Source organism: Salvelinus fontinalis, chromosome 8, assembly GCF_029448725.1.
Source record: "Salvelinus fontinalis isolate EN_2023a chromosome 8, ASM2944872v1, whole genome shotgun sequence".
NCBI classification, from domain to species: Eukaryota; Metazoa; Chordata; class Actinopteri; order Salmoniformes; family Salmonidae; genus Salvelinus; species Salvelinus fontinalis.
In genome coordinates, this window is record NC_074672.1 from 40,999,120 (window position 1) to 41,071,208 (window position 72,089).

A 72,089-nucleotide genomic window follows, 5' to 3' on the forward strand; every position below is an offset into this window, starting at 1 on the left:
TAGCATGTTGCTGTTCATGGTTCACTATGTTCAGGTGTACTGGTGTTCCCAGATTAAAGCACCAGGTCACACAGATAAATATTTAGGAGAATATGCAGCCAAAATAGTCACATTTTAGACCAAAGTGTATGGATTATCCTCAGTCAGGCTACAATCCCTTATGGCCGTCGATGAGGTATGAGTTCTGTAACAATTTATTAACACTTAGGTCCAACCTTTACAAAAGTTTAAATGGGGTTCTAAAATGTGTGTAACCACCAGATAAATACAATATATACGTTTTATGATATATGATCGGCAAAGTGCTGCATTACAAATCTGCTTTGTTGCATGTACTTAAAGTAGCTTCATCAAGTCCAAGTCGATCAGTGATCAATAACCACACTGTTTATTCCTTGTGAAGCTAAACTGCAAGTGCAATGACTGTACACTATTCCACTGAAATCACATGTATTCATAGTCCTCATGTAGGCCTAGAAAAGAAATGTGAAAACTGTTACGTTCCCCAGTTTCTGTGTTCTGTTTTGTATTTTAGTGTGTGTGTTTCAGGAGATGGCTTCCTGAAGTACTCCCCAACCAGCTGATTGGTCAACCCCAGGCTAATTGGTGATTGGAGCTGACCCCGCCCCCTCGTCAAGAAGCAGCTGACACTAATCACCATTGCCACCTGAAGATAAAAGCCAGTGTTCTGCCCAAGAGAGAGAGAGGAGAGAGGAGAAGAGATGAGATTTGGAGTAGAGATTTGGAGTAGAGATTTGGAGATTGAGAGAGAAAAATTAGATTGTGATATACTGTGGGTTGTGTATCAGAAAGTGTGGTATGTACTGTTGTTGTTGGTAGCAGTTTTTCTATGTCCTGTGTTTGTGAAATCGTTAATAATTACTCTGTTTCATTTGTTCCCAGGGGGGAAGGAGAAGGCACTTTGGGAGTGCTTAGGCAAGAGGCCCGAGGGCATACATATACCCGTAGTATATTTACTGTCTAGGCACACTAGGTAAGACCTGGGCGGACCATCCCCTGTATTTTGGTTAGGGCACCAGGCGGTGTTAAGTTAGGTAAGTTAAGTGGGTAGGCAGGTTAGATAGGAGAGGGGGAACTTTGATATTTACTTTCTTTGCTTTGGTTCCGTCCAGCCCCTTTTCCCCATATTACCGTGTAAGAAAATAAATCCTAGTAAACGGTAAATTCTGCTTTTGTGTCATCCTTACTCGCACCTACAGTCCATACCTCTTGCACTTCAGAGAGTTGAGTTGTAGCAGGGAGTTGCGTTCCCTCTTCTCAGAGGCGTGCGTAACAAAAACACACTAAACTGATTTAGTATTGGATTGATTAAGGTTGTAAACTGTGCCCAGAAATACAAATATTACATTACCAATGAGGTCATCGGGTCTGTTAGAGGGGTTTGTACAATATCTCATTCAATGGTGTGTCAAGACATATACTGAGTATACAAAACATTAAGGACACCTGCTCTTTCCATGACAGACTGGCCAAGTGAATCCAGGTGAAAGCTATGATCCCTTATGGATGTCACCTGTTAAATCCACTTCAATCAGTGTAGATGAAGGGGCGGAGACAAGTAAAAAATATATATATTTTTAAGCCTTGAGACATGGATTGTGTATGTGTGCTATTCAGAGGGTGAATGGGCAAGACAAAAGATTGAAGTGCCTTTGAATCCAGAATGAACGGGGAACGCTTCTGGGTTTTTCAACTTTCCTGTGTGTATCAAGAATGGTCCACCACTCAAAGAAGAATATTAGGAATGTGTTCCTAAGGTTTGGTATATCAGTGTATGTTTCACAAGTAAATCAACAACAAATGTCACTTAATAGACAAATGAAGAACATCACTTGGCTCTGCCATCAAGTACAACATGTGAAACATAATGGTGGCGATACCTTGGTGAGGCCTGCTCTCTACTGGTCACGCTAACACACTGCACTACTCTGACTGACACCGTCAACATACAGAAAATAGAATAGGCATATCGCCTTTTTCCCACCGAACTGTTTGTACGGCTAAGAGTCCCGTCTCATGTTTAAGACCTGTAGAGCCCATGTCTGCTCGTTATTTATCTGGAACAACACTGGAAAAAGAAGCATGGGGATTAATCCAACTTTATGGTGCCTAATACGGTCATTGATTGGTTGGCTACAGTTCAGTTGACCTTATAGACGTTGACACACTTTCCCCAAGGACTCCCACTGACAACGGCTGACAGATCGTGTCTAACTACTTTGTTTGTGGTAAAAAGCATGAGCTGACACACACCACAAACATTTAGTGGAGGTGCTGACTAACGGAGAGTAAACTGTAGAAAAAGAAAGTCACACACTATACATGCTCCCGTCCCAACTATTTAATGGGTAAACCTAACCAACGTTATTTAATGGGTAAACCTAACCAACGTTATTTAATGGGTAAACCTAACCAACGTTATTTAATGGGTAAACCTAACCAACGTTATTTAATGGGTAAACCTAACCAACGTTATTTAATGGGTAAACCCAACCAACGTTATTTAATGGGTGAACCTAACCAACGTTATTTAATGGGTAAACTTAACCAACGTTATTTAATGGGTAAACCTAACCAATGTTATTTAATTGGTAAACCTAACCACCGTTATTTAATGGGTAAACCTAACCAATGTTATTCAATGGGTAAACCTAACCAATGTTATTTAATGGGTAAACCTACCCAATGTTATTTAATGGGTAAACCTAACCAACGTTATTTAATGGGTAAACCTAACCAATGTTATTTAATGGGTGAACCTAACCAACGTTATTTAATGGGTAAACCTAACCAATGTTATTTAATGGGTAAACCTAACCAATGTTATTTAATGGGTGAACCTAACCAACGTTATTTAATGGGTAAACCTAACCAACGTTATTTAATGGGTAAACCTAACCAACGTTATTTAATGGGTAAACCTAACCAATGTTATTTAATGGGTGAACCTAACCAACGTTATTTAATGGGTAAACCTAACCAATGTTATTTAATGGGTAAACCTAACCAATGTTATTTAATGGGTAAACCTAACCAACGTTATTTAATGGGTAAACCTAACCAACGTTATTTAATGGGTAAACCTAACCAACGTTATTTAATGGGGAAACCTAATAATCATGGCCAGAGGATAGGTGATGATGACGCTTCCGTTTTGTCTGTATTGTGGAAAAGCAGGTCAGAGTGGAGATTGAGATACCAGTCACCGGGAAGTTCCACAGCTTGGTTAAATATCAGGGCCAGAGAAATCAACAAAGCCTCTCCCTGCTCCCGTGTGGCTCAGTTGGTAGAGCATGGTGCTTGCAACGCCAGGGTTGTGGGTTCAATTCCCACGGGGGTCCAGGGTTCAATTCCCATGGGGGGACCAGGATGAATATGTATGAACTTTCCAATTTGTAAGTCGCTCTGGATAAGAGCGTCTGCTAAATGACGTAAATTAAATTAAATTAAATTAAATTTGATCATCTGAGTTATCTGGGCTGACTTGAGGGCACACCACATTGAAGTTTACATTTAAAAGGGTTAGGGTTAGGTAAGGGTTATGAGCGGTCTGGGCTGACTTGGTGACCTTCTGGGCTGACTTGGTGATCTTGCCAGTAGGTCTGTGCTATCCAGAATCCTTGGGACGTCGCTACCCCCCTCTCCTGAGGGGGATAGGCTTTGTCGTGCCCTCTTCACGACTGTCTTAGTGTGATAGAACCATGTTACTTTGTTGGTGATGTGGACACCAAGGAACATGAAGCTCTCAACCTGTTCCACTACAGCCCCGTCGATGAGAATGGGGGCGTGCTCTGTCCTCATTTTCCTGTTGTCCACAATCATCTCCTTTGTCTTTTTCACGTTAAGGAAGAGGTTGTTGTCCTGGCACCACACGACCAGGTCTCTGACCTCCTCCCTATAGGCTGTCTCATCTTTGTCGATGATCAGGCCTACCACTGTTGTGTCATCGGCAAACTTGATGATGGTGTTTGAGTCGTGCCTGGCCATGCAGTCATGAGTGAACAGGGAGTACAGGAGGGGACTGAGCACGCACCCGTGAGGGGTCCCAGTGTTGAGGATCAGTGTTGCGGATGTGTTGTTACCTACCCTCACCACCTGGGGGCGTCCCGTCAGGAAGTCCAGGATCCAGTTGCAGATGGAGGTGTTCAGTCCCAGGGTCCTGAGCTTAGTGATGAGCTTGGAAGGCACTATGGTGTTGAACGCTGAGCTGTAGTCAATGAATAGCATTCTCACATAGGTGTTCATTTTGTCCAGGTGGGAAAGGGCAGTGTGGAGTGCAATAGAGATTGCATCATCTGTGGATCTGTTGAGGCGGTATGCAAATTGGAGTGGGTCTAGGTTTTCTGGGATAATGGTGTTGATGTGAGCCATGAACAGCCTTTCAAAGCACTTCATGGCTACAGACGCGAGTGCTACGGGTCGGTAGTCATTTAGGCAGGTTACATTAGTGTTCTTGGGAAAATCCAATCAAAGTTGATTTGTCACTTCACTTAAATACAACAGGTGTAGACCTTACAGTGAAATGCTTACTTACAGGCCCTAACCAACGATGCAATTTAAGTAAAAAATAGGTATTAGGTGAACAATAGATAAGTAAATAAATTAAAACAACAGTAAAAAGACAGTGAAAAATATGTCAGTGAATACACTTGCCAGTTGGTCAGCGCATGCTCGGAGTACACGTCCTGGTAATCCGTCTGGCCCTGCAGCCTTGTGAATGTTGACCTGTTTAAAGGTCTTACTCACATCGGCTACGGAGAGCGCGATCACACAGTCTTCCGGAACAGCTGGTGTTTTCATGCAGGCACACACAGTGAAACAGTGTTTCATAATGTTGTTTAACATCTCACAAGGATTCTATTGGCTCCTCATTCTTAGTATTTGATGTTGTTTCAGTATTCTGCTCATCTTGCATGAGTTCTCTGATACTAAGCAGGCCTGTTGAAACGTAACCATGGAAAAGGAGGCCTGTACCTGTGTAGCACTCACAAACAATACTCCCTCACTCTGCCATTCTGGGCCCAGCACACATGGGAGGCCAGGGCCTAGTGGTGTCACAGAGGATTTCACGCTTCAAAAACACATGCAATTATTTCCTCCATTGATTGCACACAGAACCTCTAACAAATATTCTCAATCAAAATCAGGGCCAGAGAAATCAACAAAGCCTCTCCCTGGACTGTGTAATGGGTAAAGAGTGCATCTATGTTACAAACATTCATCAGAGAGAGAGAGAGTTTCAGAAGAACCAGATGTCTGTCCAAGGGGGGGCTTTAGCTCAGTGACTTGTCTGTTTGTGTGTAACCAAAACAGCCACCCTTATGGAACTAGAGCAAGATGTGGAAGACGGCATGCCAGCTTCACACACAAAAGGGTGATTCTTATAAGTACGTCAGTCCCTGAGATTTGATTATAGCCAATGAATTGACCACACATGGGCCGCAGATGGACGTGAAGGAATCAGAAGGCAGCTAGCCAGGCAAGTCTTGAAGAGTGAGGTAAATATGATAACTATATCATAATAAATCCCATTTAGCAGACGCTTTTATCCAAACGCGACTTACAGTCATCCGTGCACCTATTTTATATACGAGTGGTCCCACTATCCTGGTGTTTTAAACGCCATGCTCAACCAACTGAGCTACAGGGGACCACTAGATGTCTGAGGACAGTGGATGTTAGTTAGGGTTACAAGGTGTAAATACTCTCCCAGTGGAGGGTATTTGGAGAAGCTCTCCACCCACGTGGGCTTCCCAGGAACCATCTCTACAATGGCAGCGTCCCCAGACTTCATGGAATTGGGGTTGACTTCCAGCTTCTTCCCCGTGCGGGGGTCTATCTTCACTTTGAGCTTAGTAAACCTACAGGCGATGTGGGAGTCAGTGGCCGAGGAGTAGACTGCACTGATATTACCAGGGTGGTTCAGGATAATCACTTGACACACACACACACACACACACACACACACACACACACACACACAGAGAGAGAGAGAGACAGAAAAGAGAGAGAAAATGAATATGTAAATGAAGAACCTCTACCAGGCTTTAGTACAGTATCTGTCTGAGATGTCCAGAGGGATGAGCTTTGACCCTGACCTGAGCTGTGAACCCAGCAGCCTCTTGGGTCCTGAGGACACCACTCTCCACTTGACCCCACTGGTGGCATTCCAATTCCTGTGAAACAAAAGAGAGACTTCTAGTCATCACTCTTCTGAAGTAATAAGGCAATATGTTACATCACGTATTAGTTCTCTGTGCTGTTGATGTTGTTTGTGAGAATATTACTCTTGTTTAGTGTTAGAGTAGTAACCCTACCTCATATCTTGTAGACGTCCTGCGTGGGCAAGTGAGGGGATTGTCTGTAGGCCGTCGGTATCCAGAGCCTCTAGCAGACTCACCCCGTTGACATGGTGCTCCCGTCTGTCCAGCTTCCAGCCTTTGAACCAAGTGCATCTGGACAGAGTAACAACATGGACATCTGGGTGCTGAATTTGTGCATCAGTTGATTGAGCAACAGGTAAATGCCTTTTATATGGACATGAGGACCTCTGGTGGAGAGTTGAGGAACTACACAGTGTCCAGGGGCATCGTGGCACTAAAGCTTTGAGAAAGAACACATCTATTTTGAATGCTAAACAATGTGATGATATTCAGGCCAAAAGAAGATACTCACGTTGGGGGAGGGCTCCAGCATGTTGTCCCCATGCCAACAGGAGATTGAAGGGCACAGCGTTGGGGTTGTAACTGATCTTCACGATGTAGGCTCTGACCACCATCACATCATAACTCTTCTCACTGTAGGCCATCTTGTTGACCCCTACAATTAGTTACTGGACCCCCAGGGTGTAGGCCATCTTGTTGACCCCTACAATGAGTTACTGGACCCCCAGGGTGTAGGCCATCTTGTTGACCCCTACAATGAGTTACTGGACCCCCAGGGTGTAGGCCATCTTGTTGACCCCTACAATGAGTTACTGGACCCCCAGTGTGTAGGCCATCTTATTGACCCCTACAATGAGTTACTGGACCCCCAGGGCTTAGGCCATCTTGTTGACCCCTACAATGAGGTACTGGACCCCCAGGGTGTAGGCCATCTTGTTGACCCCTACAATGAGTTACTGGATCCCCAGGGTGTAGGCCGTCTTGTTGACCCCTACAATGAGTTACTGGACCCCAGGGTGTAGGCCATCTTGTTGACCCCTACAATGAGTTACTGGACCCCCAGGGTATAGGCCATCTTGTTTACCCCTACAATGAGTTACTGGACCCCCAGGGCTTAGGCCATCTTGTTGACCCCTACAATTAGTTACTGGACCCCCAGGGTGTAGGCCATCTTGTTGACCCCTACAATGAGTTACTGGACCCCCAGGGTGTAGGCCATCTTGTTGACCCCTACAATGAGTTACTGGACCCCCAGGGTGTAGGCCATCTTGTTGACCCCTACAATGAGTTACTGGACCCCCAGTGTGTAGGCCATCTTATTGACCCCTACAATGAGTTACTGGACCCCCAGGGCTTAGGCCATCTTGTTGACCCCTACAATGAGGTACTGGACCCCCAGGGTGTAGGCCATCTTGTTGACCCCTACAATGAGTTACTGGACCCCCAGGGTGTAGGCCGTCTTGTTGACCCCTACAATGAGTTACTGGACCCCAGGGTGTAGGCCATCTTGTTGACCCCTACAATGAGTTACTGGACCCCCAGGGTGTAGGCCATCTTGTTTACCCCTACAATGAGTTACTGGACCCCCAGGGCTTAGGCCATCTTGTTGACCCCTACAATGAGATACTGGACCCCCAGGGTGTAGGCCATCTTGTTGACCCCTACTATGAGTTACTGGACCCCCAGGGTATAGGCCATCTTGTTGACCCCTACAATGAGTTACTGGACCCCCAGGGTGTAGGCCATCTTGTTGACCACTACAATGAGGTACTGGACCCCCAGGGTGTAGGCCATCTTGTTGACCCCTACAATGAGTTACTGGACCCCCAGGGTGTAGGCCATCTTGTTGACCCCTACAATGAGTTACTGGACCCCCAGGGTGTAGGCCATCTTATTGACCCCTACAATGAGTTACTGGACCCCCAGGGTGTAGGCCATCTTGTTGACCCCTACTATGAGATACTGGACCCCCAGGGTGTAGGCCATCTTGTTGACCCCTACAATGAGTTACTGGACCCCCAGGGTGTAGGCCATCTTGTTGACCCCTACAATGAGTTACTGGACCCCAGGGTGTAGGCCATCTTGTTGACCCCTACAATGAGTTACTGGACCCCAGGGTGTAGGCCATCTTGTTGACCCCTACAATGAGTTACTGGACCCGAGGGTGTAGACCAGGAGGGCATGCTCCCTCGTCTGACCGTTCTTGGAGATGCCTGCCTCAAACTCTCTCACTCCAGCTGCCACGATCTACGTGGCACCGTCCGCCTGCACAACACAACACAGCAGGAATGGGAACATTTTTGGACCGTTCATCAGTGGGAATACTGTGTTGGTTTGCGTTGCTTGTTGTAATGGTTAACAATTAAGGAATCGATGACGGGTTACGTTGAGGAATGGTAACATTTAGATTAGAAGGTTTCATCCTCCTTACCTGAGATGTCCCTACTTACCTGAGATGTCCCTCCTTACCTGAGATGTCCCTCCTTACCTGAGATGTCCCTCCTTACCTGAGATGTCCCTCCTTACCTGAGATGTCCCTCCTTACCTGAGATGTCCCTCCTTACCTGAGATGTCCCTCCTTACCTGAGATGTCCCTCCTTACCTGAGATGTCCCTCCTTACCTGAGAAGTCCCTACTTACCTGAGATGTCCCTACTTACCTGAGATGTCCCTACTTACCTGAGATGTCCCTACTTACCTGAGATGTCCCTACTTACCTGAGATGTCCCTCCTTACCTGAGATGTCCCTCCTTACCTGAGATGTCCCTCCTTACCTGAGATGTCCCTACTTACCTGAGATGTCCCTCCTTACCTGAGATGTCCCTCCTTACCTGAGATGTCCCTCCTTACCTGAGATGTCCCTCCTTACCTGAGATGTCCCTCCTTACCTGAGATGTCCCTACTTACCTGAGATGTCCCTACTTACCTGAGATGTCCCTCCTTACCTGAGATGTCCTTACTTACCTGAGATGTCCCTACTTACCTGAGATGTCCCTACTTACCTGAGATGTCCCTACTTACCTGAGATGTCCCTACTTACCTGAGATGTCCCTACTTACCTGAGATGTCCCTACTTACCTGAGATGTCCCTACTTACCTGAGATGTCCCTACTTACCTGGGAGGTCCCCGTGATCATGTTGTTGATGAAGTTTCTGTGCCCTGGGGCATCCACAGGGATATATGTCTCTATGGTGATGCCCCGCTCACACTCTGTCTTCAGCTTGTCCAGCACCCATGCATACTTGAAGGAGCCTCTTCCCATCTAGTGCAGAGAGATAAGGTAAATATACTGTATATTAACAGTTAGAATGAGAAACACCTCAGTTATAATAGAGAAATTATTTATTACAGTCTATATCCTGGCTACCGTTTATTCCCTGACTACAGTCTATCCACTGGCTACAGTCTATCCCCTGACTACAGTCTATCCCCTGACTACAGTCTATCCCCTGACTACAGTCTATCCCCTGACTACAGTCTATCCCCTGACTACAGTCTATCCCCTGGCTACAGTCTATCCCCTGACTACAGTCTATCCCCTGACTACAGTCTATCCCCTGACTACAGTCTATCCCCTGACTACAGTCTATCCCCTGACTACAGTCTATCCCCTGACTACAGTTTATCCCCTGACTACAGTCTATCCCCTGACTACAGTCTATCCCCTGACTACAGTCTATTCCCTGACTACAGTCTATCCCCTGACTACAGTCTATCCTGACTACAGTCTATCCCCTGACTACAGTCTATTCCCTGACTACAGTCTATCCCCTGACTACAGTCTATTCCCTGACTACAGTCTATCCCCTGACTACAGTCTATCCCCTGACTACAGTCTATCCCCTGACTACAGTCTATTCCCTGACTACAGTCTATCCACTGACTACAGTCTATCCCCTGGCTACAGTCTATCCCCTGACTACAGTCTATCCCCTGACTACAGTCTATCCCCTGACTACAGTCTATTCCCTGACTACAGTCTATCCACTGACTACAGTCTATCCCCTGACTACAGTCTATCCCCTGACTACAGTCTATCCCCTGACTACAGTCTATCCACTGACTACAGTCTATCCCCTGACTACAGTCTATCCCCTGACTACAGTCTATCCCCTGACTACAGTCTATTCCCTGGCTACAGTTTATTCCCTGGCTACAGTCTATCCCCTGACTACAGTCTATCCCCTGACTACAGTCTATCCCCTGACTACAGTCTATCCCCTGGCTACAGTTTATCCCCTGACTACAGTTTATCCCCTGACTACAGTCTATCCCCTGACTACAGTTTATCCCCTGACTACAGTCTATCCACTGACTACAGTCTATCCCCTGACTACAGTCTATCCCCTGACTACAGTCTATCCCCTGACTACAGTTTATCCCCTGACTACAGTCTATCCCCTGACTACAGTCTATTCCCTGGCTACAGTCTATCCCCTGACTACAGTCTATCCCCTGACTACAGTCTATCCCCTGACTACAGTCTATCCACTGACTACAGTCTATTACCTGACTACAGTCTATCCCCTGACTACAGTCTATCCACTGACTACAGTCTATTACCTGACTACAGTCTATCCCCTGACTACAGTCTATCCCCTGACTACAGTCTATCTCCTGACTACAGTCTATCCCCTGACTACAGTCTATCCCGACTACAGTCTATCCCCTGACTACAGTCTATCCCGACTACGCTCTTTTCCCTGACTACAGTCTATCCCCTGACTACAGTTTATTCCCTGACTACAGTTTATCCCCTGACTACAGTCTATCCCCTGGCTACAGTTTATTCCCTGACTACAGTCTATCCCCTGACTACAGTTTATCCCCTGACTACAGTCTATCCCCTGACTACAGTCTATCCCCTGACTACAGTCTATCCCCTGGCTACAGTCTATCCCCTGACTACAGTCTATCCCCTGACTACAGTTTATCCCCTGACTACAGTCTATCCCCTGGATACAGTCTATTCCCTGACTACAGTCTATTCCCTGGCTACAGTCTATCCCCTGACTACAGTCTATCCCCTGGCTACAGTTTATTCCCTGACTACAGTCTATCCCCTGACTAGTCTATCCCCTGACTACAGTTTATCCCCTGACTACAGTCTATCCCCTGGCTACAGTCTATCCCCTGACTACAGTCTATCCCCTGACTACAGTCTATCCACTGACTACAGTCTATCCTGACTACAGTCTATCCCCTGACTACAGTCTATCCCCTGACTACAGTCTATCCCCTGACTAGTCTATCCCCTGACTACAGTCTATCCCCTGACTACAGTCTATCCCCTGACTACAGTCTATCCCCTGACTACAGTCTATCCCCTGACTACAGTCTATCCCCTGACTAGTCTATCCCCTGGCTACAGTCTATCCCCTGACTACAGTCTATCCCCTGACTACAGTTTATCCCCTGACTACAGTTTATCCCCTGACTACAGTCTATCCCCTGACTACAGTCTATCCACTGACTACAGTCTATCCCCTGGCTACAGTCTATCCCCTGACTACAGTCTATCCACTGATTACAGTCTATCCTGACTACAGTCTATCCTGACTACAGTCTATCCCCTGACTACAGTCTATCCCGACTACAGTCTATTCCCTGACTACAGTCTATCCCCTGACTACAGTCTATTCCCTGACTACAGTCTATCCCCTGACTACAGTCTATCCCCTGGCTACAGTCTATCCCCTGACTACAGTCTATCACCTGACTACAGTCTATCCCCTGGATACAGTCTATCCCCTGACTACAGTCTATCCCCTGACTACAGTCTATCCCCTGACTACAGTCTATCCCCTGACTACAGTCTATCCCGACTACAGTCTATTCCCTGACTACAGTCTATCCCCTGACTACAGTCTATCCCCTGGCTACAGTTTATCCCCTGACTACAGTTTATCCCCTGACTACAGTCTATCCCCTGACTACAGTTTATCCCCTGACTACAGTCTATCCCCTGACTACAGTCTATCCCCTGACTACAGTCTATCCACTGGCTACAGTCTATCCCCTGACTACAGTCTATCCCGACTACGCTCTTTTCCCTGACTACAGTCTATCCCCTGACTAGTCCACTGGCTACAGTTTATTGCTACATTGAGCATATAAAATGTTACAAAATGTTTAATCAAGGTATAGATTTATTCACTGAGATCTCACAAACTACTAGTAAAACAGCTTGTGTTTTTCAATACCGAAGTTACCACGTATCAAACAGGCTCGGAGATATTTTACGTAGCATTAAAACTGATGTTGGTGATAATGTCTTTCATATTCCATGGATAGCGCAGTGCTCCTAAACCTCATTTGGCTGTGCAGTAGGTCATATCAGGACGTTTTGAGGTTAAGAAATCATGCAAGATGGTAAACAGGCTCATGTGTCAGTGGCCTCAGATGATCTTAAGGCTGGAACTGTCATCAAAAGCAATTATGTATTTATTTTTTAAAACATCATTGCACAATAACAGACATCAGAATTTGCATGTTCTAGTCTTATTGGACGAAGATATTTGAGCATTTCAACTAGGCATTCCAAATGTTATACTCATCTTTAAAAAAATTAAAACACAAGAGAAGACATGGCAGCTCTCAATACACCCCTGAACAGCGAGCCCTGAAAGGCAGGTATACCCATATTGTACGGCATCTTACCTGTAGCAGAATCGGGCAACGCTGCCCACTCGGTGTCGGTACCCCCTCCTCCTCCTTTGGGTGCAGTAGGATGGAGGGAAAGGCACAGCCTGCAGTGAGGCACTTGTCGGCAGCAGCTCAGTGTGTGGTGTGTGTGCGTGAAGCAACTAGACGGGGAACCGGACAGCAAGAATGGAAAGAGGTGGGCTGATCCCAGATATCATACTGGGAAGTAACTCAAAAACAGTGTTAGTAAAGTAATCCTTATCAGCCATAAGAGTTGAATTAGTATCGACTAATTACACTGGTATGGAGCGCTGCAGTTAGAGCGTCATCAACTAGACTGACAAAGCTACTTAGAAGTTCTGCTGCAAGGTGATTGGGTATCAAAGATACATGTGTCGCCAGAGAGTACATAGTCACTGACATATCACTGAGAGATACTGGCTTAACACAAACACAGACATGTTGCTTAGTAATTGTCTCCCGAGTAGGCACCGGGAAGTTCAGCCCAACGGGATTTTAATGAACAAATGCTGCAAATCATCACACTCCATTAGAATACACGGTTTGTTGAATTAATGAACCAGTCACAAACTTCGTCGAAACTAATTTAATGGGACATAGGCCTTAAAAATGTTACATGTCCAATAAATAGACATTAAAAAAATAATCTCAAATGGATGGAGACTATAGCTACACATGTTTATTATATTCGGAAAAGTCTGTCCTTGACACGGACCAAAAAATATTTTTAGCAATTACCAAAACATGCACATTCAATAATCCCCAAGGACAAAATACATAAGACTATGACTGTAGAAAAAAGGGGACAATGACCGACATCTTGCACAAATGGCAACTACATTTCATACAGATGAGGTACAATAACAATCTGGTTGGCAGTTACTGGAAGAGCTGGACGAGGTACGCTACGCTCTATGCATGTGTTTACAACCACTTGTAACAAATCAGAACACACAACAACAAAAAAGACAATTAGCGCAAGCATCCAGCCGGTAACAGTGTATTGCTGTGATTTAGTAGTCCTGCGTTTCTCAAAGCCAAACAGGATAACTTCACAATAACACAAGCACTAGAACCATTACACTTATTCTGATGTCAGAGCCGATTCATTGATACGTGTCTGATTGAATCGTGTCAATATTACTAAAGATGGCTGCTGGCCTCTCATCCAGAGCTGAGGACTGGAGGGAGGGGACTGTTCAAAAACCTCCGCTGCTGTGACAGTATATTGATAATCATGACCAATACGATTCAGTTTTGTCATCACATTGCTATTGCGGTGTTGTTTTCAGAGATTGTGTGCTACATCTTTCTAGACGTTCTGAGAACATAACATAAGTCTAAAATTGCAGCTTCTGTGGGGCTGAAAGTTCTTCATTTCGTCTCCTGGATACCTGTGCACAAATTCTGCATTGTCCAAATAGCTTCTCTATTGTCTGACTCAAACGCCACTCTCTCCCCCTCCCTCCCGTTTCCCTCCAGGCTTCACAGATGAGTCTCTCCAGTCCCAGGTCTCTCCCCCTTCCAGGCTTCACAGATGAGTCTCTCCAGTCCCAGGTCTCTCCTCCTCCCCCTGGGCTCTCCTGCTCTCTGCAGTGGCTGATATCTTGAGGGTGCCTACTGGTGGCTTGGCCTACGTCCTTCTCCGCTTGGCTCCACCGGGGCTGGAGGGGTTGCTGCTGGAGTTGAGCACCTTCTCAGTGGCACGATTCCTCTTCCTCTTGTCTGCTGCCTCCTTCCCCGGGCCGCCCTCAGTGGAACCCTTCTCTCTGTCTCTCTCTCTCTCCTTGTCTTTGCTGATGACCCTCTCTGTCATCTTCACCGAGGAGTTGCTGCCTGAGAGAGAGGAGGAGAGAAATAAAAGATTGAGTTGTCAGGTAAAGGGAGAGGGGTTTTGGAAATGATTGAAGGTTCAAAAGATTCTGCATCACTCAGTCCAAGTTCTGAAAGTTGACCCGTGAAACCAAATGCTTTAGATCCTCTCTCAGAACAGTGAAGGAGGCAGTGACTGTTCTCTCAGATCAGTGAAGGAGGCAGTGACTGTTCTCTCAGAACAGTGAAGGAGGCAGTGACTGTTCTCTCAGATCAGTGGAGGCGGCAGTGACTGCTCTCTCAGATCAGTGAAGGAGGCGGCAGTGACTGCTCTCTCAGATCAGTGAAGGAGGCGGCAGTGACTGCTCTCTCAGATCAGTGAAGGAGGAGGCAGTGACTGCTCTCTCAGATCAGTGAAGGAGGAGGCAGTGACTGCTCTCTCAGATCAGTGAAGGAGGAGGCAGTGACTGTTCTCTCAGATCAGTGAAGGAGGAGGCAGTGACTGTTCTCTCAGATCAGTGAAGGAGGCGGCAGTGACTGCTCTCTCATATCAGTGGAGGAGGAGGCAGTGACTGCTCTCTCAGATCAGTGGAGGCAGTGACTGTTCTCTCAGATCAGTGAAGGACGAGGCAGTGACTGTTCTCTCAGATCAGTGGAGGCAGTGACTGTTCTCTCAGATCAGTGAAGAAAACAGTAAGTGACTGCTGCTACAGTGACTGTGACTTTGTAGGGTATGATAGAGTCAAATTAAACCAGTTGTTATTCTAGTGTCCGGCGATAGGCTAGTGTTTGCTGTGTACATCCAATGGGAATATCATGAACCTTAGAGCAGAGTCACAGTGGAGGATACAGAGGACCAGAGCTGAGTTCAACAGACAAATGACATTCAAATAGTATAAAGAAAGGAATGGCAGAAGAGCGAAAAAGCCGGTTGAAGATCACAGCCCATTTGAAGCTTGCCATTCTATCTTCTTTATATCTTTTAAGTCATAAAACTCCATCAAAACAATATAGAATTATACATTTTAAAAAATGGACATGCCATTCTTGAAAATGTTCTCAAACCTAAGTTAACAAGGAGAGAAAGAGAGAAACTGAAATAAAGACAGACGCACATTTTCTGTGCACTAGGCGGGCGGTCACTCTAAAGAACCTCTGGTTCTGATCTGTTCTATACCGAGGTCAAGCTGGAGTTTTGGAACAGAGCAAACGAGTTCTTCTGTCCATACCTCTCAAAATCCTGGCCAGCAGCCATACAGGGACTCAGACCTTTAAAACCAGCCAAGTGACCAGAGTTAGGGATTCCGCTTTGTGTGCCACAGAGGAGAAGATATGTACGGACGTAGTCCAAATAAGGCTCACATCAGATAGAAAGAGGAGGAGCACACGAGGTGATGTAATTGAATGAGAGAGAGAACCTTCTTCATGTGTGGCTGGGGAGTCTCGTTCTTCTTTCAACTCGTCTTTCATGTCGTCCTCAGACACCAGTTTACCTGTTCAGGGCAGGAATAATATAATAATATGTAATTTAGCAGTCTAACAGCGTCTTATAGTCATGTGTGCATACATTTTATGTACAGTCAGATGGAAGAGAGATGTATACATTTGTATTTATTACGTTTCTTTGAACAGGGACAATGTACAAAAAAAACGAATGTCTCAGTAAACTTGAGAAAAGATGCGTTGTAACAAATTTAGCATAGCAGCTAATTTCTGTCCTCAAGCTAAATATGGACTTTCTAGTAGCTCAGCATTTTTGTAAGTATGGTGGATTCTGAAGAGAGAGGGTTTACCTTCTTTTACTTCTTGAATCATCTCCTCTGGAAGATTGAAGCTCTTCTCTGAGTTGGGAAATGGCAATATTTCTGACTCATGCTGCAGTGGACAGAATGTGTGACAGTATTCAGTGTTAAATTAGAGAGGAAAGATAGCGGCTGACTGAATCTATAACATTCTATTTCAAACGGCCAGAGAAAGATTAAGATGCTCTACTCACCAAGGCTAACATGTCATACATAGTTCCCAGGTGGTCCCAGATCACCTTTGATGACACTTGCCTCCCAATATTCTGACTGAATTTATCCCGGATGCAGATCATGTGAAAGTGGCGATTTACCCCTGCAGAGAAAATAAGTATGTAAAGCTACGTCTTCAAAAAGTTTGAGGAACAAAAAGTAAATACAAATAACATTTGTCAAAGACTCCAGTCACCCTGTTCTCTCTGCTACAGCACAGCAAGCAGTACCAGAGCGCCAAGTCTAGGACCAAAAAGCTCCTTAACAGCTTCTACCCCCTAGCCATAACACTGCTGAACAATTAATCAAATGGCCACCTGGACTATTTACATTGACACCCCCGAAACCCCTCCATTTATTTTTACACTGCTGCTACTCGCTGTTTATTATCTATGCATAGTCACTTCACCCCTACCTACATGTACAATTACCTCAACTAGCCTGTACCCCAGCACACTGACTCTGTACAGGTACCCCTGTATATAGTCTCCACACTGACTGAGTACCGGTACCCCCTGTATATAGTCTCCACACTGACTCTATACAGGTACCCACTGTATATAGTCTCCACACTGACTCTATACAGGTACCCACTGTATATAGTCTCCACACTGACTCTGTACCAGTACCCCCTGTATATAGTCTCCACACTGACTCTGTACCAGTACTCCCTTTATATAGTCTCCACACTGACTCTGTACCAGTACTCCCTTTATATAGTCTCCACACCGACTCTGTACAGGTACCCCCTGTATATAGTCTCCACACCGACTCTGTACAGGTACCCCCTGTATATAGTCTCCACACTGACTCAGTACAGGTACCACCTGTATATAGTCTCCACACTGACTCAGTACAGGTACCACCTGTATATAGTCTCCACACTGACTCAGTACAGGTACCACCTGTATATAGTCTCCACACCGACTCAGTACAGGTACCACCTGTATATAGTCTCCACACTGACTCAGTACCGGTACCACCTGTATATAACCTCGTTATGTTATTGTGTTACTTTTTTTCTACTTTAGTTTATATGGTAAATATTTTCTTAACTCTACTGAACTGCACTGTTGGTTAAGGGCTTGTAGCTAAGCATTTCACGCTATTCGGCGCAAGTGATAAAAACATTTTGATTTTGATTTGATTTAGGATGACAATCCGACAACGGATAATGATGCTGCATTATTAGCGAACGTTATGTGCAATTCACAAAAGTATATTTACAAAAGTAAATATAGGGTAGCAAGCTAGCTAGCTGGTTTATTTATTATAATAATACACATCACGCTATTACCATGGATACTACTTCTATTAATGGTTATTTTTTTATTTGACTATTATTGATTATTCTACCGCAATGTTGATGGAGTTAGCAAAGATTTTACTGCACCTTTTAAACCTGCAGTAAACTGTGTACGTGACTAATACAATTTGATACTACAGTAGTTAACAGCATGCAAAAAAAAAAAAAAAAAAAGACAACGTTACACTTGAATTTGTCACAAGAAGCTGCTTGTGTTAGGATTTCCAGATTTATGTCAGCTCAGTAACAAGTTAGCTAGCCACCTCCTTGAATAAATTTGGCCAACACTTTAAGACAAAAACATGCAACGTTTGACAACAAGCTAAAATGGGGGTGGGTATAATTTGTGTAACGTTCCAACAAAGTAGCATGATTGATTCACCTAGCTAACTATCTGCCGAATAGGCATCAACTCACCACGTAGTTTATTCTTAATGTTTGTCCATAGGCTACCAGAGTGGGGACAGACATTTTTCGGAATAAACATGGTGAGGGAAAAACTTAATGAAATAGCCCATCCCCTACCCGGTGTCTTGTTTTGCCGCTATACAACTTTGTATGCATTGTTTGTTGGCAACCTTGTTGTTTACGAAGTTTTTGGAACAAATTCCTGTTGGAACGTTCCACAAATTATACCCACCCCTAAAATGGTCAAGAACTGTGGGAGTTCATTGATATGTGTAATTGTCTGACTATATATGAATAGCTGGCTAGCTAACTTGTTATGGGTGGCTGGCTTTCGTCCTCCGCGTCGGGTCTCCACTACAGCCCGGGGATTTTCAGGCCTACACGATTAACACACTAGCTCGTTAGCTAGCTAGCCAACGTTATATTCTTACCTACGGGTTTGTGACCTAGCATTGCATGGAACAGGCACACCTCGACTTCTTGACTCCATACGACCGAGTCTTCGATGGTACTGATGCCCGACTCTGCTTGTTTACCGTCAGCTGGAACAAGCTCGGCTTCCCCCATGCTGTTGTCCTTCTCCAATAACAAAACACTGCAATCAAAGATTTTAACAACTGACCCAAATGAACACAAGAAACACCACAGCAGCCTGTCTTCTTCTTCGATTACGTTAATGGCGGTGGGAATTCAATATGTTGCATTACCGCCCCCTACTGAATTATAGTATAGCTCCATTACACTTTGTGATACAGAAATTGGAAACGGGAAACGGGAAAAATAAAAATGAATAAAATATATGTATATATTGCCCTACCATCTAACCCTACACACATTAAAACCCACCACCTTATTCCACTACTTTAACCCTATCTGACCCTACCGCAGACCAACGGCCTGAGAGGATGGAACATGACCACTCAACACACCCTGCAACTCTTCTGAAGTAAAATATCGTACCCCCAAGTACTTCTCTGCAGCTGCCAACACAACATCTATTTTGTGTGAGGGCTACCTGCTCCACTGTCTCTGTTTCCTGGCAATAATCATACTTTCCTGTTGGATGCTTTCCTATCACATTTAAACTCTTATTCAACTAGCTAGTGTCCCACCTTCAATCTTGTAAAAATAGACTCCTCACTTTTGTCTCTTCCTGCCGTCCTCCCCGACTTTCCTCTGTACTTTAAATAAATGCCTGCCATTAGTATCTCTATTCCACTGCTCCTGCCGCTTCTGAACCATCACTGTCCATTTCAAGCTTTTTGCCTCTGCCTTGCTCATTGAAACTACATCAACATCCCCACTACTAAGTGCTTGTTTAGCTAGTACATCAACTGCCTCATTCCCCTCCAACCTAACATGGGCTGGGACCCAAGTAAGTGTTTTCTGGACACCCATCTGTCTAATCCTGCCATGGGTTTGTAGCACCTCATAAATCAAGTCTTGTCTGCTACGTGAGCTAAAGGACTGGAGACTCATCAACACTGCACATGAATCAGAGCAAATAACTGCTCTGTCAGGCTTGACTTCCTCCGCCCACTGCAAGGCCAACAGTATGGTCATCAGCTCCGCTGTATATACAGCCAGATGATCTGTAATACATTTCCTGACTGCCACATCACATTCCTGCACTACAAATGCTGACCCAGTACATCCTGTCCTTGGATCTTTGGAACCATCTGTGTAAATGGCCACAAAATCCTGATACACAGAATCCAGACGTCTCTTAAACCAATCAGATGGATCAACACCCTCCCTTTCTTTCAAGGTCTCTCCAACACTTTGAAGTTAACTACTGGAGGCGAGAGTAACCACGATGGGTTCACAGGGATATCTACCGTTGGACTAAACTCCCTTCCATACAGTCCCGTCTCCTTTGCCTGGGTATTACCCACCCACCCAAAGCTCGAGTGCTGTCCTCGCTCATGTTCCCAGCATGCCTGTAAAATCTATTTCGCAGGATGAGACACCTCATGTCCCTGTAGGTTGACCCATTAATGAATTGCCATCTGCTATCTCCTAATATGCAATGACATATCCCCCATCTCTACCTGTAGTGCCGACACTGGGGAGGTCCAAAACACCCCCCTACATATTCTGAATCCTTGCTCCTGTATGACATGTAGCCTTTCCAATGAGGTCCGGGCTGCCAAACCATATTCTATACTGCCATAGTCTATTACAGATCGGATCAATACAACATACATTGTCCTCAATGAGGAACGCCCAGCCCCCCACTCCTTCCCTGTCAGACAGCGCATCACATTTAGCACCTTCTTACACTTTACCAACACTCTCTCAATGTGTTCTGTCCAGGTCAGTCTAGTGTCAAACTACACCCCAAGGAACCTGAAGGCCCCCACCCTCGCCAAGTGTATTACCCATATTACCTCAAGCATACCTCATCTCCCACCTTCCTCCTGGTAAAGAACACAGTCTGAGTTTTCTCTATAGAGAACCTGAATCCTCACATTAATGCCCACGCTCTACCTCATCAATTGCTTCCTGTACCTTCCTGACTTTGTATGGCACATTTCTTCCCCTCTTTCATAAGGCCCCATCATCTGCAAATAACGACCTCCCAATATCTGGCCGTACCTGAGAGTAAACATCGTGGATCATGATTGAGAACAACAGAGGACTAATCACTCTCCCCTGTGGTGTACCATTATCCACCAGGTAAGCTGCCTGATAGAGACTGCCCCACCCTCACCTGGATAGACCTTCCAAACAGGAAATACTTTTTCAAATGTACGTTTTTCCTCCTATCCCCATAATATCAAGCTTGATTAACAACCCCTCCTTCCACATCATATCATGCTCCTTCTCCACATCAAAAAAAAACAGCTACAACAGTCTCCTTGTTCACCTGAGCCTTCCTGACCTCTGCTTCTAAGCAGAGTACTGGGTCCATAGTTCCACTCCCCTTCCTGAACCCACTCGTATGTGGCGATACTAGCCCCCTGCTCTCCAGGAAGTAAGTTAGCATCTCCGTAATCATACGTTCCATAATCTTACATACATGTTATGTTAAAGCTATTGGCCGATAGTTAGTTGGCCTCGTTGGGTCCTTCCCTGGCTTCTGGATTGGTGACACTACTGCCTCCTTCCAGCTGCCTGGTAGTTTCCCCTCCTCCTAAACTCTGTTGTACAACACCAATAACCCAGCCTTACCTATTGTCCATTTCATCTCTGCCATGGTAAATTGTGCATTCAACGAATCATTTACATCCTCCCGCCTACGTCTCTCATTCTCTCTCTCCCGCTCTGCCCGTCCTCTGACAAATTTACAGAGCTGTGCACTTGGACAAACGCTTTGGCCATCATCTCTGCCTTCTCCTCATTTGTTACTGCCAAATCCTCCCCACTCATCAACACTGGATGATCCCACTCTCTTCTGATCATCCCCCACTTTTCTCCAACAGGTGTCGTCCAATGGTGTCACAGAACCGACGCCAACACAACCTCTTTGCCTGACGGATAGGTCTCCTCACCAGGGCCCGGGCCTGTTTATACTGAATCAGACTGACGAATAGTTCTCCTCGCCAGAGCCTGGGCCTGCTTATACTGAATCAGACTGACAGATAGTTCTCCACACCGGGGCCTGGGCCTGTTTATACTGAATCAGACTGACGGATAGTTCTCCTCACCAGGGCCCAGGCATGCTTATACTGAATCAGATGTTGGAAGTTATGTGTCCTTTTCAGTACTCTAAATGCCCTGTTCCTACTCCTCCCCGCTGCCCCACACTCCTCCGTCCACCATGGGACTGGTTTCCTCCTCCTCCCTGAACTCTTAGGTATAGCCTCAGCAGCTGCCCCCACTAAAGCTGTTTAGAGTGGAAATTCTGTATGCTTCAGATTAATGCATCAGGTGAAACATCTGGCACCTTGTTCTATCTGTACTTCAAACAGCACAGCAAACAGAGAACAGCACCCCTATCACTCTGGTCAAATTGTTAGCCAACTGGGATGCTCTTTCATCCAGAAAGGTTTGATAGCCATCCTACTTTGATAGGCTAGAATAAAATAGTTGTTTTTTCATTCCATCTATTGTAGGCACACAAACTAAAGTACTGTATATCTGTGACATGGATACACAAGGATACATTTAAGCAGGGCATTCCATTGTGGTGGCCATCATGCATAAACGGTGGACAGAGGGCGTGTCTAGGTGTCTAGCCCCATGCCACTGCTTAGGGTTACATTGTTGCACTGTGTCCGGTCTAGGGTCTACAATCATGATAAACGTTCTATCACTTCATCGCCAAATGATTGGCTATGAAAATAATGTAAAGGGCTGTCTGTACTATTCGTGTACCACCACAAGAGGGCGCTATACGACCCTGTGTCTGCTTGCTTCAGCAGGCCTATGTTTAGTGCAGTAGAATGAAACACAATGGAACTGACACTACTAGTCATGATAAAGTAGGCTATGAGAAAAAAATTATTGAACAGAAGATTTGCATGGATTCTTTTTTTACCATCTTCGTTGCCTCTTTCAGATGCATTGAATAGTATATAGTCATATATAACGTTTTAATGGCACATTGCTTTTTATATTATTTTGATAAGTGGCTACATTTCTTAATGATGTTCTTATCCAACAGAGTAATAATATTATAGTCTACAAAGAGTAAAGAGTTATGCCAACTATAAAATTAACATTAATTTCCACATTTGAAAGGAATGACCTATCTTGATTAGACAAGTTTATGAGCAAAGTGAACTCGTGTAATAGTGTGTCGCTCACCTGACCATTATACATATGATACAAGATGTGACAAGTGCAGCTACGGTTTCTTTTTCACAGTTTTACATGACCTCAGCGCGTTATAACCCGTTAGTTTAATGTTCATGGCTCAACAATGGAATTCTAACAAAAGTCAACATAAGTCGGGAGAGTGCAGGACAAAAGCTATGATAGATAGTAGCCCTCTATTCAACAGTTGTATTTATTTCCATTCCCAGATGTAAAGCGGCTCTAAATCCCCTGCAGTGCAGTACGCACAGCTGCGGCGCTAATGTTTTAAAGCCGAGTCAGTGTGGGATTGTGTTTGTGTGATAGCATCGTGCCAAGGGCAGGCGGGCCCAGACTGAGCGGCGCCGCCGCACACCTGGCGAAGTTCAGGTTAAGTAGCCTCACATTCCTCAACGCACAGCTGATTGGAACATTAACAAACAGAAATCCGTGAGCCAGGCTGCAGATGGACCGGAATCGTAGCCAAGAAAATTGACTCGCTGTGTGTGTGTGAGTCTGTGCGTGTGTGAGTCTGTGTGTGTGACAGAGAGAGAGAGAGAGAATAGTAGGAAAAGTTATAACAACTTTGAAACTGTGAATATGAGAAAATAAATCCTAAATCAATCATTCTCATATATTCTATAAACCAAAATCATTTCGTATATCATGAATATTCATGAACCTCTTTTAGGGCTGTGCTGAATGTCTTGGTACTCTTAAAAAAAGGTTATTCTGCTCCATGTAGAACCCCTTAGGATTCCTTGTAGAACCCTCTGTGGAAAGGGTTCTACATGGAACCTAAAGGGGTTCTACATGGAACCTAAAGGGGTTCTACCTGGAACCAAAAATGGTTATTCAAAGGCTTATCCTATGGGGATAAATAACCCTTGTTGGTTCTAGATAGCAACTTTTTTCCAAGAGTATAGGTTATTTCAATTAGAAGCGGTTTTATATTTAAATTATATTTAAATTAGTAGGCCTATGGTGGTACACAATGGTAAATGTCTATTATAAAAACATCACTAGATTAGCCTATGTTGAATGCACTCTTATTAATTGGATAATAGTTAAGATAACATTCTAGTGTAACTATTAACCTCATGAACGTTTTCATGCTCTGTGAATGAGTGGAAGTAAACATCCATCTATTCAATATGGCAGTGAATTGTCACTTGTCATAGAATATAGTATTGTGATCACAAGTATTGTGATCACCTTATTATAGTGATTGTTCAACAAAATACTATAGTTGTCATGGTTTGGTTACTTAGTAGATCCAGACATACTTCTGTACATTGAGTGAACTAATTGTACTTTTCCATGCCTGCCAAAACGATGTTCTGTCTGGAACTCTAACCTTTACAAGGGAATGTCTGACCCTCAGTTCAAACCAAGGTAGGTCTACAGCGAACACGTGTTGTGAATAAACAAACTAGATTCAAAGAATGAAGAAAAGTGAAAGCATTATTCTCACCTAACATATATTGTTTTAATAAAAACACCAGAAGTACATTGTTATAAAAACAATATTGGGGATCACATCTGAATCATTGTAATATACAATACACATATAGCTCAGCAATCTGAGAAATTGACATTTTAAAATATAAATCTTTTCTACATATATATTGCTCAAAATACAGAAAAGATAATAAGGAATGAAAGATTATTTCACATAAAGTCCAACATGTATCAACATCTAAGAGAGCTTGTTGGGTTAGGATGCTATGTTGTTGATGACCATCCCGTCTCAACTCGACCAGCACACGTGTCTTCACCGAGCGCGCCGCTCTTCTTGGTGACAGCAGGACACCTGTTGCTGCGTGGGGACAACTCCCCTGACCTGACACTTCGTAGTTTCAACTCAGAATGTTTATCTACGCATATCATGGATTTTCACGTCGCTTCACTGCTTGATGCAAGACATAAGATGCGACGAAATGTCATCCATGGCTGGCCAACATCGTTCTTCATGTTGCTTCGGTTAATGGTTGTATATGTTGCTTGATCAGCGGCAGAGAATTCTGTCATCGGAGCATCCGTTCTGTGAAAAGGAAGAGGGGTAATGGTACATTTTAACACACAGATAACAACTTGGTTTTAGCACAGGATTATGCAGTGGTGTCCTTTTTACAATTGAATATGTAATGCATGGCAATATTATATTTTCCTGAAATTGCGTTGATGGAATTGTTCTGTACACATACCTCCACAGAGATGCTGGCGATTTCTGCATTGAGGGTTGTCAGAGGGGTCCGGGGTGCATCTGCAGCCTGCTGTTTGCCGGGTGCGTCCAGCTCGACCTGTAGGTCCCAAATATAGTCGATGACATGCTGCAGAATCTCCATCTTACTGGCTTTCTTGTTGGCTGGCAGAGTGGGCACCAGCTCCTTCAGCTTGCTGTAGCAACTGTTCATGTCCTGCAGAAATACACTCATCTGCTCGTCCAGCAGTGGGATCTTGCACTTGGAGATGGCCATACTCTGTTCAGAGATACACCGGACCATGTCCTCGGTGTTCTTGAGGGTGCAGGTAGATCCGACAACTTTCATTTTCTCTTGTTCTGACGTCTTGAAGAGTGAAGAGCAATATACGAAAACGAGGTGAAGTAGATGTGAGTTCTGGTATCCTGGTGAGAATTCTCAGACTGTTAGTGTCAAGTGAATTTTGACAGTTTGTGGCTCTGAAGGGAACTCACACCGTATTTATCTCTCCAGGAGGATTCGGGGAGTGACTAAAGCGGGTACATTTTGAAGCGTTGGACCAATGAGAAACTCCCGCCTGCAAAGGAGGGGCGGGCTTCCAATCCTCGCACTAGCATTAGAGACAGGGTGTTTACCAATCTTTACAATCTGATAAATGATGGTGTTACAAATGGAAACAAATTTCCCAGCTGTCCTTTGACCGTGGACTCTGCAGGTGTAGAGACCGCCCGGAGACGTGGGTGTGGAGCTTAGTCATGAAGAATGCTGCAATAACTAGGTTAATAGGCTTTTAATTGTATACTGAATGGAACTCAATCTTACGGTAAATAACCGGACCTGTCACATCAATATTGGGGATGTCTATAGCCTACTGAAAAAATGCCAGTCCATCTATAATCTCGATAATATAGAGTAGCCGAACTAAGCATTTTGCACATCCCAGCTCTGCAGAATCCTACCCTCGAATACATGTTTTGATTTGTTTATAAGTATTATGTTTTAATCAACTGAAAAGTGCATATCACATTTTATTATAAACTAAATACATCATTCTGCATTTGACCAATCAACAAATCCTATCCAAATTAATGTTTTAATAGCATCAATTAATTTGGCAGTTATTTAGCAGCTATAGATTTTGCATTATGGTATGCAAATTGTGATTAAAAATATAAGATAAAAACATTAAATGTATTTAAAATTGCATTTCATTAGTAGACGAATCTCATGGATTCACATATCCTATGCAATACATTTATTTCAATGTACAAATCTCATAGTTTACACACATTAAGCCTTAAATCTTCCAATGAATAGTTTCACAGATTCGTTCACATGTTCCCACTGTGCGCCCGGCGGTATGTGAATTGCTCTGTTTTGAATCTTTCCTCAGATAGTCCAAACAAGCTGACGCAGACTGCCAGGCGCCAGTTCCGTGACGTCGCCCATTCATGTAGTCCCTGACGGCTGTCAGCCTGGCGCCGCGCGGGCGGTGTCCATGGAGACCTCAAACAAGGGGGCTCACAATCCCCCCATTCACCTGCACAGCACAAACCCTGAGAATAAACTGTCTGCCCAAAATTGTTATTCATTTATCACGTTAAACCACTCAGTGAAGAGATTACTGCCCCACACACCTGCAAACTGCCATTGTCTCTAGCTTGCTCACTCAAGCTCCAAAGGCTTGTAAAAGAAAAAAAAGACAGAGGGTTTTGAATGTAAAATGACAGTTCCTGAATTCCTTCAGTTAGGTACTCCCCTTCTTTTTTCATAAGGAATTTCCTCAAGTAAAACATTGTATATTTTACACTGATATAAAATAACTTACAATGTTGCAGTTTTAATCCCTGTCTGACTGTAGTCCCCCAGAATTAGATTTGTATTCGTTTTTCTTTTTACTTAGTAAATAGATTCAAATAAATGTTACAACTTGTATAATTGTGCTGAGTTTTCCACAAACATGCAATTCATTTGGAAACAGAGAACCAAACGAGAGAAGGCATGAAAACACAAAGTGAAAACAGAGAAGAATGTAATTATTAGCATCTGGTATCCCCCCCCCCCCCCCCCCCCAAAAAAAAAAAAACATATATGTGGTTTGAATGAGTAATTCAGTTGGCCTATGTGAAATGCTCAAATAATGCACTGGAAATACAGCATGTGGACCTTTCATTTTTGATCAAAGCATGTATCCTACTCAAGTGCATGGAATTGATTATGCAAATGTGATTAAATCAGCATTTCTTAACTGGACAATTAACCCTCTTTAAAAAAAAATCCCTGCATTTTACTTATTCTCGCTAAGCAAAACTCATCTTCTTCTCCAGCATCTAGAGAGAGTTGTTTCTGTGTGAGGAGAGTGACATCCTCTTTCACAGGTCATGTTGGGGATGGGGAGAGCCAGTGGACTGAAACAATGGGAGTGCAGAGCAAGTATTGTGGGAGAAAACCTTGTCTGGAGCCAGTGAGTCTGGAGCGCCCCTCTGCTCTCTCATCCAGCTTTTGTTCAGTTGCAGAAGCTATCAGCACTTCCTACTGACACCAACAATAACCCCACACAGCTGGGCCCTTCTAATCCTGTTTACTGCAACATCAAGGAGAGGGGAGGGGCAGGGGAGGGGGACGGAGGAAAGTGAAACACATTAGCTCTTGATTTTAAGACAGAGAGGTTCTTTCTGTTGTGGTTTGTTACAACTAGCTACTAACTGAGGAGTAAAACTGTTTTCTGACTCTGTCCCCCTCCCTTGTTGTTAGATCCTCCCTGAGTTGTGACAGTGACACCACACACACTGGGTTCGAAGGCAGTTGGTTGTTGGTTGAATGACATGAAGTGGTATAGAATGTGGGGCATTTTGTTCACTCAACCTCTGCAACTCATGTTTTCTTTTTCAAGAAATGAATTTGGTTTAAACATTTTTCTATTGTAATCTTATCCCGGCACTGCTGCAGACTGTGGACAGGAAACAGAGAGGGAGACGCTGGACGACGGGTTGATGATAAGGAGGAAGGAAGAACATTCCAGGAATGTTTTTCCTGTTGCCACCTTCTCCCACCACAGCTCTTTTTGTTGGCCCCCATCTCTACATTGCATTGAATTACTTTTCACTGGAATTAAAGCTTTTTCCACAGAATGCTGAAATTATAATTATTTTCTGCTGTAGTCTACTGTAGACTAGTGATGCTTTGCTGGTGGACAGAATCTAAGAAGAGGTCTATGCTGTTACATAGACTAATCCTGCTCCTTATGAGTGGCACGTAATGAGTATTGTGCTGGTGGCCCAGGCATGGTCCAGGCATGGATGTCCCCTGTCACTGTGCATCTGGGGATGAGAGGGTGCTTGAGGTCATACAATAAATAAAAAATAGAATGAAATACAATTGTATTTGTCACATGCACCGAATACAACAGGTGTAGACTTTAGCATGAAATACTTACTTACAAGCCCTTAAATAACAAGACTATATACAAGGAGTACCGGTACCGAGTCAATGTGCAGGGGTACGAGGTAGTTGAGGTAATTGAGGTAATATGTACATGTAGGTAGGGATAAAAGTGACCATGCAATCAGGATAGATCATATACAGAGTAGCAGCAGCATCTGTGAAGAGTGTGAAAGTGTGTGTGGCGCCAAATATGCATGTGTGTGTGTGTATATATGTGAGTGTTGAATTGTCAGTGTAGTATGTGTGAGTGTCTGGGTAGAGTCCAGTGAGTGTCTGGGTAGAGTCCAGTGAGTGTCTGGGTAGAGTCCAGTGAGTGTCTGGGTAGAGTCCAGTGAGTGTCTGGGTAGAGTCCAGTGAGTGTGTGTATCTGCATATCATTTTTTGTGGACTGCTGTCTCTCTTGCCATCCATAATGTTTGTTGGTCAAAGTTCAACACAAGCTGAGACATTACCACAGTTGAACTTCTCTGTATACAGTATGTAACATTTCAGTCGACTCAACAGCCAGTGACAGAGCTGTAGGCTTGAAGATGTGTTTTCTTTAGGCCTGTCCCATTTAGCTGAAGGACGCATTGTGTTTTCCATTTTCTCACCATTCCTGTTTGACTGATAACATCACCATTCCTGCTTGACTGATAACATCACCATTCCTGTTTGACTGATAACATCACCATTCCTGTTTGACTGATAACATCACCATTCCTGCTTGACTGATAACATCACCATTCCTACTTGACTGATAACATCACCATTCCTACTTGACTGATGACATCACCATTACTACTTGACTGATAACATCACCATTCCTGATAACATCTGATAACATCTGATAACACTGATAACATCACCATTCCTGCTTGACTGATAACATCACCATTCCTGTTTGGCTGATAACATCACCATTCCTACTTCACTGATAACATCACCATTCCTGTTTGACTGATAATATCACCATTCCTGTTTGACTGATAACATCACCATTCCTACTTGACTGATAACATCACCATTCCTGCTTGACTGATAACATCACCATTCCTGCTTGACTGATAACATCACCATTCCTACTTGACTGATGACATCACCATTCCTGTTTGACTGATAACATCACCATTCCTGTTTGACTGATAACATCACCATTCCTGTTTGACTGATAACATCACCATTCCTGCTTGACTGATAACATCACCATTCCTGCTTGACTGATAACATCACCATTCCTGCTTGACTGATAACATCACCATTCCTGCTTGACTGATAACATCACCATTCCTGTTTGACTGATAACATCACCATTCCTGCTTGACTGATAACATCACCATTACCGGTTTGACTGATAACATCACCACTTCTGCTTGACTGATAACATCACCATTCCTGTTTGACTGATAATATCACCATTACCGGTTTGACTGATAACATCACCACTTCTGCTTGACTGATAACATCACCATTCCTGTTTGACTGATAATATCACCATTCCTACTTGACTGATAACATCGCCATTCCTGTTTGACTGATATCACCATTCCTACTTGACTGATAACATCACCATTCCTGTTTGACTGATAATATCACCATTCCTACTTGACTGATAACATCACCATTCCTACTTGACTGATAAAATCACCATTCCTACTTGACTGATAACATCACCATTCCTACTTGACTGATAACATCACCATTCCTGTTTGACTGATAATATCACCAATCCTACTTGACTGATAATATCACCATTCCTACTTGACTGATAAAATCACCATTCCTACTTGACTGATAACATCACCATTCCTACTTGACTGATAACATCACCATTCCTACTTGACTGATAACATCACCATTCCTGGTTGACTGATAATATCACCATTCCTACTTGACTGATAACATCACCATTCCTACTTGACTGATAAAATCACCATTCCTGCTTGACTGATAACATCCCCCTTCCTGTTTGACTGATAACACCACCATTCCTACTTGACTGATAACACCACCATTCCTACTTGACTGATAACATGACCATTCCTACTTGACTGATAACATCACCATTCATACTTGACTGATAACATCACCATTCCTGCTTGACTGATAACATCACCATTCCTGCTTGACTGATAACATCACCATTCCCGCTTGACTGATAACATCACCATTCCTATTTGACTGATAACATCACCCTTCCTACTTGACTGATAATATCACCATTCCTACTTGACTGATAACATCACCATTCCTACTTGACTGATAAAATCACCATTCCTGCTTGACTGATAACATCCCCCTTCCTGTTTGACTGATAACACCACCATTCCTACTTGACTGATAACACCACCATTCCCACTTGACTGATAACATCACCATTCCTACTTGACTGATAACATCACCATTCATACTTGACTGATAACATCACCATTCATACTTGACTGATAACATCACCATTCATACTTGACTGATAACATCACCATTCCTGCTTGACTGATAACATCACCATTCCTGTTTGACTGATAACATCACCATTCCTACTTGACTGATAATATCACCATTCCTACTTGACTGATAACATCACCACACCACCGTAGGCCCTGTGAAAATGACCTTGGTATTATGCTCTTCACTTTTATCATAGTACTCTGACATTTGGCCCATATGGCTAAACATTGTTCATGTAGCCCGTGTGATGAAATAAAATCATACTTTTTTAAATTCCACATATGTTTTGATTTCAGATGTCTCATTTTGGATGGGGTGTGTCACTGGAGCTCAAGGGACGGGAATGGAAGGGAAAAGAGAGCGGAGCTGTGTCATCCCGGGGGGTCTATGTTCTACAGGACAAGCTAAGATGGTCACCAATCATTGACCTCTGGTGTCAGAAACACATTGTGATGGTAATTTAGGTCAGAGTCAGCAGATTATAAGGCCTTTAAAGATCTCAAATAGGCTGAATGTAGTGAGGGGCTCTCTTTTCTTTTTAATAGAGAAAGATAACAGTTAAACCATGCAAGTATAGGACAGGATATGAACCTACAGATGTAGGATCTTAATTTTGATCACCCTGTTGCAGGAGAACTTTCCTTAAAACGTGTAGTATATTTGAGGTTTTAAAAGGCTTCTGAAGTGTCACGCCCTGGCCTTAGTATTCTTTGTTTTCTTTATTATTTTAGTTAGGTCAGGGTGTGACATGGGGAATGTTTGTGTTTTGTTGGTTTTGGGTGATTCTATGGTAAAGGGGTTGTTGGGTGTAGTATATGGATTTGTGTTGAGTACATGTGTCTAGCGTTGTCTATGTATGTTTAGTTGTCTAGGAGAGTCTATGGTTACCTGAATGAGTTCCCAATTAGAGACAGCTGATTTCGGTTGTCTCTGATTGGGAGCCTTATTTAGGGTAGCCATAGGCTTTCATTTGTTGTGAGTAGTTGTCTATGTGATACGTTTGTAGCCTGTGTGTGCACATCGTTGTTTAGCTTCACGATCGTTTTCTTGTTTTGTTTAGTTCGTAAGTGTGTTTGTTTCGTTTGCCTTCTTCGTCAAATAAAAAGGAGATGGCTTATTTTCCTAAAGCTGCGTTTTGGTCCGTCAATCCTCCACACGATCGTGACATGAAGATTGCAATTTAAAATTTGATGTTTCAAACTTGATTTTCCCTTACAAAAAAAGGATGAACCACTAAAAAATGTCCATTAATTAGAATCCACATAATAATTAACATTTCTTTTTGCTGCTAGATTGTTTTCCTGCTGTATCAAATTAAGATCCTACATCTGTAATACAGAGTGGAATGTTATCAAAACAAGTTCTGGATTCCAGGCTAATGCCATTGCCAGCTGATAGCTGATAGATTTCCACTGAGCCCTGAGGATCACCATGCAGGCAGACTGCAGCCCTCTGACAGGCAGCTAATGAGCATCCTCCTTTGGCTGTGCTCTGACCTTTGATCCCTGCCACCAATCTCACTGACGCTGTGTTAGCGGGTCAAGCCCAGTTTAGACCCACACAGCGCCTCGCCCCCACCCCCCGAGAGCTGCATGTTGGAGGGTGTATTATGCTTAGGTATGTGAAAGTATGCAGGCCCAACTTTAACCCCCACCCTACCCTACTGTTGCTTGCATTTGAATGAGTGTGCCCCTCCCTGGCTTTCCTGCCAACACTATGGCACTCACTCAATCATACATTGTCCTTTAACAGTGTCCCCTGGTCTTCCCAGGGCGTTCTCTCTCTCCCCATGATGCCTGATTCCACAGGGCTGCCCCTCTCTCCCACACCCAGCAGGGCGAGACTTTGGTTGAGGCAGAGGCAACAGCTTGTCTGGCAATTGAGGGCCCTGAGCACCGGGCTCCTGCAACCAGCCTGGTTCTCACACATAATATCTTCTAATTAGCTCGTCATCTGCTAGTGCCAGTGCACCAATGGCACGGAAAGATCTATTGAGAGCGTAGACATTGTGCGGTGGGATCCTTTCCACTTCAATGGTGAATGCTTGGAGAAGCCTAGGACCTGTGGCCCATTCATGGCCTTTTCTAAGGGGGAGGTCCACACAATAGGAGACACTGTTATAGCCTGGAGCCTTTACAGTGTTCAGGACAACCCTGCCCAAGCCAACCCCCTGCTACTCCTCTCTGACCCCCTCCTCCATCACCCCAGCATTAGCTAAAGCACTGACTCTTCCTTCAGTCAGTGTATACGACATTATATGCAGTGGAATGTGTCAGACAGACCTGCCCTTTGACCCCATCTGCATGTTGATAAGTTGTAACCAGTTCCTCCACTGCAGCGAATGGATCAGATAGCACTTCAAATCCATTGGTGATATTGTGCTTTTACAATTTTAAAATTGAACCTTAATTTAACGAGGCAAGTCAGTTAAGAACACATTCTTATTTACAATGACGGCCTACCAAAAGGCAAAAGGCCTCCTGCGGGGATGGGGGCTGGGATTCAAAATATATATTTTTATAAAAATATAGGACAAAACACACATCACGACTAGAGAGACACCGCAACACTACATAAAGAGAGACAATAACATAGCATGGCAGCAACACATGACAACACAGCATGGTAGCAACACAACATGACAACACAGCATGGTAGCAACACAAAATGACAACACAGCATGGTAGCAACACAAAATGACAACACCGCATGGTAGCAACACAACATGACAACACAGCATGGTAGCAACACAACATGACAACACAGCATTGTAGCAACACATGACAACACAGCATGGCAGCAACACAACATGACAACACAGCATGGTAGCAACACATGACAACACAGCATGGTAGCAACACAACATGACAACACAGCATGGCAGCAACACATGACAACACAGCATGGCAGCAACACAACAACACAGCATGGTAGCAACACATGACAACACAGCATGGTAGCAACACAACATGACAACACAGCATGGCAGCAACAGATGACAACACAGCATGGTAGCAACACAACATGACAACATAGAATGGCAGCAACACATGACAACACAGCATGGTAGCAACACAGCGTGACAACATAGAATGGCAGCAACACATGGCAACACAACATGGTAACAAGACAACATGACAACAACATGGTAGCAACACAACATGACAACATAGCATGGCAGCAACACATGACAACACAGCATGGTAGCACTAGCAACACAACATGACAACATAGCATTGTAGCAACACAACATGACAACATAGCATTGTAGCAACACAACATGACAACAATATGGTAGCAACACAACATGACAACATAGCATGGTAGCAACACAACATGACAACACAACATGACAACATAGCATGGAAGCAACACAACATGATAACACAGCATGACAACATTGCATGGTAGCAACACATGACAACACAGCATGGTAGCAACACAACATGACAACACAGCATGGTAGCAACACAACATGACAACATTGCATGGTAGCAACACAACATGACAACATAGCATGGTAGCAACACAACATGACAACACAACATGACAACATAGCATGGTAGCAACACAACATGACAACACAGCATGGTAGCAACACAACATGACAACACAACATGACAACACAGCATGGTAGCAACACAACATGACAACATTGCATGGTAGCAACACAACATGACAACACAGCATGGTAGCAACACAACATGACAACACAACATGACAACACAGCATGGTAGCAACACAACATGACAACACAGCATGACAACACAGCATGGCAGCAACACATGACAACACAGCATGGTAGCAACACAACATGATAACACAGCATGACAACATTGCATGGTAGCAACACAACATGACAACATTGCATGGTAGCAACACAACATGACAACATAGCATGGCAGCAACACATGACAACACAGCATGGTAGCAACACAACATGACAACACAGCATGGTAGCAACACAACATGACAACATTGCATGGTAGCAACACAACATGACAACATTGCATGGTAGCAACACAACATGACAACACAGCATGACAACATTGCATGGTAGCAACACAACATGACAACATAGCATGGCAGCAACACATGACAACACAGCATGGTAGCAACACAACATGACAACACAGCATGGTAGCAACACATGACAACACAGCATGGTAGCAACACAACATGACAACACAGCATGGTAGCAACACAACATGACCACACAGCATAGTAGCAACACAACATGACAACACAACATGGTAGCAACACAACATGGCAGCAGCACAACATGGTAGCAGCACAAAACATGGTACAAACACTATTGGGCACAGACAACAGCACAAAAGGCGAAAAGGTAGAGACAACAACGCGAAGCAGACACAACTATCAGTAAGAGGGTCCATGATTGAGTCTTTGAATGAAGAGATGGAGATAAAACAGTCCAGGTTGAGTGTTTCTTGCAGCTCGTTCCAGTCGCTAAAGAGCAACTGGTGGATAAGGAGTTTGAATCAACAGGTCTAACCTTGTGTATGGGAGTTGTCTTACGAGCAGGTAGCTGTCAGTGTAGAGATGGTCATCTGTGACTCAGTTGGTAGAGCATGGCACAACAGGGCTGTAGGTATTGATTCACGCTCAGTCTACCCATGTGGCAAGAAAAAGTATGAAGTGAACCCTTTGGAATGATGTGGATTTCTGCATAAATTGGTCATCAAATTTGATCTGATCTTCATCAAAGTCACAACAATAGACCAACATAGTCTGCTTAAACTAATAACACACAAATTATTGTATTTTTCTTGTCTATATTGAATACATAATTTAAACATTCACAGTGTAGGTTGTAAAAAGTATGTAAACCCCAAGGCTAATGACTTCTCCAATAGCTAATTGGAGTAAGGAGCCAGCTAACCTGGAGTCCAATCAATGAGACGAGATTGGAGATGTTGGTTAGAGCTGCCTTGCCCTATAAAAAACACTCATAAAATTTGCCTTTAGCTTCACGGTTTGTTTTTGTCGTGTTTATTGTTTTGTTCGGTGTCATTTTTATTCAATAAAGGAAAATGTACGCTAACCACGCTGCCCCTTGGTCCTCTTCCTTTAACGGCCGTGACAGAACTTCCCAACAACAACGGACCAAGCAGCGTGGTAAGGAGGAGCAGCGTGTCCAGGATTCATGGACTTGGGAGGAGATCCTGGGCAGTAAGGGACCCTGGAGGCAGGCTGGGGAGTATCGCCGTCCACGGGAGGAACTGGAGGCAGCAAGAGCAGAGCGGCAGCATTACGAAGGGACTCGGCTAGCAAGGAAGCCCGAGAGGCAGCTCCCAGTTCTTTTGGGAGGGGACACACGGGGAGTGTGGCTGAGTCAGGTTGGAGACCTGAGCCAACTCCCCTTGCTTACCGTGGCGAGCGTCGTACTGGTGAGGCACCGTGTTATGCTGGGGAGCGCACGGTGTCTCCAGTGCGCGTGCACAGCCCGGTGCACTACCTTCCAGCTCCCCGAATCAGCCGGGCTAGAGTGGGCATCCAGCCAGGTCGGAGGATGCCGGCTCAGCGCATCTGGCTGCCAGTACGTCTCTACAGCCCGGGATATCCTGCTCAGGCTCTGCCCACTGTGTCTCTGGTGCGTCTGCATAGCCCAGTGCGTCCTGTGCCTGCGCCCCGCATCTGCAGTGCGAAAATAACCATCCAGCCAGGACGGGTTGTGCAGGCTCCTAGCTCGAGACCTCCAGTGCGCCTCCACGCCCCAGTGTATCCGGTGCCTCTGCTTAGGACAGGGCCTCCTGTATGTCTCTCCAGCCTGGTGAGTCCTGTGCCTGCGCCTAGAACTAATCCTCCCGTATGTCTCCCCAGCCTGGTGAGTCCTGTGCCTGTAGAACTAATCCTCCCGTATGTCTCCCCAGCCTGGTGAGCCCTGTGGCAGCTCAACGTACCAGACTGCCCATACGTCTCCTCCCTCCAGTGATGATCCATGGCACGAAGCCTCCAGTGATGATCCATGGCAAGAAGCCTCCAGTGATGATCCATGGCACGAAGCCTCCAGCGATGATCCATGGCACGAAGCCTCCAGTGATGATCCATGGCACGAAGCCTCCAGTGATGATCCATGGCAAGAAGCCTCCAGTGATGATCCAGGGCACGAAGCCTCGAGTCAGGAGTCATGGAACGAAGGCCTCCAGTCCGGAGCCTCCAGCGAAGGTCTCCAGTCCGGAGCCTCCAGCAAAGGTCTCCAGTCCGGACTCTCCAGCGACGGCCTCCAGTCCGGAGCCTTCAGCGACGTTCTCCAGCCCGGAGCTTCCAGCGAAGGCCTCCAGTCCGGAGCCTCCAGCGATGTTCTCCAGTCCGGAGCCTCCAGCGACGGCCTCCAGCCCGGAGCTTCCAGTGAAGGCCTCCAGTCCGGAGCCTCCAGCGATGTTCTCCAGTTCGGAGCCTCCAGCGACGGCCTCCAGTCCAGGGCCCGCAGCGAGGGTGCCCAGTCCGGGGCCCGCAACGAGGGTGCCCAGTCCGGGGCCCGCAACGAGGGTCCCCAATCCGGGGTCGGCGGCGATGTTCCCCGCACCAGAGGCACCACCAAAGTGGGGGGAGCCAGAGGCGGAGGGGGGTCTACGTCTTGCACCAGAGCCCCCGCCGTAAAGGAAGCCCACCCGGACCCTCCCCTTTAGAGTCAGGTTTTGCGGCTGGAGTCCGCACCTTTGAGGGGGGGGGGTACTGTTGTTGTATCTGATTGAGAACAATACTTAGGTAGCCCTTTTTTCCACCTGTCTTTGTGGGAAGTTGACTTTGATTAGGGCACATAGCCTTTAGCTTCACGGTTTGTTTTTGTAGTGTTTATTGTTTTGTTCGGTGTCATTTTTATTCAATAAAGGGAAATGTACGATCACTACGCTGCACCTTGGTCCTCTTCCTTTAACGGGCGTGACAATTGTTGACTTGCATAAAGCAGAAAAGGGTTACAAAAGTATCTCTAAAAGCCTTGATTTGTAAGACAAATTGTCTATAAATGGAGAAAGTTCATAACTGTTGCTACTCTCCCTAGGAGTGTCCGTCCTGCAAAGATGACTGCAAGAGCACAGCTCAGAATGCTCAATGAGGTTAAGAAGAATCCTAGAGTGTCAGCTAAGACTTACAGAAATCTCTGGAACAAGCTAACATCTCTGTTGACGAGTCTGCGATACGTAAAACACTAAACAAGAATGGTGTTCATGGGAGGACACCACAGAAGACGCCACTGCTGTCCGAAAAAACATTGCTGCATGCCGGAAGTGCGCAAAAGAGCACCTGGATGTTCCACAGCGCTACTGGTAAAATGTTCTGTGGACAGATGAATCTACAGTTGGTTGTTTGGAAGGAACACAACACAACACTATGTGTGGAGAAAAAGAGGCACAGCACAGCACACCGACATCAAAATCTCATCCCAACTGTAAAGTATGGTGGAGGGAGCATCATGGTTTGGGGCTGCCTCAGGGCCTGGACGGCTTGCTTTCATCAATTGAATTATGATTTCCCAAGTTTATCAAGACATTTTGCAGGAGAATGTTAGGCTATCTGTCCACAAATTGAAGCTCAACAGAAGTTGGGTGATGCAACTGGACAACGACCCAAAACACAGAAGTAAATCAACACGCCTTCTGGAGTGGCCCAGTTAGAGTCCTGACCTCAACCCGAATGAGATGCTGTGGCATGACCTCAAGAGAACAGTTCACACCAGACATCCCAAGAATATTGCTGAACTGAAACAGTTTTGTAAAATTGAAGGGTCCAAAATTCCTCCTGAGCGTTGTGCAAGTCTGATCCGCAATCACAGAAAACGTTTGGTTGAGGTTATTGCTGCCAAAGGAGGGTCAACCAGTTATTAAATCCAAGGGTTCACATACTTTTCCCACCCTGCACTGTGAATGTTTACATGGTGTGTTGAATAAAGACATGAAAACGTATAATTGTTTGTGTGTTATTAGTTTAAGGACACTGTGTTTGTCTATTGTTGTGACTTAGATGAAGATCAGATCAAATTGTATTACCAGTTTATGCAGAAATACAGGTATTTCCAAAGGGTTCACATACATTTTCTTGCCACTATATGCACGCATGACTGTAAGTTGCTTTTGATAAAAGTGTCTGCTAAATGACTTATATTATTATATATTAGATGTGTGGGTGAGTTGGAAAGGGGTACCCCTCCATTGATGCTTGCAGTCCATTATGAAGCCCTACTGCTGAAAATGCTAATTCCTACCGCCATTGAGTTGAAAAATGAGGTAAAGAATAGAATCCTTTTCTCAAAATTCTCCTTTTCATCCACCGCTGCTTTGAATTCGAAGCATCCCCCTTTTCAATATCCAAAGATGTGAAGGGGGAGAGGAGAGGTTTTAAAATCAGTTTTGACAATCGCATAGAGCTCAGAGAGAGATTAGCTAGAAATTTGCACAAAACCTACTCAAGAAGCATCAAGTCCTTCTTCTTTTCATTAGGTAAGAAGAAAAACTCAAACCAAATTCAGCTTTAAAAAAAAAAAAAAAAAATGGCTTCCAAAACCAGACTAGTCTTGGCTTCTGAAAGTGACCGCTCGTCAGGCAATGGGACAACAGATTTGTCGGTGCTAAGTGACTCTGGAGACATGGTAACTCATTTACAGTGAGACAATGACACTGGTCTAACAAGCCCCCTCTTAAACAACTGTTTCCCCCAAACACCCCCAGATGAGCTCAACAATGAGGCTGTGTCTTTCTGCTGCACCCATAGAAAGTCCCCGGGGGGGGCGCAGGGGGGTGCAGGGGGTTCCCTCTAGCGGTACCAGATGTTCACAGCTGGCCAACAGCACCACAGCGCTCGATCCTAAACCGGTTTGAGATGAACAGCCAGTCAGCAGCTGTCATTCCCTAAAGAGACGGGGAGGGAAAGATGGAGAAAGACAGAGAGAGAGAGCGAGGGCTCATCCTCTCATCACATAAACACTAAGTCCTCCTCTGTCCATGTGGACAACACCAATAAGCTAGAACTGTCTCTGCATTCTGTTCCCAACACCATTGTATTTTGATGTTCAGATGAGAGGGATCTGGGAAACTTTTGAACAAACACCCTTCAAACCCAACAGCTGATCTGCTCAATCCCACGCGGAGCAAACAACTTTTATCCAGGCCGATCTACGTAGCTTACATTTTTACATAGCTGGGCACGTACACTGAGGAAATTCAGATGACCTCGCCTCTAAAAAGAGCACTATGTAGCGCATCTGGGATGGGAATCAATGGTCCATATACCAGTTAATGAAGGAGATGACCCCCCGGGTTTAGTTAGGCCGTAGAGCAGGTGTGTCAATGTTTCAGCCACAAAAAAAGCCCTTGAGAAAAGACTTTGACAATCAATTTGCTGAAGGCTGATAGGTAGTCAGTTGACTCTCTGTGTACTGTGGTCTCTCTGTGTACTGTGGTCCCTCTGTGGTCTCTCTGTGTACTGTGGTCTCTCTGTGTACTGTGGTCTCTCTCTGGTCTCTCTGTGGCCTGTGGTCTCTCTATGGTCTCTCTGTGGCCTCTCTGTGTACTATGGTCACTCTGTGTACTGTAGTCTCTCTGTGGTCTCTCTGTGTACTGTGGTCTCTCTGTGTACTGTGGTTTCTCTGTGTACTGTGGTCTCTCTGTGTACTACGGTCTCTCTGTGTACTGTGGTCTATCTCTGTGGTCTCTCTGTGTACTGTGGTCTCTCTCTGGTCTCTCTGTGGCCTGTGGTCTCTCTCTGGTCTCTCTGTGGCCTGTGGTCTCTCTGTGGTCTCTCTGTGGTCTCTCTGTGTACTATGGTCACTCTGTGTACTGTAGTCTCTCTGTGGTCTCTCTGTGTACTGTGGTCTCTCTGTGTACTGCGGTCTCTCTGAGTACTACAGTCTCTCTGTGTACTGTGGTCTATCTCTGTGATCTCTCTGTGTACTGTGGTCTCTCTGTGGTCTCTCTGTGGCCTGTGGTCTCTCTGTGGTCTCTCTGTGGCCTGTGGTATCTCTGTGGTCTCTCTGTGGTCTCTCTGTGGTCTCTCTGTGTACTATGGTCACTCTGTGTACTGTAGTCTCTCTGTGGTCTCTCTGTGTACTGTAGTCTCTCTGTGTACTGTGGTCTCTCTGTGTACTGTAGTCTCTCTGTGTACTGTAGTCTCGCTGTGTACTGTAGTCTCTCTGTGTACTGTTGTCTCTCTGTGTACTGTGGTCTCTCTGTGTACAGTAGTCTCTCTGTTTACTGTAGTCTCTCTGTGTACTGTCGTTCTCTCTGTGTACTGTAGTCTCTCTGTGTACTGTAGTCTCTCTGTGTACTGTTGTCTCTCTGTGTACAGTGGTCTCTCTGTGTACAGTAGTCTTTCTGTTAACTGTCGTCTCTCTGTGTACTGTCGTCTCTCTGTGTACTGGAGTCTCTCTGTGTACTGTGGTCTATCTCTGTGATCCCTCTGTGTACTGTGGTCTCTCTGTGGTCTCTCTGTGGCCTGTGGTATCTCTGTGGTCTCTCTGTGGTCTCTCTGTGGTCTCTCTGTGTACTATGGTCACTCTGTGTACTGTAGTCTCTCTGTGGTCTCTCTGTGTACTGTAGTCTCTCTGTGTACTGTGGTCTCTCTGTGTACTGTAGTCTCTCTGTTTACTGTAGTCTCTCTGTGTACTGTCGTTCTCTCTGTGTACTGTAGTCTCTCTGTGTACTGTAGTCTCTCTGTGTACTGTTGTCTCTCTGTGCACTGTGGTCTCTCTGTGTACAGTAGTCTTTCTGTTAACTGTCGTCTCTGTGTACTGTCGTCTCTGTGTACTGTCGTCTCTCTGTGTACTGGAGTCTCTCTGTGTACTGTAGTCTCTCTGTGTACTGTCGTCTCTCTGTGTACTGTAGTCTCTCTGTGTACTGTGGTATCTCTGTGTACTGTGGTCTCTCTCTGTACTGTAGTCTCTCTGTGTACTGTAGTCTCTCTGTGTACTGTTGTCTCTCTGTGTACTGTGGTCTCTCTGTGTACAGTAGTCTCTCTGTTTACTGTAGTCTCTCTGTTTACTGTCGTCTCTCTGTGTACTGTGGTCTCTCTGTGTACTGTAGTCTCTCTGTGTACTGTAGTCTCTCTGTGTACTGTAGTCTCTCAGTGTACTGTAGTCTCTCTGTGGTCTCAGGTGCTCTGGCAGCCATACAGACAACACTCTGTGATCTAGCATGCACCCTGACCTTCCTGTTTCCGGGACGCCCTCTCTCTCTCTCTCTCTCTCTCTCTCACTCACACTCACACTCACACTCACACTCACACTCACACTCACACTCACACTCACACACACACTCACACTCACACTCACACTCACACTCACACTCACACTCACACACACACACACACACACACACACACACACACACACACACACACACACACACACACACACACACACACACACACTCCTCCTAACAAAAAGAGTGAAACCAGCCGCAGGTACACTGGGGTGTGTCCCAGGATGTGGTGAGGCTGCAGGTGTGAGTGGGTTGGGCATGCTGCAGCTCTCTGACAAAACACACACATTGGACCTGTTTGTTATTCGGAGTGTCACTGCTGTTGTTTTGTAGTTTTACCTGTCTTTTTTAACATGACCTGGTTGTGCAGAGTTACAACTGCCACCACACAAAAACAAAGCTGAAACCCTCTAATAATGAGGCCATGGGAAAATGCTGTGCTTTTGTAGGCTGGTGCAGGGCCACCTGTCCAGCTGCTGTATGGGATGCTTTGTGAGGTGACTGGACCAATACAACATGCACAAAGCCCCCCCCCCCCGCCATACAAACCCTGATAACAGGGAACAGGTGTTCAGTCCTGGCCAGCCGCCTGCATCATGGGTACACAGCATAGAGAGGGATGGAGGAAGGGAGGTACAGTGAGGTAGAGAGAGGTAGAGGTACAGTAGAGAGAAGGTAGAGAGGGCAGGACCAGTGAGAGAGAGATACAGACCATAGTCAGCAGGAGAAGAACAGAGAGCTAGAAAGAATGTTGATATTGAAGAGTGACCATTCAATGACAATTGAACAGCAGCGGCAATCCATTCTAGCAAGTGGCATCTGTACTGCTGCTGCACATCAAAACACATCTATGATGATGTCAATACCAAACCTGGTGTTTTACTACCAGGACACACAGTGTCCACTGGCAACAAGAAAAGAGCCATCTGTCCCAGTGTGTTCCCGCTCAGCGTTCCGATGTGCACCGTCCCTTTCGTTCTCATAATAAAGGCATTACTACCCTCTGGTCTGTGTATGTCCTTCTGCCCCCCTCGGCCCCTCTCTCTGAAGGGGCAGTGCATCTTTGTGAGTTAGAACCCCCTGTGTCATATAGAAATTATTCATTTGCCATTCCTTTGTGAGAAAATATGCCTTATTTCTGTGCTCTATATAGAAGAGCAGGACTTAGGGGTGGATATATAGCCCAGAGGGAGGTACGGACAGGAGGGTATCGGGGAAGACATACAACAATTCCTGCCTCTGCCCTATTGTACTTCTCCCGCCTTTTTTCACCCTGGGAAAATCAAACAGGTGGTTTGCGCCTGGCTGGCAAGCTGCTGTGGCCAGCGGTAGGGCTGGCCCAAAGGCTGCGGGGACGATCAAAAGCACTTCAGCCCAGCTGTAGCCCCACAGAGAGTAAAGAGGAATGGCTTAATTATCATGTGAATTCTGGGAACAGGGAGCGGAGAGAGAGAAAACCTATCATTCTTAGACCCCTTCCAAGCCCTACACCCACCCCCTGCCTCATAGTGACACTGTGTTGCTGCTCATATGCCTCGGCTCCCTCTCTGTCTGGGCTGCTGGAGAGGAGGGATCATGGACCTTTCCATAGTGAAGCCGTGGCCTCCCTTACCATTGAGATCAAAGAAAGAGCGGCAAAACGTCCCGAGTCCCAGGGTCTTAGCAACTGCTCCACATTTCTCTGACAGAGGCCAGGATGACCACACAGAGCGGAGGGTGGATGGTCAGCGATCAACACAGCCTCCTGGTGGGGTACAGCCTGCTGCCTGGTGAACGTGAACCACCAGCCCCTCTACAGCACCTCAGATCTGGCTTGCTGTCTGTCTGTCTGGCTTTCTGTCTGTATGTCTGTCTGTCTGGCTTGCTGTCTGTCTGGCTATATGTCTGTCTGTCTATATGACTGTCTGTCTGGCTTGCTGTCTGTCAAATCAAATTTTATTTGTCACACACACATGGTTAGCAGATGTTAATGCGAGTGTAGCGAAATGCTTGTGCTTCTAGTTCTGACAATGCAGTAATAACCAACGAGTAATCAAACCTAACAATTCCACAACTACTACCTTATACACACAAGTGTAAAGGGATAAAGAATATGTACATAAAGATATATGAATGAGTGATGGTACAGAACGGCATAGGCAAGATGCAGTAGATGGTATAGAGTACAGTATATACATATGAGATGAGTAATGTATGGTATGTAAACATAAAAGTGCATAGTTTAAAGTGGCTAGTGATACATGTATTACATAAAGATGGCAAGATGCAGTAGATGATATAGAGTACAGTATATACATATACATTATATTAAGTGGCATTGTTTAAAGTGGCTAGTGATACATTTTTGATCAATTTCCATCCATTTCCATTATTAAAGTGAGCTGGAGTTGAGTCAGTGTCACGAACGTCGTAGTGAGGAGACCAAAGCCCAGCGTGATGTAAATACATCTTCTTTAATTATAACGAAAAATAATTACCAAACTAATACAAAATAACAAAAACGAACGTGAAGCTAAATATAACGATTGCAGACATGCAACATCACATAGACAATCATCCACAAACCAAACTGGAAAATGGCAACCTAAATAGGATCCCCAATCAGCGACAACGAAAAACAGCTGCCTCTGATTGGGAACCAATCTAGGCCACCATAGACATACATAATGCCTAGACTACACACACACACCTAGACATACAAAACCCTAGACAAGACAAAAACACACATACCACCCTCGTCACACCCTGACCTAACAAAAGTAATAAAGAAAACTAAGATAACTAAGGTCAGGGCGTGACAGTACCCCCCCCCCCCCAAAGGTGCGGACTCCGGCCGCAAAACCTGACACTAAAGGGGAGGGTCTGGGTGGGCCTTCTTACGGCGGCGGCTCGGCTGCGGGACGTGGACCCCGCTCCACCTCAGTTTTGGCCCACTGGACGGAAGGGCGCCTCTGGACTGAGGGGCGCCTCTGGACTGAGGGGCGCCTCTGGACTGAGGGGCGGCTCGGGCGGCTCGGGCGGCTCCGGACTGACAGGCAGCCTTGGCGGCTCCGAACTGACGGGCGGCTCTGGCGGCTCCGGACTGACGGGCGGCTCTGGCTGCTCTGGACTGACGGGCGGCTCTGGCGGCTCCGGACTGACGGGCGGCTCTGACGGCTCCGGACTGACGGGCGGCTCTGGCAGCTCAGGACAGACGGGAGAACCTGGAGGGAGGAGACGGAGAGACAGCCTGGTGCGTGGCGCTGCCACAGGGCCCACCAGGCTGGGGAGACCTACAGTAGGCCTGGTGCGTGGAGGAGGCACCGGATGGACCGGGCTGTGGGGGAGCACTGGAGCTCTGGTGCGCAACCTTGGCACCACTCCTCCAGGCTGGATGTCCACTCTAGCCCGGACCCTCCAGAGTACAGGCACAGGTTGAACCGGGCTGTGGGTGAGCACTGGAGATCTGGTGCATACTACCCGCACCTCTCCCTTAGGCTCAATGCCCACATTCGCCCGGCACGGGCGGAGCGCAGGGATAGGACGCACTGCACCCTTGCCTTCCAGTATCTCCTCCCAAGTCCAGGAGTCCAGAACCCTCTGCTCTGGTTACCACGCTGCTTTGTCCTTTTTTGGTGGGTGATTCTGTCACGAACGTCGTAGTGAGGAGACCAAAGCGCAGCGTGATGTGAATACATCTTCTTTAATTATAACGAAAAATAATTACCAAACTAATACAAAGTAACAAAAACGAACGTGAAGCTAAATATAACGATTGCAGACATGCAACATCACATAGACAATCACCCACAAACCAAACTGGAAAATGGCAACCTAAATAGGATCCCCAATCAGAGACAACGATAAACAGCTGCCTCTGATTGGGAACCAATCTAGGCCACCATAGACCTACATAGACCTACATAGACCTTGAGATAGAAGCTGTTTTTCAGTCTCTCGCTCCCTGTCTGTATGTCTGTCTGTCTGGCTGGCTGTCTGTCTGGCTGGCTGGCTGTATGTCTGTATGGCTGTATGTCTGTATGGCTGTCTGTCTGTCTGGCTGTCTGTCTGGCTGTCTGTCTGGCTGTCTGTCTGTCTGGCTGGCTGGCTGTCTGTCTGTCTGGCTGTCTGGCTGTATGTCTGTCTGTCTGTCTGTATGTCTGTCTGTCTGTCTGTCTGTCTGTCTGTCTGTCTGGCTGGCTGGCTGGCTGGCTGTATGTCTGTCTGTCTGTCTGTATGTCTGTCTTGCTGTCTGTCTGTCTGTCTGTCTGTCTGTCTGTCTGTCTGTCTGTCTGTCTGTCTGGCTGTATGTCTGTCTGTCTGTCTGTCTGTCTGTCTGGCTGGCTGGCTGGCTGTCTGGCTGGCTGGCTGTCTGGCTGTCTGGCTGGCTGGCTGGCTGTATGTCTGTCTGTCTGTCTGTCTGTCTGTCTGTCTGTCTGTCTGTCTGTATGTCTGTCTGTCTGTCTGGCTGTATGTCTGTCTGTCTGTCTGGCTGTATGTCTGTCTGTCTGTATGTCTGTCTGTCTGTCTGTCTGTCTGTATGTCTGTCTGTCTGGCTGTATGTCTGTCTGTCTGGCTGGCTGTATGTATGTCTGTCTGTCTGTATGTCTGTCTTGCTTGCTGTCATGGGATTGTTTTGACTGTTACATTAGTTAGATTTCGTCCCCATTTGGAAGTCTCACTCTATTCCATTCTTGCAAAACCTTAACCCTATAACTTATACAGTAAACCTGTTCCCCTTCCCAAACGACATACCTTTTAGCTGGTTGTTGAACTGTACATTTGTGTGATAAATACACAGTATGTATATGGCACAGTGCATGACTGATCCCAGCTAACAGAAAACTCTCAATAGGACGTTAAAGTCTTAACTGCCAGCCAGCTGCAAAGGGAAGAGGTCAAGTGTTTATACCCCTCCCCCTGAACCTGCTCCACTGGTTTTGAGGTGACATCATGTTACACACTGATAATAAACCAAGCTGCGTTCCCTCATATAGCGAACACACACACACACACACACACACACACACACACACACACACACACACACACACACACACACACACACACACACACACACACACACACACACACACACACACACACACACACACACACACACACACACCAGCTGCTCTCAAGAACCGACCGCCTGTAAACCTGGTTCCACACCAGCGGCAATTGTTGCCCAATTAACCCGCTAGTAATCTAGTGGTTTTCTTCTATTTGTCACACAGAGCAAGACAAGGCTTGGCACACATTAAACCCCAATATTGCTCTACGATGAACGACGCAGGAGTTTTATTTACTTCTGGAAAGATCATATACGTTTGACTGCATGCATGTCATGTTATACATGTGTCTTGCTTTGTTTGCAGGCATGAATCATGGGTGTTTGTATGAGTGTCTATTGTACTCTACACTGCTCTTTTCCACCTGGACAAGAGGAACCTACGTGAGAATGCTGCTCATTGACTACAGCTCAGTGTTTAACACCATAGTACCTTCCAAGCTCATCACTAAAGTCAGGAACCTGGGAATGAACACTGCATCCTGGACTTCCTGACAGTCCGTCCCCCAGGTGGCGAAGGTAGGCAACAACACATCCACCACACTGACCCTCAACACTGGGGCCCCTCAGGGATGCATGCTTAGTCCCCTCCTAATGACTCCAACACCATCAGCCTGTAGGGAGGAGTTCAGTAACACACTGCCAGGACAACAACCTCTCCCTCAAGACAAAGGAGCTGATAGTGGACTACAGGAAACAGAGGGCCGAGCACGCCCACATCCCCATCGACAGGGTTGTAGTGGAGCGAGTCGAGAGCTTCACGTTCCTCAGTGTCCACATCGCTAAGGAATTATCATGGTCCACACACACCAACACAGTCGCGAAGAAGGCACGACAACGTCTATTCCCCCTCAGGAGGCTGAAAAGACTCTGCATGGATCCTCAGATCCTCAAAGTTATACAGCTGCACCATTGAGAGCATCTTGAAGGGCTGTATCATCGCTTGGTATGTCAACTGCCTGGCACCCGAGAGCATGCCAACTGCTTGGCACCCGAGCACATGTCAACTACTTGGCACCCGAGAGCATGCCAACTGCTTGGCACCCGAGCGCATGCCAACTGCTTGGCACCCGAGTGCATGCCAACTGCTTGGCACCCGAACGCATGTCAACTACTCGGCACCCGAGCACATGTCAACTGCTTGGCACCCGAGCGCATGCCAACTACTTGGCACCCGAGCGCAAGGCTACAGAAATACTTTTTTCTCTGCTACCGCACGGCAAACGACACCAAGTCTGGAACCAACAGGACCCTGAGTGGCTTCTACCCCTAAGCCATAAGACTGCTAAATAGTTGGGTAGCTATTTGGTTAACTTTTTTTCACTGTTACACGGAACCCAAACCGCGTGTGCGCCATCGTGCGCTATCGTGCATAAATGTATTTTGTCCCCCCACACCAAACGTGATCGCGACACGCAGGTTAAAATATCAAAACAAACTCTGAACCAATTACATTAATTTGGGGACAGGTCGAAAAGCATTAAACATGTATGGCAATTTAGCTAGTTAGCTTGCACTTTCTAGCTAACGTTAATTTGTCCTATTTAGCTAGCTAATTTGTCCTGGGATATAAACATTGAGTTGTTATTTTACCTGAAATGCACAAGGACCTCTACTACGACAATTAATCCACACATAAAACGGCCAACCGAATCGTTTCTAGTCATCTCTCCTCCTTCCAGGCTTTTCGTTCGTTTAACTTATATGGTGATCGCATCTAAACTTTCATTGTATTACCACGACTACCGGCAAAACAGTTCGTCTTTCAATCACCCACGTGGGTATAACCAATGAGGAGATGGCACGTGGGTACCTGCTTCTATAAACCAATGAGGAGATGGGAGAGGCAGGACTTGCAACGCGATCTGCGTCAGAAATAGGAATGAGTTCTATTTTAGCCCTTGGTAACGCAGACGCTCGTTGGCGTGCGCGAGCAGTGTGGGTGCAATAATTTAATAACATGGATTTCAAATTTTATTTTGCGACGCTCGCGCACGTGACGTGTCCGGTCTGGTCAGCATGTTAATCTACACCTGTTGTTTACGAAGCATGTTACGAATAACATTTGATTTGATTTGATTGAGTGACTGTATTGTGGATATGATGCTTATGTGTACACAGACGGACAGACAGACAGACAGACAGACAGACAGACAGACAGACAGACAGACAGACAGACACCCATGGAGCAGCTGCCAGCTGGCTTGAGAAAGACCCAGCGGCCCATGCTGCCTCTGCCTGGCCCCCACTGCCCCTCTGCTCTGCTCTGCACACAACCTGGAGAAAGCTGGGCCACAGGGTGGGTGGACGGGGAACCAAGGCATGTGGATCTACCACACACACAAATATGTACGCACACATACACATGCACTCACATACACGCACTCGCACACACTCACACACTGTCACGCCCTGGCCTTAGTATTCTTTGTTTTCTTTATTATTTTAGTTAGGTCAGGGTGTGACATGGGGAATGTTTGTGTTTTGTTGGTTTTGGGTGTTTTTTATGGTAAAGGGGTTGTTGTATAGTATATGGGTTTGTGTGGAGTACATGTGTCTAGTGTTGTCTATGTATGTTTAGTGGTCTAGGAGAGTCTATGGTTACCTGAATGAGTTCCCAATTAGAGACAGCTGATTTCGGTTGTCTCTGATTGGGAGCCTTATTTAGGGTAGCCATAGGCTCTCATTGGTTGTGGGTAATTGTCTATGTCAGAACGTTTGTAGCCAGTGTGTGCACATCGTTATTTAGCTTCACGATCATTTGTTGTTTTGTTTGTTTGTAATAGTGTTTTTTCGTTTCATGTTCATCTTCGTTCGTTTAATTAAAAGAAGATGGCTTATTTTCCTAAAGCTGCGTTTTGGTCCGTCAATCCACCACACGATCGTGACAGAATTACCCACCATTATAGGACCAAGCGGCATGGAAAGCGGCAACAGGACCTACCTACACAAGATTCATGGACATGGGAGGAGATACTGGAAGGTAAGGGGCCGTGGGCTCAACCGGGAGAATATCGCCTTCCTCGTGAAGAGCTGGAGGCAGCTAAAGCCGAGAGGAGGCGATATGAGGAGGCAGCACGGAGACAAGGCTGGAAACCCGTGAGTACAACCCAAAAATTTCTTGGGGGGGGCCTTAAAGGGAGTGTGGCGAAGTCAGGTAGGAAACCTGCGCCTACTCCCTGTACTTACCGTGGAGAGCGGGAGTACGGGCAGACACCGTGTTACGCAGTAGAGCGCACGGTGTCTCCTGTACGCGTGCATAGCCCGGTTCGGTACATTTCAGCTCCACGTATCGGCCGGGCTAGACTGAGCGTTGAGCCGTATGTCATGAAGCCGGCCCAACGCATCTGGTCACCAGTGCGTCTCCTCGGGCCGGCGTACATGGCACCAGCCTTACGCATGGTGTCCCCGGTTCGCCTACATAGGCCGGTGCGGGTTATTCCACCTCCCCGCACTGGTCAGGCGACGGGGAGCATACAACCAGGTAAGGTTGGGCAGGCTCGGCGTTCAAGGGAGCCAGTACGCCTGCACGGTCCGGTATTTCCGGCGCCACCTCCCCGCCCCAACCCAGTACCACCAGTGCCTCCTCCACGCACTAGCTATATGGTGCGTGTCTCCAGCCCTTTACCACCAGTGTCTAAACCACGCACCAAGCCTCCTGTGTGTCCCCAGAGTCCTGTGCGTCCTGTTGCTGCTCCCCGCACTAGCCCTGAGATGCGTGTCCCCAGCCCGGTGCCACCAGTCCCGGCACCACGCACCAGGCCTACAGTGCGCCTCAGCCGGCAGGAGTCTGCCGTCTGCACAGCGATGACTGAACTGCCCGTCTGCCAAGCGCCATCTGAGCCATCCGTCTCCCCAGCGCCATCTGAGCCATCCGTCTCCCCAGCGCCATCTGAGCCATCCGTCTGCCATGAGCCTGCAAAGCCGCCCGTCTGCCATGAGCCTGCAAAGCCGCCCGTCTGCCATGAGCCCACTGAGCCGTCCGCCAGACAGGAGCCGCTAGAGCCGCCAGCCAGACAGGAGCCGCTAGAGCCGTCCGTCAGACAGGATCTGCCAGAGCCGCCAACCAGACAGGATCTGCCAGAGCCGCCAACCAGACAGGATCTGCCAGAGCCGCCAACCAGACAGGATCTGCCAGAGCCGCCAACCAGACAGGAGCAGCCAGAGCCGCCAGCCAGCCATGAGCAGCCAGATCCGTCAGCCAGCCATGAGCAGCCAGATCCGTCAGCTAGCCATGAGCAGCCAGATCCGTCAGCTAGCCATGAGCAGCCAGATCCGTCAGCTAGCCATGAGCAGCCAGATCCGTCAGCTAGCCATGAGCAGCCAGATCCGTCAGCTAGCCATGAGCAGCCAGATCCGTCAGCTAGCCATGAGCAGCCAGATCCGTCAGCTAGCCATGAGCAGCCAGATCCGTCAGCTAGCCATGAGCAGCCAGATCCGTCAGCTAGCCATGAGCAGTCAGATCAGTCAGCCAGCCATGAGCAGTCAGATCAGTCAGCCAGCCATGAGCAGTCAGATCAGTCAGCCAGCCATGAGCAGTCAGATCAGTCAGCCAGCCATGAGCAGTCAGATCAGTCAGCCAGCCATGAGCAGCCAGATCAGTCAGCCAGCCATGAGCAGCCAGATCAGTCAGCCAGCCATGAGCAGCCAGATCCGTTAGCCAGCCATGAGCAGCCAGATCTGTCAGCCAGCCATGGGCCGTCCCTCAGTCCGGAGCTGCAGTCCCTCAGTCCGGAGCTGCAGTCCCTCAGTCCGGAGCTGCAGTCCCTCAGTCCGGAGCTGCCATTCCTCAGTCCGGAGCTGCCATTCCTCAGTCCGGAGCTGCCCCTTACCCTGGTGCTGCCCCTTACCCTGGTGCTGCCCCTTACCCTGGTGCTGCCCCTTACCCTGGTACTGCCCCTTACCCTGGTACTGCCCCTGACCCTGGTACTGCCCCTTACCCTGGTACTGGCCCTTAGTCCGGAGCTGTCCCTTAGTCCGGAACTGCCCCTTAATGCAATGGGGTTAATGTGGAGAGGGGTCATTTTGAAGAAGCTAAGGAGGTGGTTAGGGACTGTGGTGACGTGGGGACCACGACCAGAGCCGGAGCCGCCACCGTGGATGGAAGCCCACCCAGACCCTCCCCTAGACTGTGTAATGGTGCGCCCGGAGTTCGCACCTTAAGGGGGGGGTTATGTCACGCCCTGGCCTTAGTATTCTTTGTTTTCTTTATTATTTTAGTTAGGTCAGGGTGTGACATGGGGAATGTTTGTGTTTTGTTGGTTTTGGGTGTTTTTTATGGTAAAGGGGTTGTTGTATAGTATATGGGTTTGTGTGGAGTACATGTGTCTAGTGTTGTCTATGTATGTTTAGTGGTCTAGGAGAGTCTATGGTTACCTGAATGAGTTCCCAATTAGAGACAGCTGATTTCGGTTGTCTCTGATTGGGAGCCTTATTTAGGGTAGCCATAGGCTCTCATTGGTTGTGGGTAATTGTCTATGTCAGAACGTTTGTAGCCAGTGTGTGCACATCGTTATTTAGCTTCACGATCATTTGTTGTTTTGTTTGTTTGTAATAGTGTTTTTTCGTTTCATGTTCATCTTCGTTCGTTTAATTAAAAGAAGATGGCTTATTTTCCTAAAGCTGCGTTTTGGTCCGTCAATCCACCACACGATCGTGACACACACATCGTTTCTAAAGTTTGGTGTAAAAATCTATGATAAATCTGATGTATCTGTTACCCTCTCCTGTTCAAACCTAAGAAATATTCAGTCAAAACTAAGAAATATTCAGTCAAAACTAATAAATATTCAGTCAAACCTAATAATTATTCAGTCAAACCTAATAAATATTCAGTCAAACCTGTTAGATATTCAGTCAAACCTAATAATTACTTAGTCAAGCCTAAGGAATAGTTACCATGAGAAGCTATCATGACATCATATCATGCTGCTGATGCTATTGTTGGCTGTGTGTATTTTTGGCATCGTTGACCGAGAGCTTTGACAGGATGTCCAAGACACTTCAAGAATCAGAGATCGTACAGTACATGCTGACACACTGCCCGAAAATAGAGCAAGTTCTTTCTTTAATCTCTCTCTCTCTTTGACTATTAATAAGAGCACAGCTGAACACAGATTCCCAATGACTCTGCATAATGCATTGTTTATCAGCCAGCAGCAGAGCAGCCCAGAGGTCCTTAGTGACGCTATCTGTGGAGGGTTACAGCTCCTGGCTGAGAGGAGAGGAGAGGAGAGGAGAGGAGAGGAGAGGAGAGGAGAGGCTATGAAAGCAAACTGACATTTACTCCTGATTATTATTTGACCATGCTGGTCATTTATGAACATTTGAACATCTTGGCCATGTTCTGCTATAATCTCCACGCGGCACAGCCAGAAGAGGACTGGCCACCCCTCATAGCCTGGTTCCTCTCTAGGTTTCTTCCTAGGTTTTGGCCTTTCTAGGGAGTTTTTCCTAGCCGCCGTGCTTCTATACCTGCATTGCTTGCTGTTTGGGGTTTTAGGCTGGGTTTCTGTACAGCACTTCGAGATATTAGCTGATGTACGAAGGGCTATATAAAATAAACTTGATTTGAGAGGAGAGTAGAGAAGAGGAGAGGAGAGGAGAGGAGAGCCCTGGCCTGAGGACTGGCCTTGGGCCATGAGGCACACAGCCCCCAGCAACACCAGACGACGATGAGAAGAGGCTGAGCCAAAACAGTGTGGATGACGGATCACCACCTCAAGCTGAACCTCGGCAAGACGGAGCTGCTCTTCTTCCCGGGGAAGGACTGCCCGTTCCATGATCTCGCCATCACGGTTGACAACTCCATTGTGTCCTCCTCCTAGAGCGCTAAGAACCTTGGCGTGATCCTGGACAACACCCTGTCGTTCTCAACTAACATCAAGGTGGTGGCCCGTTCCTGTAGGTTCATGCTCTACAACATCCACAGAGTACGACCCTGCCTCACACAGGATGCGGCGCAGGTCCTAATCCAGGCACTTGTCATCTCCCGTCTGGATTCCTGCAACTCGCTGTTGGCTGGGCTGCCTGCCTGTGCCATTAAACCCCTACAACTCATCCAGAACGCCGCAGCCCGTCTGGTGTTCAACCTTCCCAAGTTCTCTCGCGTCACCCCGCTCCTCCGCTCTCTCCACTGGCTTCCAGTTGAAGCTCGCATCCGCTACAAGACCATGGCGCTTGCCTACGGAGCTGTGAGGGGAACGGCACCTCAGTACCTTCAGGCTCTGATCAGGCCCTACACCCAAACAAGGGCACTGCGTTCATCCACCTCTGGCCTGCTCGCCTCCCTACCACTGAGGAAGTACAGTTCCCGCTCAGCCCAGTCAAAACTGTTCGCTGCTCTGGCACCCCAATGGTGGAACAAACTCCCTCACGACGCCAGGACAGCGGAGTCAATCAACACCTTCCGGAGACACCTGAAACCCCACCTCTTTAAGGAATACCTAGGATAGGATAAAGCAATCCTTCTGACCCCCCCCCCCCCCCCCCCCTTAAAAGATTTAGATGCACTATTGTAAAGTGGCTGTTCCACTGGATGTCATAAGGTGAATGCACCAATTTGTAAGTCGCTCTGGATAAGAGCGTCTGCTAAATGACTTAAATGTAATGTAAAATGTAAAACCAGGTGTTGTGTCGTAACAGGACAGAGGCGAAACACACACACACACGTTTTTCCAAGGCAAAAGTCAAATTAGCAAGTAGCAAGATGAGTCAACAGCAACAACATCTGGGCCATTGGTGATAACTTTGTGTTTATCAGCTCAGCTCAGAGGACATCGCATTAGATATCTCTTGTTATTTCTGCTGTGCCAGACAGGCACTATTCCATGATGTCACGTATGCCCTTGCAGGTGGTACCTATGGTTAAACCTAATCTCTCATGGACAGACTACGTATCTGACCAAATGATGCAAGATTTAGTTCTGGGTTAACCGAGATTATGGTGAACCAGAATTCTGCTGGGGCACACCATACCTTGCTCTTCTCATTGCGATGGAAACCAATAGACAGACCTAACAGCATCAGATATCAAAGGGACCAACGTCACACTGTTGACAGGCCAAAATGCTCTGTCATACAATGCTTTATGCTGGCTTGCTCATGAATCTAGAAGGTTTTGTTTTGTCCCTTCTGTACTTAGTGAAAAACAACCCCAGGGGGATGTTGGATTCCAAAAGATAGAGCAAGACACATGCAGTGAGTTACCAGCAGTGAGTTAGCAGCAGTGAGCCACATGCAGTGAGTTACCAGCAGTGAGTTACCGGCAGTGAGTTACCAGCAGTGAGTTACCGGCAGTGAGTTAGCAGCAGTGAGCCACATGCAGTGAGTTACCAGCAGTGAGTTACCAGCAGTGAGCCACATGCAGTGAGTTACCAGCAGTGAGCCACATGCAGTGAGTTACCAGCAGTGAGCCACATGCAGTGAGTTACCAGCAGTGAGTTACCAGCAGTGAGTTACCAGCAGTGAGTTACCAGCAGTGAGCCACATGCAGTGAGTTACCAGCCGTGAGTTACCAGCAGTAAGCCACATGCAGTGAGTTACCAGCCGTGAGTTACCAGCAGTGAGCCACATGCAGTGAGTTACCAGCAGCGAGTTACCAGCAGCGAGTTACCAGCAGTGAGCCACATGCAGTGAGTTACCAGCAGTGAGTTACCAGCAGTGAGCCACATGCAGTGAGTTACCAGCAGTGAGTTACCAGCAGTGAGCCACATGCAGTGAGTTACCAGCAGTGAGTTACCAGCAGTGAGTTACCAGCAGTGAGTTACCAGCAGCGAGTTACCAGCAGTGAGTTACCAGCAGTGAGCCACATGCAGTAAGCCACATGCAGTGAGTTACCAGCAGTGAGTTACCAGCAGTGAGCCACATGCAGTAAGCCACATGCAGTGAGTTACCAGCAGTGAGTTACCAGCAGTGAGCCACATGCAGTAAGCCACATGCAGTGAGTTACCAGCAGTGAGCCACATGCAGTAAGCCACATGCAGTGAGTTACCAGCAGTGAGTTACCAGCAGTGAGCCACATGCAGTAAGCCACATGCAGTGAGTTACCAGCAGTGAGTTACCAGCAGCGAGTTACCAGCAGTGAGCCACATGCAGTGAGTTACCAGCCGTGAGTTACCAGCAGTGAGCCACATGCAGTGAGTTACCAGCAGTGAGTTACCAGCAGCGAGTTACCAGCAGTGAGTTACCAGCAGTGAGTTACCAGCAGTGAGCCACATGCAGTAAGCCACATGCAGTGAGTTACCAGCAGTGAGTTACCAGCCGTGAGTTACCAGCAGTAAGCCACATGCAGTGAGTTACCAGCCGTGAGTTACCAGCAGTGAGCCACATGCAGTGAGTTACCGGCAGTGAGTTACCAGCAGTGAGTTACCAGCAGCGAGTTACCAGCAGTGAGTTACCAGCAGTGAGTTACCAGCAGTGAGTTACCAGCAGTGAGTTACCAGCAGTGAGCCACATGCAGTGAGTTACCAGCCGTGAGTTACCAGCAGTAAGCCACATGCAGTGAGTTACCAGCCGTGAGTTACCAGCAGTGAGCCACATGCAGTGAGTTACCAGCAGTGAGTTACCAGCAGCGAGTTACCAGCAGTGAGTTACCAGCAGTGAGCCACATGCAGTAAGCCACATGCAGTGAGTTACCAGCAGTGAGTTACCAGCAGTGAGCCACATGCAGTAAGCCACATGCAGTGAGTTACCAGCAGCGAGTTACCAGCAGTGAGCCACATGCAGTGAGTTACCAGCAGTGAGCCACATGCAGTAAGCCACATGCAGTGAGTTACCAGCAGTGAGTTACCAGCAGTGAGCCACATGCAGTGAGTTACCAGCAGCGAGTTACCAGCAGTGAGCCACATGCAGTGAGTTACCGGCAGTGAGCCACATGCAGTGAGTTACCAGCAGTGAGTTACCAGCAGTGAGTTACCAGCAGTGAGTTACCAGCAGTGAGTTACCAGCAGTGAGTTACCAGCAGTGAGTTACCAGCAGTGAGCCACATGCAGTGAGTTACCAGCAGTGAGTTACCAGCAGTGAGTTACCAGCAGTGAGTTACCAGCAGTGAGCCACATGCAGTGAGTTACCAGCATTACTCTCATTGCCCAATGCTGAATGCTGAAAAGAATACACAAAAAGCTCACTTTCATCTGGCTCTTGATTACTGGAACATTTGGGGCTTCCCAGCTATGTCGCAAGGCAGCTGCGAACCAGTCCAAAACACTTCAGCCAGTATGTCTACAATAGGCACTTTCAACTGTCCTATATTGCTATACAGGCTTCCTGTTCATGATTAGAGTTTACAACCAGACATTCTTAGTCGTAAACCCTGTACCAGTACCTTCCTCTCTTTAATATATCTATATCAACCCCTGGGCTTCCCTGCAAGGCACGATCAGCTGATCTCCATCCGTCATATGAGCTGAAGTGTGACTCACACAAAGAGGCTAGTCTTCACATCAGACTACACTCCTCCTGTTGTGTGATTTCTCAGAAAGACTCCTGAAATCCCACTGAGCTATCCTGCACTCTTTCCAAATGAGAGGCACCTGGGGCATTTGGTGCAGTGGTCAGGGTAAACTGGTATTCCTCATGGGGACAGTCTGCTCTCTTGGGCAGATTAGCGTTCTTGTCTGGATTGATGACCCTTCAGCATCGGCTGTCCCTATAGGATAACCTTTTTTGGTTCCAGGTAGAACCCTTTTTGGTTCCAGGTAGAACCATTTTGGGTTCCATGTAGAACCCTCTTTGGAAAGGATTCTACATGGAACCCTAAAGGGTTCTACCTGGAACCAATAAGGGTTCTTCAAAGGAACAGCCGAAGAGCCCTTTTAGGTTCTAAATAGCACCTTTTTTCTGAGCGTGCAGGAGTCAGTGTCACTTGTAGTTTGCATAATGTGGCATTCTGTACTGAACACCTGTGGCATATGATACCTGTTTGAGTGTGAATGATCCCTATGTTCGTTCAGCAGGCATGAACGCACGCACGCACGCACGCGCACGCGCACGCGCACGCACACGCACACGCACACGCACACACACACACACACACACACACACAGTGATACTCACCCTGCAGCTGTAGATCAGGTACACATGTTTAGCTGTCACTGCTGGCATTGTTTTTGTATTGTTTTGTTCTGTTTCCATCAGTCTGGGACAGTCCCCCCCCCCCCCCCCCCCCCCCCCCCTCCCTGTCGTTTGTCCTGTCCAAAACAGCCTCCAGTCTAAAGCAGGTGCTACCATCAGTTGTCTGCTTGGACATGCTGTATTTCGTTACAACATTTCTAAAGGATTTGCCTCAGCACTCTCATAAACTACCTTAGAAAATGTCTGCACACGTGTGTGTAAAGCTGGAGAGGTGGAGAGATGTATGAGTGTGTGTTAAAATTAGTAACTTGAGTAGAAACCACCTGTATCACACAAACACACTTAGATGTCGTGTTCTCTCCGCTAGGATCACTTCCTGCCACTGATGAATGAAGGACATTGTTGTAGCATTACACATTTCCTACGATGAAGCAATACTCTATGACCCTGCCTACCCACACTCAGTGTAATGTTTCTCCCTCTGTCGGTTGTCTTCCTTTGACATATCTTGACATTAGCACAGGACATATATTACATTTCACTTATTCTAATTCACATGTTAATACTCTAACTGAATAGCCTATACCAGTCAAACCAGTTCTCCATTCAGCATTATTCAGTACATGTTATTATGCTCAGGACTGGACCTCCTGTTACTTCAGAACCACACAATATGCCTAATATTGTATTTTAATGTATTACCATTATTAGAATTGTCTATATTATCCAACAAGTCTTACAAGTCCTCTGTAGCTCAGTTGGCCGAACATGGCGCTTGCAATGTCAGGATGATGGGTTCAATTCCCGGGACCACCAGTACGTAAAATGTATGTACACATAAGTTCGCTTTGGATAAAAATATTCTGCCAAATGACACGTATTATTATTATATACTGTGTATATACAATACATGGCCAAATGGTATGTGGACACCTGCTCGTCAAACATCTCATACCAAAATCATGGGCATTAATATGGAGTTGGTCCCCATCTTGCTGCTATAACAGCCTCCACTCTTCTGGGAAGACTTTCCACTAGATGTTGGAACTTTGCTGCAGGGACTTGCTTCCATTCAGCCACAAGAGCGTTAGTGAGATCAGGCAGTAATTTTGGGCGATTAGGCCTGGCTCGCAGTCGGCATACCAATTCATCACAAAGTTGTTTGATGGGGTTGAGGTCAGGGCTCTGTGCAGGCCAGTCAAGTTCTTCCACACCAATCTCGACAAACCATTTCTGTATGGACCTTGCTTTGTGCACGGGGGCATTGTCATGCTGAAACAGGAAAGGGCCTTCCCTAAACTGTTGTCACAAAGTTGGAAGGACAGAATCGTGTAGCATGTCATTGTATGCTGTAGTGTTAAGATAGTGCTGGCCCGAACCATGAAAAACAGCCCCACCATTATTCCTCCTCCACCAAACTTTACATTTGGCACAATGCATTGTAGGTAGCGTTCTCCTGACATCTGCCAAACTCAGATTCGTCCGTCGGTCTGCCAGGTAGTGAAGCCTGATTCATCACTCCAGAGAACACGTTTCCACTGCTCCCAAATCCAATAGTGGCAAGCTTTACACCACTCCAGCCGACGCTCAGCATTGCGCACAGTGATCTTAGTGTGCAGCTATGGAAACCCATTTCATGAAGCTCCCGACAAACAGTTCTTGTGCTGACGTTGCTTCCAGAGGCAGTTGAGTGTTGCAACCTGAAGACAGTAAATGTTTACACTCTTCAGCACTCACGTTCTGTGAGCTTATGTGGCCTACCAATTCACTGTTGCTGCTTCTAGACATTTCCACTTCACAATAACAGTACTTACAGTTGACCAGGGCAGCTCTAGCTGGACAGAAATTTGACAAACTGACTTGTTGGAAAGGTGTCATCCTATGACAGTGACACAGCTCTTCACTAAGGCCATGCTTCTTCTTGTCTATGGGCTCAATTTTATGTGGCTGAAATAGCCAAATCCACTAATTTGAAGGGGTGTGTACACCTCATTTATTTAACCAGGCAAGTCAGTTAAGAACAAATTCTTATTTACAATGACGTCCTACCCTGGACAAACCTTGACGACGCTGGGCCAATTGTGCACCGCCCTATGGGACTCCCAATCACGGCCGGTTGTGATACAGCCTGGATTCGGCCAGTTGTGATACAGCCTGGATTCGAACCAGGGTGTCTGTAGTGACACCTCTAGCACTGAGGTGCAGTGCCTTAGACCTCTGCACCACGCTGGAACACATGTAGTGTTCATGTCTAGAGCCCAGGGCAGCCCTCAGGTCTCGCCCAGTCCTTAAACCAGTGGTTGACAATTATAACGTCTCTAACAAGGAGAGGGAGGGGAACCTTGCTATGTTGAGGAGTAAACTTGGGGGAACTAGGGAGTGGAAGTGCTCAGTAAAAGTGACAGGCTGGTGTCAGTTACAGGCCGTAGTTAACACAGGCAGCGCGGCAGTAAAGCCGGCAGTCAGGTGTGTGTGAAGGCCACTGATGAGGCCTCATTATGGGCTGTAGGGTGCTTCTGTAAACAAGCTCCTTATGCTGGAGACGGCAGCCTGTCTGACTGTGGCTCCCTGACTAGCTAGCTGCTCTCTATGCTAAAGAGGGTGTATGGGAACGAGATGAGAGGAGCGAGAGCTTTCACTTTTACTGTGTCACAACAACAACCAAGTCTGGTGACTTGCGTCTCAATGACAAAATATGAATAACACAAAATAAAATAGCAGAGATTTCACTTCGCTGGTCTGCTACTGCCATGGCTGTTATGAACCCTCCGTGTTGTGACTATGGCTGTTATGAACCCTCCATAAACCCCCTCCATGTTGTGACTATGGCTGTTATAAACCCTCCATAAACCCCCTCCATGTTGTGACTACGGCTGTTATGAACCCTCCATGTTGTGACTATGGCTGTTATGAACCCTCCATAAACCCCCTCCATGTTGTGACTACGGCTGTTATAAACCCTCCATAAACCCCCTCCATGTTGTGACTATGGCTGTTATAAACCCTCCATAAACCCCCTCCATGTTGTGACTATGGCTGTTATAAACCCTCCATGTTGTGACTATGACTGTTATAAACCCTCCATAAACCCCCTCCATGTTGTGACTATGGCTGTTATGAACCCTCCATAAACCCCCTCCATGTTGTGACTATGGCTGTCATAAACCCTCCATAAACCCCCTCCATGTTGTGACTATGGCTGTTATAAACCCTCCATGTTGTGACTATGACTGTTATAAACCCTCCATAAACCCCCTCCATGTTGTGACTATGGCTGTTATGAACCCTCCATAAACCCCCTCCATGTTGTGACTATGGCTGTTATGAACCCTCCATAAACCCCCTCCATGTTGTGACTATGGCTGTTATGAACCCTCCATAAACCCCCTCCATGTTGTGACTACGGCTGTTATAAACCCTCCATGTTGTGACTATGGCTGTTATAAACCCTCCATGTTGTGACTACGGCTGTTATAAACCCTCCATGTTGTGACTATGGCTGTTATAAACCCTCCATAAACCCCCTCCATGTTGTGACTACGGCTGTTATAAACCCTCCATAAACCCCCTCCATGTTGTGACTATGGCTGTTATAAACCCTCCATAAACCCCCTCCATGTTGTGACTATGGCTGTTATAAACCCTCCATAAACCCCCTCCATGTTGTGACTACAGCTGTTATGAACCCTCCATGTTGTGACTACGGCTGTTATGAACCCTCCATGTTGTGACTACAGCTGTTATGAACCCTCCATGTTGTGACTACAGCTGTTATGAACCCTCCATAAACCCCCTCCATGTTGTGACTACAGCTGTTATAAACCCTCCATAAACCCCCTCCATGTTGTGACTACAGCTGTTATGAACCCTCCATGTTGTGACTACGGCTGTTATGAACCCTCCATGTTGTGACTACAGCTGTTATGAACCCTCCATGTTGTGACTACGGCTGTTATAAACCCTCCATAAACCCCCTCCATGTTGTGACTATGGCTGTTATAAACCCTCCATAAACCCCCTCCATGTTGTGACTATGGCTGTTATAAACCCTCCATAAACCCCCTCCATGTTGTGACTACAGCTGTTATGAACCCTCCATGTTGTGACTACGGCTGTTATGAACCCTCCATGTTGTGACTACAGCTGTTATGAACCCTCCATGTTGGGACTACAGCTGTTATGAACCCTCCATGTTGTGACTACGGCTGTTATGAACCCTCCATAAACCCCCTCCATGTTGTGACTATGGCTGTTATGTAGTTACATGCGATGTGAGAGGCCTTTTCTCTCTCAGCTATAATAAATGAAATGGATCTGGGTTAAGGTCTCTGTGGAGAAAATCCATCCTAGTGTATGGCTGACGGTTGTTGGATAAGACTATCTGGGCTTGATGGGGTCATGTAAACAGGTAACATTAATTATTTATCTGACCCTTTGGAATTGTTTATATATGTAGTTTTCACCTTTATTTATCAAGGCAAGTCAGTTAAGAACAAATTCTTATTTTAAATGACAGCCTAGGAACAGTGTGTTAACTGTCAGGGGCTAAACAACAGAGTTTTACCATGGCACCTCGGGGATTCAATCTTCCAATCTTTTCGGTTACTAGTCAAACACTCTAACCACTAGGCTGCCTGCCTAGTAGCCTTGTGCTCCAACCTTATATAAGGCTATATGTGCTCATGTGCTCATATACATCTTACTAAGGGGTGGCAGGTAGCCTAGTGGTTAGAGTGTTGGGCCAGTAACTGAAAGGTTTCTAGATTGAATCCCCGAGCTGCCAAGATACAAATATGTTGTTCTGCCCCTGAACAAGGCAGTTAACCCACTGTTCCTAGGCCATCGTTGAAAATAAAAATGTGTTCTTAACTGACTTGCCTAGTTAAATATCTGTTTGTAGCTCACACATGTGTGCTTTAATGGCTGTCACTTTTAACATTAAATTAAGTGGCTTGATTTATCAGTATTTTAGTATTAGTATTAGTTAAACAGTCAATAATTAACCAATTAGTTTAACCATAAATGTCCACGGTTATCAGGAGTGCAGCTGGGAACACTTTCAAAAATCAAGATTAAGACACTTCAATGTTCCCTCTAAAAAAACACTTCTTTCTTTCATGTCCCTGCTTCTCTGGGCCCAATGCAGGGCCCTCAACAGATGGCAAAGCCTCCCAAACAACAAGAAACAGACAAGAGGGTGAGAGAGAAAGAGAAGAAGGGGTAAAGAATTACAGTGAGTGAGTGAAAGAGTTGGCAAGTACGAGTGAGTGAAAGAAGGAAGAGACAGAAGAGAAAGTGGGACCCTGCTCATTCCTCTGTGTGTGTTTCTGTCTCTGAACTCCTTCTTCCTCAGATGTTGGGAACTCCTTCAAATGCAAATGGGGCGGTTTTTCCTCCCTCCGAGAAGCTCTTACCATTACAATGCTGGGAAAGTTGTGGACCTAAACTCCCCTCATTGTACTGTGGAGTGAAAGCATTCCGAGGCCCTTGGAGGAGGCTGGGGTGCCTCTGCCGGTCCTTTACAATACACCAAATGAGCCTGGAGAGCCAGTAAGCAAGGCACAGCAGAGAAGGAGAGACCTGCTAGTGCCTGCCTGACTATGGGCATGACTATAGCAGTGAAGGTGTATAGGCTGAGACTTAGCCATCTGGCACCAATGAATATGTCAAGGCCACCAGCAGAATTCCAGAAATATGTACTGGAGCTGTATGCTGGAAAACCTCAATTTCCCACAGCCATGGAAGAAGAGAGTCAGGAGGAGGGGTGGGTGGGTGAGGCAGTGGGTGAGGCGATAGACCGTTTCCCACAGCCATGGAAGAAGAGAGTCAGGAGGAGGGGTGGGTGAGGCAGTGGGTGAGGTGATAGACCGTTTCCCACAGCCATGGAAGAAGAGAGTCAGGAGAAGGGGTGGGTGAGGCAGTGGGTGAGGTGATAGACCATTTCACACAGCCATGGAAGAAGAGAGTCAGGAGAAGGGGTGGGTGAGGCAGTGGGTGAGGGGATAGACCATTTCCCACAGCCATGGAAGAAGAGAATCAGGAGGAGGGGTGGGGGAGGCAGTGGGTGAGGCGATAGACCATTTCCCACAGCCACGGAAGAAGAGAGTCAGGAGAAGGGGTGGGTGAGGCAGTGGGTGAGGTGATAGACCATTTCCCTTATGGTGGGACTATGGATGTGTTAGTTGTTTGTGTGTTTCCTGCTGTTTCGGTAAATACCTCCTAACTGCCCAGCAATGATCTGTCAATGTCCCAGTAACACCTCCTCTAAACTCCCCCTCCCTTTACTGTGCATTTCAACATGCTTTCTAGGAGATATTATCCTTTCTCTATATGTGTCATGTTTTGTCTTTGATCTTCATGTCTTGTCCCTGTGCTTCCCTCTGCTGGTCTTATTAGGTTCTTTCCCTCTTTCTATTCCTCTCTCTCCTCCTCCCTCTCTCCCTCCCCCGCTCTCTCTCTCTATCGTTCCGTTCCTGCTCCCAGCTGTTTCTCTTTCTCCTAACGACCTCATTTACTCTTTCACACCTGTCCCCTATTTTGCCCTCTGATTTGAGTCCCTATTTCTCCCTCTGTTTTCTGCTTCTGTCTTTGTCGGATTCTTGTTTGATGTTTGCTGTTCTGTGTCCTTGTTCCGCCCTATCGTGTTTTTGCCTTCATTAGATGCTGCGTGTGAGCAGGTGTCTAGTGGTCGCGTCTCCAGTCGTTCATCTCTACTGACGAGAGGATTTCAGTTTTCCTGTTTTGTTTTTACCTTAGATATATCAGGAGTATCGTTTTTTGTCTAAGACTGGAATAAAGACTCTGTTTCTATTTCGTCGCTTTTGGGTCCTCCTTCATCAGCATAACAGAAGAATCCGACCAAGAATGGACCCAGCGACTACGGATTCTCTCTACACTACCGTCAAGTTCCAGGGAGCAATGCTCGGCAGACACGAGCAGGAATTGTCTGCTGCTCGTCAGGCCGTTGAGACCCTGGCCGCTCAGGTTTCCGATCTCTCAGGACAGTTTCAGAGTCTTCGTCTCGTACCACAAGCTACTTCCTGGTCTTCCGAGTCTCCGGAACCCAGGGTTAATAATCCACCATGCTACTCTGGACAGCCCACTGAGTGTCGCTCCTTTCTCACCCAGTGTGATATTGTGTTCTCTCTCCAGCCCAACACATACTCTGGAGAGAGAGCTCGGATCGCTTACGTCATATCACTCCTTACTGGGCGGGCTCGGGAGTGGGGCACAGCTATCTGGGAGGCAAGGGCTGAGTGTTCTGACGTTTATCAGAACTTTAAGGAGGAGATGATACGGGTCTTTGATCGTTCAGTTTTTGGGAAGGAGGCTTCCAGGGGTCTGGCTTCCCTATGTCAAGGTGATCGATCCATAACGGATTACTCTATAGAGTTTCGTACTCTTGCTGCATCCAGTGACTGGAACGAGCCGGCGTTGCTCGCTCGTTTTCTGGAGGGACTCCACGCTGAGGTTAAGGATGAGATTCTCTCCCGGGAGGTTCCTTCCAGCGTGGACTCGTTGATTGCACTCGCCATCCGCATAGAACGACGGGTAGATCTTCGTCACCGAGCTCGGGGAAGAGAGCTCGCGTCAGCGGGGCTTCCCTTCTCCGCATCTCGACCATCTCCTTCCATCGGCTCAGAGACTGAGCCCATGCAGCTGGGAGGTGTTCACATCTCGACTAAGGAGAGGGAACGGAGAATCACCAACCGCCTTTGCTTCTATTGCGGTTCTGCTGGACATTTTGTCATGTCATGTCCAGTTAAAGGTCAGAGATCATCAGTAAGCGGAGGGCTACTGGTGAGCGCTACTACTCAGGTCTCTCCATCAAGTTCCTGTACTACCTTGTCGGTCCATCTACGCTGGACCGGGTCGGCTGCTTCCTGCAGTGCCTTGATAGACTCTGGGGCTGAGGGTTGTTTTATGGACGAAGCATGGGCTCGGAAACATGACATTCCTCTCAGAGAGTTAGGGAGGATCACACCCATGTTCGCCTTAGATGGTAGTTCTCTCCCCAGTATCAGATATGAGACACTACCTTTAACCCTCACAGTATCTGGTAACCACAGTGAGACCATTTCTTTTTTGATTTTTTGTTCACCTGTTACACCTGTTGTTTTGGGTCATCCCTGGCTAGTATGTCATAATCCTTCTATTAATTGGTCTAGTAATTCTATCCTATCCTGGAACGTTTCTTGTCATGTGAAGTGTTTAATGTCTGCTATTCCTCCTGTTTCTTCTGTCCCCTCTACTCAGGAGGAGCCTGGTGATGTGACAGGAGTGCCGGAGGAACATCATGATCTGCGCACGGTCTTCAGTCGGTCCAGAGCCAACTCTCTTCCTCCTCACCGGTCGTATGATTGTTGTATTGATCTCCATCCGGGGACCACTTCTCCTCGGGGTAGATTATTCTCTCTGTCGGCTTCCGAACGTAAGGCTCTCGATGATTATCTGTCTGCTGAAGGCATTCAGATGGATCCCGCTAAGGTCCAGGATGTCAGCGATTGGCCTGTTCCTAAGTCACGTGTCGAGTTACAGCGCTTTCTCGGTTTCGCTAATTTCTATCGGCGTTTCATTCGTAATTTCGGTCAAGTGGCTGCTCCTCTCACAGCTCTGACTTCTGTCAAGTCTTGCTTTAAGTGGTCTGGTTCCGCCCAGGGAGCTTTTGATCTCCTCAAGAAGCGTGTTACATCCGCCCCTATCCTTGTTACTCCTGACGTCACTAAACAATTCATTGTCGAGGTTGACGCTTCAGAGGTGGGCGTGGGAGCCATTCTGTCCCAGCGCTTCCAGTCTGACGATAAGGTCCATCCCTGCGCTTACTTTTCTCATCGATTGTCGCCATCGGAACCCGAGGGGATTCTCCCTGAAGGGCGTGTTGTCGGGTTGACTGTCTGGGGAATTGAGAGACAGGTAAAGCAAGCACTCACTCACACTGCGTCGCCGCGCGCTTGTCCTAGTAACCTTCTGTTCGTTCCTGTCTCTATTCGTCTGGCTGTTCTTCAGTGGGCTCATTCTGCCAAGTTAGCTGGTCACCCCGGCGTTCGGGGTACGCTTGCTTCTATTTGCCAGCGGTTTTGGTGGTCTACTCAGGAGCGGGACACGCGCCGTTTCGTGGCTGCTTGTCCGGACTGCGCGCAGACTAAGTCAGGTAACTCTCCTCATGCCGGTCGTCTTAGACCGCTTCCCATTCCTTCTCGACCATGGTCTCAGATCGCCTTAGACTTTAGTACCGGTCTGCCTTCGTCTGCGGGGAGGACTGTGAGAGCCGCCAATAAACGTAGGATTAAGAGTCCTAGGTATTGTCGCGGTCAGAGAGTGTGGCTTTCCACTCGTAACCTTTCCTTTACGACAGCTTCTCGCAAGTTGACTCCGCGGTTCATTGGTCCGTTTCGTGTCTCTCAGGTCGTTAATCCAGTCGCTGTGCGACTGCTTCTTCCGCGACATCTTCGTCGCGTCCACCCTGTCTTCCATGTCTCTTGTGTCAAGCCTTTTCTTCGCGCCCCCGTTCGTCTTCCCTCCCCCCCTCCCGTCCTTGTCGAGGGCGCACCTATTTACAAGGAACGGAGGATCATGGACATGCGTTCTCAGGGACGTGGTCAACAGTACTTAGTGGATGGGGAGGGTTTCGGTCCTGAGGAGAGGAGTTGGGTTCCATCTCGGGACGTGCTGGACCGTTCGTTGATTGATGATTTCCTTCGTCGCCGCCAGGGTTCCTCCTCGAGTGCGCCAGGAGGCGCTTGGTGAGTGGGGGGGTACTGTCATGTTTTGTCTTTGATCTTCATGTCTTGTCCCTGTGCTTCCCTCTGCTGGTCTTATTAGGTTCTTTCCCTCTTTCTATTCCTCTCTCTCCTCCTCCCTCTCTCCCTCCCCCGCTCTCTCTCTCTATCGTTCCGTTCCTGCTCCCAGCTGTTTCTCTTTCTCCTAACGACCTCATTTACTCTTTCACACCTGTCCCCTATTTTGCCCTCTGATTTGAGTCCCTATTTCTCCCTCTGTTTTCTGCTTCTGTCTTTGTCGGATTCTTGTTTGATGTTTGCTGTTCTGTGTCCTTGTTCCGCCCTATCGTGTTTTTGCCTTCATCAGATGCTGCGTGTGAGCAGGTGTCTAGTGGTCGCGTCTCCAGTCGTTCATCTCTACTGACGAGAGGATTTCAGTTTTCCTGTTTTGTTTTTACCTTAGATATATCAGGAGTATCGTTTTTTGTCTAAGACTGGAATAAAGACTCTGTTTCTATTTCGTCGCTTTTGGGTCCTCCTTCATCAGCATAACAATATGTTTTAACTCGAGAATCGTCATCTCTCCTAAGAGTGTTTTAATTCTCTAGTCGTCGTCCCTCAAGAGAGTGTAATGAATTGTAGAGATGTCTTATTGTAGAGATGGTGACATTGTACCACAAAATTGTAAACTGTCACAGTGAAAAGATTTTGTGTAAAAGCATTGGGTATTGTTCAGTATGAATGCACAAGGGGTTTAATGTGAGAGCGTGTGTTTGACGTGGCTAAAGCAGGGGTGGCAAATATAAGGGGCCCAACCTTTTTATTGGGGAGGAATAAACTCAATATACTTTGAAATAACTAAAACCAAATCTAAACGGTGTATAAATGTCACGGCCTGAGCATAGAGAGCCTTTTTATTCTCTATTTTGGTTAGGTCGGGGTGTGACTAAGGTTGGTGATCTAGTGCATTTATTTCTATGTTGGCCCGGTATGGATCCCAATCAGAGGCAGCTGTTTATCGTTGTCTCTGATTGGGGATCATATTTAGCCAGCCATTCCCCCGCTGGTTTTTGTGGGAACTTGTTTTCGTGTTGATGCCTGTGAGCTCTATAGAACGTCACGTTTCGTTGCTCTTTATTGTTTTTGTGAGTTTCAATGAATAAACATGTGGAACTCTACGTACGCTGCGCCTTGGTCCGAGAATGATTACCACGACGACCGTACGTACGCTGCACCTTGGTCCGAGTATGATTACCACGACGACCGTACGTACGCTGCACCTTGGTCCGAGAATGATTACCACGACGACCGTACGTACGCTGCACCTTGGTCCGAGAATGATTACCGCGACGACCGTACGTACGCTGCACCTTGGTCCGAGAATGATTACCACGACGACCGTACGTACGCTGCACCTTGGTCCGAGAATGATTACCACGACGACCGTACGTACGCTGCACCTTGGTCCGAGAATGATTACCACGACGACCGTACGTACGCTGCACCTTGGTCCGAGAATGATTACCACGACGACCGTACGTACGCTGCACCTTGGTCCGAGAATGATTACCACGACGACCGTACGTACGCTGCACCTTGGTCCGAGAATGATTACCACGACGACCGTACGTACGCTGCACCTTGGTACGAGAATGATTACCACGACGACCGTACGTACGCTGCACCTTGGTCCGAGAATGATTACCACGACGACCGTACGTACGCTGCGCCTTGGTCCGAGAATGATTACCACGACGACCGTACGTACGCTGCGCCTTGGTCCGAGAATGATTACCACGACGACCGTACGTACACTGCACCTTGGTCCGAGAATGATTACCACGACGACCGTACGTACGCTGCGCCTTGGTCCGAGAATGATTACCACGACGATCGTGACAATAAATGATCATGGATCTACATTCATACTGTTTATTGACTGGGTCCAGCTCACTAATAATCACTACATTCATACAGTTTATTGACTGGGTCCAGCTCACTAATAATCACTGAAAAGAACTCTAGACAGTCAGGGAGTATCGAAAATTCAAAAAACGATGGACAGAACATTTTGACGACGAGGAAATATAACACATTTCCAGTGTGCCCCTCCAGACCTCGTTGAAGACTGAATACGGCCCCCGGAGCAAAATGAATTTGACACCCCTGGGCTAGAGTGAGGAGGCAGTGAGGTGTGTTAAAACACAGATAACCGTTACAAGACCTGTGGAGAGGAGAGGCCTCATCATGATCCTTCCTTTATGGCCCAGCTGTGGGGCTCTGTGGAGAATAGACCCAAGGACAGATGGAGGGGGGAAGAGGGATAGGGAGACCCAGGGGGAGGGGGGGAGACCCAGGGGGAGGGGGGACCCACATCTGGCCCAGAGAACATCATCCTCTCCCACGCACACATCACTAGTCAAATCTGACAGTTGTCATATATTTGAGATTACAAGGTTCTGGACAGAGTGTTGTTGATTATCCTTTACCTCAGTGGTCAGACCATCTTCAACATTTGAGGCTAAATGATCACACTGGTACTAGATCAGTTGTTGTATTACTTGTGAGACAGCTGAGGAAGCATACTTTTATATGATCTTTTCTTTACATTTTACTGGGCTGTTGATGTCTGCATCTCATGATCAGTCTCAGCGGAGGGTGAGAGCAGCAGACTGAGGGTCAGTCTCAGCGGAGGGAGAGAGCAGCAGACTTAGGGTCTGTCTCAGCGGAGGGAGAGAGCAGCAGACTGAGGGTCAGTCTCAGCAGAGGGAGAGAGCAGCAGACTGAGGGTCAGTCTCAGCAGAGGGAGAGAGCAGCAGACTGAGGGTCTGTCTCAGCGGAGGGAGAGAGCAGCAGACTGAGGGTCAGTCTCAGCGGAGGGAGAGAGCAGCAGACTGAGGGTCAGTCTCAGCGGAGGGAGAGAGCAGCAGACTGAGGGTCAGTCTCAGCGGAGGGAGAGAGCAGCAGACTGAGGGTCAGTCTCAGCGGAGGGAGAGAGCAGCAGACTGAGGGTCAGTCTCAGCGGAGGGAGAGAGCAGCAAACTGAGGGTCCGTCTCAGCGGAGGGAGAGAGCAGCAGACTGAGGGTCCGTCTCAGCGGAGGGAGAGAGCAGCAGACTGAGGGTCCGTCTCAGCGGAGGGAGAGAGCAGCAGACTGAGGGTCCGTCTCAGCGGAGGGAGAGAGCAGCAGACTGAGGGTATGTCTCAGCGGAGGGAGAGAGCAGCAGACTGAGGGTCAGTCTCAGTGGAGGGAGAGAGCAGCAGACTGAGGGTCAGTCTCGGCAGAGGGAGAGAGCAGCAGACTGAGGGTCAGTCTCGGCAGAGAGCGGCACACTGAGGGTACGTCTCAGCGGAAGGAGAGAGCAGCAGACTGAGGGTCCGTCTCAGCGGAGGGAGAGAGCAGCAGACTGAGGGTCAGTCTCGGCAGAGGGAGAGAGCAGCAGACTGAGGGTCCGTCTCAGCGGAGGGAGAGAGCAGCAGACTGAGGGTCCGTCTCAGCGGAGGGAGAGAGCAGCAGACTGAGGGTCAGTCTCAGTGGAGGGAGAGAGCAGCAGACTGAGGGTCAGTCTCGGCAGAGGGAGAGAGCAGCAGACTGAGGGTCAGTCTCGGCAGAGAGCGGCACACTGAGGGTACGTCTCAGCGGAAGGAGAGAGCAGCAGACTGAGGGTCCGTCTCAGCGGAGGGAGAGAGCAGCAGACTGAGGGTCCGTCTCAGCGGAGGGAGAGAGCAGCAGACTGAGGGTCAGTCTCGGCAGAGGGAGAGAGCAACAGACTGAGGGTCAGTCTCGGCAGAGAGCGGCACACTGAGGGTACGTCTCAGCGGAAG

General features: G+C 46.9%; 2 protein-coding genes, 1 long non-coding RNA gene and 1 pseudogene across 4 annotated transcripts; 1 reads left to right on the plus strand and 3 right to left on the minus strand.

Annotated features, from left to right (window-relative positions):
- Nucleotides 1-6,339: 6,339 nt before the first annotated feature.
- On the minus strand, nt 6,340-9,447 carry LOC129860323 (elongation factor 1-alpha 2-like; annotated as a pseudogene).
- A 3,975-nt stretch (nt 9,448-13,422) lies between these two features.
- Nucleotides 13,423-19,079, minus strand: LOC129861241 (MRG/MORF4L-binding protein-like). Its single transcript, XM_055932482.1, has 5 exons — nt 18,824-19,079; nt 16,660-16,781; nt 16,457-16,538; nt 16,082-16,156; nt 13,423-14,687 (listed from the first exon to the last, which is right to left on the minus strand). The coding sequence occupies exons 1-5, from the start codon at nt 18,957-18,959 to the stop codon at nt 14,485-14,487; spliced, it is 618 nt and encodes a 205-aa protein (XP_055788457.1). The 5' UTR covers nt 18,960-19,079; the 3' UTR covers nt 13,423-14,484.
- Nucleotides 19,080-24,596: 5,517 nt separating this feature from the next.
- LOC129861242 (DNA-binding protein inhibitor ID-1-like) lies at nt 24,597-25,813 on the minus strand. Its single transcript, XM_055932483.1, has 2 exons — nt 25,340-25,813; nt 24,597-25,176 (listed from the first exon to the last, which is right to left on the minus strand). The coding sequence occupies exons 1-2, from the start codon at nt 25,682-25,684 to the stop codon at nt 25,141-25,143; spliced, it is 381 nt and encodes a 126-aa protein (XP_055788458.1). The 5' UTR covers nt 25,685-25,813; the 3' UTR covers nt 24,597-25,140.
- A 25-nt stretch (nt 25,814-25,838) lies between these two features.
- Nucleotides 25,839-27,399, plus strand: LOC129861243 (uncharacterized). 2 transcript variants are annotated; one of them, XR_008760525.1, is made up of 2 exons: nt 25,839-26,159; nt 26,730-27,399. It is a non-coding gene; the product is annotated as an uncharacterized LOC129861243 (long non-coding RNA). The 2 variants fall into 2 exon arrangements; XR_008760526.1 differs by having other exon boundaries at nt 25,839-26,114.
- Nucleotides 27,400-72,089: the final 44,690 nt, after the last annotated feature.

Bases quoted from the DNA above. Each gene is read 5' to 3' on its own strand.
- LOC129861241 (XM_055932482.1), bottom strand. From the start codon at position 18,959: ATGGGGGAAGCCGAGCTTGTTCCAGCTGACGGTAAACAAGCAGAGTCG. The intron at 16,539-16,659 runs GTGAGTAGAGCA...TGTCCACTGCAG, and splicing joins TGTATGACATGTTAGCCTTG to CATGAGTCAGAAATATTGCC. The intron at 14,688-16,081 runs GTTCTCTCTCTC...CCTCTCTCTCAG, and splicing joins CCCAGCCACACATGAAGAAG to GCAGCAACTCCTCGGTGAAG.
- LOC129861242 (XM_055932483.1), bottom strand. From the start codon at position 25,684: ATGAAAGTTGTCGGATCTACCTGCACCCTCAAGAACACCGAGGACATG. The intron at 25,177-25,339 runs GTATGTGTACAG...TCCTTTTCACAG, and splicing joins TCGCCAGCATCTCTGTGGAG to AACGGATGCTCCGATGACAG.